Source organism: Amblyomma americanum, chromosome 10, assembly GCF_052857255.1.
Source record: "Amblyomma americanum isolate KBUSLIRL-KWMA chromosome 10, ASM5285725v1, whole genome shotgun sequence".
Classification (NCBI taxonomy): domain Eukaryota; kingdom Metazoa; phylum Arthropoda; class Arachnida; order Ixodida; family Ixodidae; genus Amblyomma; species Amblyomma americanum.
Genome location: NC_135506.1, coordinates 84,991,600 through 85,052,547, shown reverse-complemented (window position 1 = coordinate 85,052,547; position 60,948 = coordinate 84,991,600). Strand labels below are relative to the sequence as shown.

General features: G+C 42.0%; 1 long non-coding RNA gene across 1 annotated transcript; it reads left to right on the top strand.

Annotated features, from left to right (window-relative positions):
• The first annotated feature begins 4,811 nt into the window (after positions 1–4,811).
• Positions 4,812–12,839, top strand: LOC144106773 (uncharacterized). Its single transcript, XR_013309112.1, has 3 exons — positions 4,812–4,873; positions 7,336–7,368; positions 12,558–12,839. It is a non-coding gene; the product is annotated as an uncharacterized LOC144106773 (long non-coding RNA).
• The last annotated feature ends 48,109 nt before the right edge of the window (positions 12,840–60,948 follow it).

The following is a 60,948-nucleotide window of genomic DNA, read 5'->3' as shown; positions in this document are numbered from 1 at the left end:
TTAGTTTTTGAGCAAAGCAAATGGTGCAGTATCCGTCTCACCCCAGGTGAAAATTTTTTTTGATGGAAACCTACTGGTTCTACTGGAACCAGCAGGAAACCTGCAGCAAAGTTTCACTTGCGACATCTCTTGGACACCTGAACTACACCGTAAGGGAAGAGATAAAGGACGGAGTGAAGAAAAAAGGAAGAAAAGTGCTGTAGTAGAGGTCTCCAGAATAATTTCAAACGCCTGGGGATCTTTAACGTGCACTGACACTGCACAGCACACGGGTGCCTTTTGCGTTTCACCTTCATCGAAACGCGACCGCCATAGTCGATCGGGTTCGACCCCTGCCAGGTACTCCGGCTCAGTAGTGGAGCACCCTAACTACTGAGCCAACGTGGCACGTCTGAACGTAATTGGCTCATAGTAATCGGACTCATATCTGATATTTTGCGCCGCTTCTACTTCCACAGATCTGTAGCAGATGAATAGGTAGTGCTGGTACTGCTTCATAACAGACTGCCACACCACAGTCATGAAGAAGACCCAGATGAAAAAATTAATGGGTGGTTTAGCTTTGATTAAACTGAGGAAGAAGTGGTAGCTTGAAGCAGTAGCTTCACTATGGTTTAGGCTGGTCATGTGTTGTTATGCCATGCTTTGGCCGTTTCTTTGGTCTTTGCCACGTAAACACTGCATGTCGACTTCGTTTGTAGGTTCGCTGCCACTTCTCCCGTTATGTACTCGGTTAAGAAGGGCGCGACGTCGTGCCCTATCATGTAAACACCGCGTTTTGGCTCCTTGGCCTGCCAAGAGGTAGTCACGTGACCTGATTTTGGTTGACCTTGAAATGACCTTGACCTTTGCAATGGCTTCACCAATGACCATTCACTGGTTCTTCAACTTATAAACTGAAGTCTTGACCTTGGCTGACCCTTGAAGGTCATGGGAAGTACATGGCAATCTCAGCCCTTAACCTCTAGTTGTGAAGGTACCGCTTCAAAAGACTGCAGCCCGATGAGGCCATGGGACAATTTCACCAGATGTTAGCGCATCTATCCTTGAGTACAGACACATTTAGCAGTGGCTGGGCTGGCTGGCACGAAATACTTGTGCCACTCAGTGTCTAGTGACTCGATACAGTGGTGTGGATATGTGTTGCATTTGTGCTGCTACACTCCCATTAATTAGCATACGCAGAAGCTTGAGGATCACTTTGATAAGTGCTGGAATATTCCGGTGCAGCCTCACTTCCATGCAATGCAGTAACCAGCCATGGGTAGCAGGGGAGAGGTGGTGGCAGTAGTGGTGCATTGTATGGGTGGGCATGGTTATGGGCAACAGTGATAAGGCCATGATTACAACGGACATGCTGATGATGAATGTGGATTGCAGCTATGCATCGCTTTCCTGGTGGGCAGATCCTTGTTCCTTTCCTTGGGTTCGCACACAGCTATAAAGGTAGACTCAATATCCTTGTGGCGATTCAGTACATTGCATGGCAAGGTTTAGTCTGCTATTCATCTGTCAACTCAAAGCATTGCACTTCTGTAAAGCGAGAAAGGAGACGCTCACAGCTATAAAGGTAGACTCAATATCCTTATGGCGGTTCAGTACATTGCACGGCAAGGTTTAGTTTGCTTTTATTCTGTCAACTCATAGCATTGCTCTTCTCTAAAGCCAGGGAGGAGATGATAATAACTGAGTACTAGACAATAATACATAAGTTGGTTTGCTATGGTATATGTGGCATTTAGCATCCTGCATCGAGGTTTTAGAGGGAATGTGGTTGCGCATGATTTCACAGACACTTATCCTGAGGATGTCAGGGGTTCAGCACATGATCAGACACTACTTAGAATTGATGACAAAGCAAATATAAGGATGATAAACAAGTGATATGATGAAAAAAAGTGCACAGAATGGCACACAGCTGTGTCGCAGCAGGTAAGATTCTAGAGTGCCTTGCAGTGTGTAGTAACGCGGTGGATCATTATAGCATTGTAATCATATTTTTGAAGAGCTCTCAAGCTTTTTATCATTCAGTGCTTGCTTACTCACCAGCTTCCCCCATGCTTGTTCCACACGGCTTCAAGGAGCCCGCTAAGGCATGCTACTTCCAACTATATAGATTACAATCAAAGGAGTTGTGTTGGTAGCTGCACTCTCTTGCCTCTGACCTTCATGACTGATGCACTTGATGCTGCCCGGCCTTATGACTCCATTGACAAGTGTGTAACCTCTATCGTGTTGTCAAAGTTTGCTTCCAGTGGCTAACATCTCAAGAAGTCGCTGGTAGCATGGTGGCAGACAATGTCTTGCAAGAAGCCCGGTATCATAAATCTTGCGTGGCTGTCTTGAGGCAGCTAGTGGAACAACACTTTTCTGCGCTCTGGCCACCTCTGCACCTCCTCCCTTGTGTTAATCTAGGCTTGTTGCATGACAGAGCTTCTCTTATCACCTGTGCACGAACTCTGCCTATACACGGTTTTGTCATTTACAAAAAAACATGGGTGATAATGGTGATATTATAGTCTCAAAGCATTTCCAATCTCAATGGAGCAGCATTTTAAAAAGTCTGCTGGGCAGACAACGCGTGTTTTGCTGGGTTTGATAAGGCAGTGCAGCTGGCGAAGCATTCCGCACAGTGTTTTATAAGGCACTGGTGCAGACGCGCCAGCTTTCGATGCTTTTCCTTTTTCCTGAGGTAATTGCTTGCTTGAAAAATGTGCCTTCTTTAGGCAGGAAGTGTTGCCAGAATAAAACATGTTCGACAACAAATTCGTGTTGCAGAAGATTCACTGTGCCTTCTCACCTATGTGCGTACACTGTGATGTTGTGGTGTCTAAACTATTTCGTTTTAACGCGCCCACGTTTTCCTGCTGAGTTGTAGACATTCCTGGAAAATCTTAGGAGACTGAACGTAGGACGATGTCTCTTAGATGAAGTACCCTGTGAGCTCCCGAACTGAGCGGCAATCACACTGGCTTTATGGAGGTTTGGTAGAGACGCAATCATACATATCACTGACTCAGACGGAGCAATTGCCGACAGGCCACTGTAAGGTTAATCCCAGCTGTACATTTACACCACCAGTACCAACAGATGTTCTGGAAACTGCTGATCATGGCAGCGAAAGTCGTTCATTTCTGTTGGCAACCACCACAACCTGAAGTCGGGATAAAGCGGTATTATTTCTGCCACAATGGTAGGCCTGTCTCCTCGTTCATTCTGTCACTGAATGTACAGAAGCACTAGGTATGCATTAATTATATGCCAAACAATATATGCAGTACGAAAGAAGTCTGACCAGGCTAACGGCATTGTCATCGCCTCTTTCTAATTCTATTCCATTCCTTTTATCAGTATACAGTATACTGCCTGAGCAGCACTCGCTCAGGCCAGCCGGAAGTTTGATTCACAGTAGTCTCCAAATTTGCAACACGGTTATTTCATTATTAAGCATCTTTTATATACATGGTACACTAAATGTGTGCTTTCCAAACTGGTACTTTCATTTTTGCAACTGATACCTAATACCAATAAGCAAAATATATCAAAAGATAGTATTATCTTTAATACTGCCATGCCTGCTGTTCACATTTTGAAGTTTTTAAGCTCACATGAAAATGGAGATTGGTTTTGAGGAAAGGGGACGTGCAGTAGCTATGTCTTCTAGGTGAACACTTCAACCATGCCATGCAGGAGTGGATGGAGGGAGTGAAAGAAGGAAGAGACATAGGAGCACTGTAGTGGAGGGTGCAGGAATAATTGCAACCACCTGGGGTTCTTTAACATGCTCTGATAATGCACTGGACGCTGGTATCTTTCACATTTTGCCTTCATCGATACGCAGCAGCCGCATTCGGAACATAATGGCCAACCTAATTTTAAATATTGATGTCATCAGGTTTAATGGCACATACCTACGGCAGAAGTTTGGCCGGAGTGCATTGTTGAATGATGATGATGATGTCCCCAGGCTTCCGGTACCCTCCGCAGCGGCACCCCTTTCTTCTTTCATGACCACCATTCCCTTTCTCTTGCGGTGCAGTTTGGGTATCCACCGTGATGTGAGACAATTACTGCACCATTTCTTTTCCCCAGAAATCAATTTTCCAAAAACCCAATTAATAAGGGATAGTACTGCTAACACAAAGTCAAATAAACTAGTTTTAACGGGCACTGAATCAGTTGCTTTCTGCACGTGAGGGCTGCCAGGCACACAGACTTGTTTTGATCACCTGCTCTCTCGACACCTTCGACTCACCGCTGGAGCCGTTGAACATCTCGCAGCTATAGTGCATACAGAATACAGTAATGCAAATGAACTATGCCATTAAACTCATTCAACCTCTGTGGATTCAACTCTTCCCGCTTTTAGACAAAAAAAAAATAAGACGGCAGAAGGTATTGATGTCACGTGACTACGTGCCTGACGTCATGCGTTCCGTCATATCAGTTTACCCAATCTACGTTCTCGTCCATACCATATAACCGTGCGCAATCCAATGTGTAATCTCAAGCGGAATCCGAAGTATGTCCTTCGTTTTCATGATCATTGAATGCTGCAAGCAGAACAGTTTTTTCGGTGCTGTCTATATTTGTCCTGGTGAATGCTTTAAGCATGGGACAGACCATCTTTCGCATATAACATTTGTTCGTCATTATTGTCAAAATTGTTTGGCTTTACTAGCGCAAACTTGAAAATGTCGGCTAGGGTTGCAAACTGGTTCACTTGCTCCTTGAGCAGCCACTTCGCCATGCGCCTTTTATTTGTGTAAAATCTGCACCGAGTAAGAGGATTTGATGTTATGTCTTTGCTTACAGCTATGATGGCAGTGACGTGGACGAGGTGAAGTTTTCCACCTGCTGAGTCGCAAAACGGGTGAGTTGCCATTTTTATTTTGTTTTCGATGCTGTCATGCAGCAATTAGTGTAGCTTTTGTATGTAACAGCCAGGCATTCTCTTGAAAATGAAAATTGGTTTTTGAAGAAAGGAAATGGCACAGTAGCTGTCTTTACAAATCTCAGTAGAGAGCTAGCCAAACCACGCAGTAAGGGAAGGGATAAAGGATGAAGTGAAAAGAAGAAAGAGGTGCCGTAGTGGAGGGCTCCAGAATAATTTCAACCACCTGGGGATCTTTAACGTGCACTGGCATCGCACAGCACAGTGGTGCCTTTTGGCACCTTTTCTACCTTTGGCAACCCCAAAGCAGGTGGTGCAGATGACCAGAATATCTAGCGGCGCCCCACCGCAATGAAAGCGCTGCATGCAACCAATCAGCAGCATCCCTGCCTATATTTTAACACGACATTATTAGGGAGCTCGTGTCGCAGAAAATGCGGCGTCTTCGTCGTACGTGAGCGGAAAATTCCCAGAGAAGCTACCTAGGAGGTAGACGGGCCAGCTAGGTCAAGTCACCTTGTGGCGTCATCACAACGTGCCCAAGCAATTGCGAGCAAACTGTCCACCATGGCAGGTGGCAGTTAAATTATTTATTGGTCGCGAGCAGTTGCTTGGAACAACACCTACTGAACCAGAGACCAGCATATATATATGACGCTTCCCTATGGAACTGCGTGCACCAACTTTCTTTAGCTTTTTGGCCTTTGAGGATACTCGGTTGCCCTGCTCGTCAGCTGTGGTCATCGTTATTGTCTGCCATTTTGTGCGTGCTATTCAATACATTTATTTTGTCTTTCTCTGCTATCTTAACGTCAGGAATGAAAATTGCCATAATAACGATGTTTTTCACTCTTGTAAAGTGTAAAAAGCATCTTCCTTTCTGGCCACTAATTTCTTTTTGTCAGCACCACCATGCCTAGCATAGATAAATGCAGGTAAATGGATAATAATCATTGCGAGGGTGAATGATAAAACTGCCCTGCTTGAAATCAAATGATAGTGGAGGCCATTTTTCAAACAGGTATATAGATTAGTGCCACACCGCTGGTAGTGTTTCTATCTGGGTTTCAAAAGGCATGAACGGGAGCGTGCACGCTGGAGCAGTGCTATCTGTGCAGGTCTGTGTTTCAGTAAGTCTTGGCTAGGAAGAGCAACCTGTATCACACATGTCGCACCAGTGGCAGCACCTGCCATTGCAGGGCAGTGACAAAATACAAAAACAAGGCCCTGCAGCCCTATTGCAGTTTTAAACTACTGCCCCTACATCATGTACAAAAGCACTATTCCAAAAACAAACCAATAATACAAAAGCACCTAACTTCGGACGAAGTCGCTGGAGCTCCTCAAAAATAAAGAGTCCTCCTCCAACAGCATCATGAACCAGGCGCGCGTGTGTGGTGTGATCAGTCAACGAAGAACAGAAGTGCAAATGCAGGCTGATAATGATGATAGTGGACATGATTGGAGTATGAATTCAAATAATAAGGCCCCACCCATTGACTATGTTTGGCCCTGTTCTTCTGGAACAACATTCAAGGTATTGTGTCTTGTCTAGAAGCACCCACAAGAAGTGTACTTGTCTGTGTGTCAACAGTGATGGAACTGTCACTTAACTGTCTTGGTAACCAGAGCATGTTTCGCTTATGCATGCCTTTATGCGTTGGAAGCCTGCTTAAGCAACTAGCCAAAGCGGGTGATGGCAGTGGACAGTGCTGCATTTGAGACAACATATGATGGTGACGTAGAGCCTTCCAGCCTGCAAAGGCAAGTAGTTATTGGAGCAGTTTCTTGAAACAAGCAAATAACTGTGCTACTTATCTAGTGAACACTCCCACCATGACCATGGCTTGTGCACTTGGTGGAAGTGTGAAAACACTAATTTTTGTGTTCAAAACCAGCATAAATCCTGTCTTGGGTAAGAACCAGCATTTTCTGTTAAAATCAACCAGTGCAAAATTTATGATTATATATATTGCATGGGTACTGTGAACAGAATGAAAATGTGGCACTCTTTGAAAACATGGGCCATGGATTATGTTAGCTTAAAGAGCCACTGGTTTGTCCTCAATATTCTTGAAGGCCGTCCTAAATCTACATAGTACGCACTGAAAGAGGAAAAATTGTGTTTATTTTGAACTTTTATGGCATGTGTTTCTGGTGTCTTGCATGCATCTTATATGAGCTGATAGACGAAATAGTCATGAATTGAATGCAGCCCTCAATAGCTGTTTTTTGAGTGCTAGTGGTAATAGCAGTAACACGGCCACTATCAAAATTCTTTATCATGCACTGGGCTTATTCCCAATAACTTAGTTGTTAAATTGTACTGTAGTAGATTCTGGTTCATTGCTTAAAGAAGAAAGGTCTGCTGCATTTGGAAGACTAAAGGAAAGTTCTGCTTGAAGATTATGCATTTTCTCCTTTTTTTCTTTACTTTTCAGGCTGCAGCATGGCAGTGAACAAGGCAGCGGACAGTGAGGACAAGTCTCTCATTGCACCAATTTGTAGATTAATCATGGCCAAGGAATTGTCACTTGTCATCTCCATAGAGTTTCTCAGTATTGCCTAGAGGGAAAGCAGGCATCACAGTCTATGCGAATTTCTCAAAGAGCACCATGAACATTGAAAATGCCGGGAAGACTAGGTTTTCTGCTTGATTTGGGTAGCATTGGGCCAAAAACATAGATTCTGCTTTTGAATTGGCAGCTGCATCACGATGCTCTCTTCAGTCTGCACATGCAATTATTTCAGTGGTGCCTTTTTATCTACCTAAATAAACTTAACTTAAGTGTTAGGCTGGTATCAGAACATTTTTCAGCATTTATTCAAGGTTTGCCTCAAGATTCAAGGGCCACAGAAAGGGGTGTTTGGGCTTGGCTTTAAAATGCTTGCATTATGTAGTATACAGGCCACTGAGCGTCCATGCCGCATACGAGACCTCAAAAGCGAGCGGGAAATTTGCAATAAATTTCTTTTAAACTCCTGATTGTGCACCGCGCCGCGATGCGCGGGGCTGGGCTTGCGCGCAAAAACCTGGGAGATGACGTCACATCTTGCAAATAACACCAGCAGCCAGGGGTTATCATTGGTTCACAGTGCCAAATTCTTTCAGATGTCACGCGCTACCGCGGCCGCGGCCACTCCTCGTGCACCGCCGCCGGCAGATGTAGGGCAAGGGGCCAAGTGAGTGGGGCTGGCTGAGGAGCGCCGTTTTGGCATGCGAGAGGAGAGGGAAAGGCACGAAGACGCGGCAGTTCAATTTTTGTCTGCATATCACTCATCTTTCACTAAACGCATTAAAATATTTCTTGCTGGAGGATAATTATGAACTGTCTTAACATCCCAGACATTTCGTACCTTTATTGAGACCCCCTTTCTGGGTCCCTTTCAGCCTTACTGTTATGGCTGAATCCACATTACATGGCCAACAATAGCCAAGCCAAACATGAAGCCTTATCTTCCCTGTACTCCCGTGCCTCTCTATGGTAGATGAAGTGCTGCGCTGTCTGGTTTCCCACTGGACAATATTAAGAAGCCTTTTGCAAACTCACCTTACTCTGATGGAGCCTGCTGAAGAGTGTCTCGGCGTTCTTAATCTTATGTACTGCGCATACAGAGAGGATTACTACAAAGCTGGCACTTTTGTTGAGCTTTATATATGGTGCCTTGCAGGACTAGTGAGGCCAGATTACAAACATTGAGAACTAAAGATTGTAAGATGTATAACAGCTGTCCAAATGGCTTCCAGAGATTGTGTTTATCATGTATATTTCCTGCTTATTAAGGTGCTCATCCAGAATTATCTCTGTAATAACTCCATTTCCTTGAGAAGCTGAATAGTGATCATGCTCACAGGTGAGTAGAGAAACCTCGAGAGGGAATTGTTGTTGTTTGTCCAATGTATATTGTGGAAAAACTCCAAGGTAAGATAAATTGTAGTTCAATGACAAATTACTCACCATATGAAGAGATTAAAAGGGTTTTCGAATTCGAAGAGCTTGTATGGGTCGAATGTGTTAAACCTGCAGATAAAGCATGAGAACTCTTTTTGTGCTAGCATTTGAAATGGTGGCGTAATCACCAAACAAAGCCGCTTGAGCGTTGAGGCTTCTCCGCAGTGTAGAACGCCAGCCAGGGGCTGCACTGATGACGTCATGTACAGCGGTGCTACATTTCCTGTGAAGCTTGAAGGAAGAACACTGAACATCACTGAAGTTAAAGCTCATGGCGTGTTGTATGATGACATTGTACAACACATGGCAGTATGTGAGCGGAGGCAGCGAAAATCCTAAATGTTGCTGACGACATCACGAGTTTCTCTGCATTTCTATTATGCAGTGAGGAGAAGCCTGAACATAACTGCAACTTTACTGGTGACTACATCACCATTCTAACGTCTCCAGCAAAACTGATTGGCATGTTTTAACCGAGAAGCTTCATATATTTGAATCCCTGAATCTCGAGTTCAAACAATTTCCTCTTCCCTTTATTCTGTTGCCATTATCTGCTGGGCCCCACTTGTGTGTATTTGGTTACACCTAGCTCCCATTGGCAACACAATATTCCACAAAGGTCCCAATACTATTAACATCACCAGATTCGAGCTGATGTTAACAAAAGTGCTTTAATAAGGCTTTGCTGCGGTGCAGATTGTCTAGCAGACACTTTCATTTGTTGTAGCTGTCATAGCATAGAATAATGGCTTTACACACACCTGCTTAGAATGTTGCCATCGTGAAATACATGCTTTTTAATCGTATCAAAAATGGCAATATTTAAGAATACATCTTGCACCTATGAAATTTTTTTCTCTGATATTTTTCATTGTTTTCAGCAGTGGTGAGAAGTCGGTGTGACGGATAATATATAGTATGCTGCTAACTGCATATTTTTCCTAAAACAGCATTGATCAAAACTTGTGCAGTTGCTCAGAATATTTGTAGCTTCTTTTACTTGCTGCTAAGTCACTGTTTTTTCTATGCTCCCCTCGATGCAGTGCAGCTGGTTGAAGTGTGTGTCAGCTGTTACTACCATGTACGCTGTATATTTGTTGATTGTTGCAACAGACTGTGGTCTTGTATTTTATGAAATCATGCTTTATAATTTGCTTATGTTAATATGGATATATGTCACATGTTAATCACTCCTGTTGAAAGAGGCACATTAATCTGGCATGCTGTACCGTTTATGTGAAAATCAAACTGCACCTCGAGGTTTTCCTGAGGTGCAATGGTAGGCATTTTCTTGAAGCTGTCTTTTTTTTAATAAGGAAAAAGGTGTTTCTAATAAGTTTTGTACGTGTGACCCCAGATTGTGGAGTATGACATTTGGCCAAATTACACTGAAGCATCACCGAGTGGCTGGATACATTGCTTTATTGAGACCACAATTGGCATCTACATTTCGTGCCTGTGAGGGTCCTCTTCCAACACTGTTTGCATGATTTACTCTATTTACATGGCATGTGGTAAAGTGGCAGTCAGAATCAATTCAAGAACCCTCACAACTTGTGCCCATGTCCAGTCACCGCTCATGGGTGAATGCAAAATTACTGTTCTTCTGCGTATGAAAAGAAAGCTTTGGTGGCAGTTCTAACAGCCGGGTGCCTCGTGTGGTGAAGCAGCAGTGCACTTTCAACTGTTCATTCATATTTTCAGCCTTTTGTCACTAATAGTACGTACATACTATAAAACTGATCATAGTTCCTGCATTTATGGTTTTTAATCGCTTGCAGTCATATTTAAAACATGAGTAGAAGGCATTGTCATGCTGCTTGGTGCATTCGTTTTCCTGGCTTGTGTTTATTTCATTTGTGAAACCTTTTTCATTGCCTTCTTTATCCACGCTTCCTTCTACATTGCTGGAGTAGTTTGATTCAATCAGCTGTGAATTGGAGTCGAATGCACATTGAACACATATATGCCGAAACTTCGTAAATATAGAAAAGTTTGAAAGATCTTTTGATATAAAATATTTATTTTACTTCACATTTCATTATCAACCTTTTATAGGTGGAAATATTTTTCCCAACAAAATTTTGAGCCATAATACAATGTAGGGTACTAAGCCAGTTCGCTACCTGTTACATGTGGTAAAACTTCAAAGGCCTGCCAACTTTAAAATCACATTTGTAATCACATATGATGATTTCCTTATGGCAATGTGCAAAATTATTTGTTCTTGCACAGTTAGTTACTGCGTAAGTTTGACTGTGCAAAAAAGCGGAGTTCTACATGTTGGACGGCAGGCATATATGGATTAACATGAACGGATAAAGTGCAGTTGTAACAGAGGCAGAATGTTTGTCGTCTTCTGTAACCTTCCACAGTGCACAGAAGGAAGAGCAGCAAGCGAGGTTGGTTACATTGCACTGTCAATGTCCTTCTGGCATATGTAGAAACAAAACTCTTTTTCTTGATAAGGCAATATTACTCCCTTATTGCATATCTACTCCACCTTGGGGGATTCCCCTTATACATTCGACCAATACTGTTCCCACTTCGAGTTATTGATCACTTCACTCTCGCCCTACCACAATCTTGCCATCCCGGTTAGCTCAGTTGGTACAGCGACTACTGCGGTGAAGTAGTGGTCCTCGGTTTGAGCCCCGGACCAGGATGAATTTTTCTTTATCTTCGTAGCCTTTTGGCTGAGCTTGAGTAGATGCCGTTGAGTAATTACTGCCTTATTACAAATCTACTCCACTGTGGGGGATTCCCCGAAAACATTTGACCAACTTCTTGCTTCCATTTCCATGTTTTTCAATGTTGCATGCATGGTGTCATGTACTTTGTTCTGCTTTTGGGTTTTATGCAAAAATGGTATTATAAAGAAACTTGCATGCGAAGAATGATCATTCGTGCCAGATTAGGTGTCCTTGTTAACATTTCTATTTACTCCCACGGCTTTACCTGATATTTTTCTGGCACACTGCGCGCATTTCAGTTACTCAAGTGTGATTGCTAAAGCTGCTTATTCTTTAAACATCCATTTGCGGTTATCTCACATTGTTCCTAAAGATGTGGTAAAGCATATATGTGAATTTTAACCATGAGTCTTTGTTGTGAAGAAAATAACTTTAATCTTTTATGGCTCAGCCTGCTACTAGGTTGAATGCCATTTTTACGCATGGCTACTGGAAATACTAGTAACTCAGAATAGGTGTGTGAAGCAGTTAGAATGGCTCAAAAAGTTGAGTGGGCAGTTTGTGCCTGTGATTAATTTTGTCACATTTTTTGTTTTGGTTCTTTTTATACAAATCCAATAAGATAATGGAAATGTGACAGGCTGCATGGACTATATACTGCTTCATGTGCCTTTCTTTTGTTAACACTTATCACAAGTTATATAGGGACCATTCGTGCTTGGAGATTTTAGTTCAGTAGCAGTTTAGGCAGTCTTTTAAAAATAGGTTGCTTGTAGCCTGTCATGATTGTGTGAGATCCATACAAACACAAAAAATAGCAAAGATTTTGGCTCCAGCTTAAGTTTTCTTTAATACTTCCTCTCCATGACACCATTTGTGCCACCAGAATAACAAGACCGACCCCAGTAAGAGTATCCTTTGCATCAATTCACTGTTCTTGAAAGGTCGGCTAGCTATGATAATTGCATTGAGGCAACTGTGCACCTGACTTCACTTATAGTTGACTTCATTTTGCAGGCCCAATTGGAGTTAACAGCAGCTGTAGCTCATCTGAACAACAACTGCAAGCAGGAAAGAAGTGACACCTGTGCCTTGATTGTGGCTATGCCACAAATGTACACAAAGCCTACATGGACCACCAGAGAGGGCACACATCAGAAAGCGCCTCTTTCAGTGCAGCCATTGCAACAAGGGCTTCAGACTGCCCGCCAATTTTAAAAAACCTGTTTATTCTTATGGGCAAGAGGCTGCACCAGTGAATTCACTGCAGGAAGATTTTCATAGAGGGTAGCAACCTAACCTTGCAAGACACCTTTGCACCTAAAAGTTTGAGAGGCTACACCAGTGCAGTTATTGCACAAAGACCACATTCGCATCCACACATCCGGGAGGCCGTACCATTGCCATCTTTGTTCCATGGCTTTGGCAGCAAAGTCATACATGGATTGTCATTTGCAATGCCACATTAAGGGAACACTCTCTCTGCATAAAAGTGTTTTAAATATTGCAATGGTATTTCAATGATTATGTTTACTTTGTGTGTTGCATGGCATAAAATTTTTAGAGTTAACAGATGCCGTATATTTGAAGGTTGCTTCTATAGAGTACTTGCTTCCCAAAATGAACTGTGGGTAGTGGCATCCAAGGAACCTGCTGTCCTTGAATGGATGTGTTTTCTGTGTATTAAGGCTTTATTTTATTTTAAATTATTTTTTACAAGCATGCTGTTTGAGTCTTGCATGCTGACTTGAGCATCAGTGTTGAAGAAACCTGTTTCGGAAAATCAGACAGACCACGCAGGGGATATGCTTCGAATACCTATTTCTGGCAAAATATGCTTACCTTTTTATAATGAAATAGTAGAAACATTCCTTTTACAGGAAAGGCAGCCCTTGAACGACATTTTCTTTGTTTGCACCATGTGAATGGGAAATGTGGCCCGTGCATTGAAACAATGCAACATATCTTAGATACTGTGAAATGAATCCTGTCTTTGCTGGCTTCATTTAATTGCTTGCTCTGCTTCATGCCTTGGTACATGAAGTGTGTCTTTTGCTGTAATTGTTCGTGTTTGCTGCTCGTCCTTTTGTGTTTACAATGAATTAAATGCATGTTTCGCTGACACACTTGCACTCAATGATTGCAGCAGGAGTTAAATAAACTTAATTTTCAATTTCAGTGCAGAAATAACACCCATGCGTGATATCTTTTGTAAATGTACATAATGCACTAGGGTCATCAAAGCTTCTAAATAACTATGATACCTGAAACACACTGCACATTACAACTCCAGATGTAAGGTGCCTCACATATAAAATGCTCAGAGCATAATTGAATATGCCAAAATAATATGACATCCTTACACCGCAACCAATTGTTCCAAACTTGATAAGATACAGCTGCTTTCTGCAGCGTTTTCTTATAATAAATTTCGCTACAAATGTCCTTCAACAGAACCGTGTAAACAATCTCAACTAGTGGCACTAGAAGCCAGAGCCGTGTATGAAAGATTGAAAGCCCTTTATTTTTTGCAACTTTCTCAAAATATGCAAATCAAATTGCTTTGAAATCAAAACTAATGAAACATCATGGTATTGCTATAGTAAGTTCATTCCATTACCGACCATACGAAATGATTGTTTAAAGTTTGGTTACTTTTCGCAAAACTGCAGACTGGAACTCTCTTCCAGACTTGTTTTGTTCACATCAATAAATGAATACCTGCATCATTTAGATAAGTTTGTATATGGCACTAACTCAAAGCAGCAGGGTTATTTTGTGGTTTTCGAATCGAGCTGTTGTCTTGGTTCCTGATGTGATGCAGTTTGTTCATGTGTGCATTTAGTGGCTATTTTCTTTTAGCTGTTGTATAGCTACTTTTTTGAACACGTCTGTTCTTGCAGTGCCAATTTTGCTGTTGATCTGACTCTGCTTTTCCACTCTTGTTAAAGCCCCATTTGAGGCTGCTAGTATTAATAAATGAAAAAAAAATGGACCGATTAGCAAGCATTGGTGGTCACATTCTTCTGGCAATGTGTTTTAAAAATGGGGCTTAAAACCGGAGAAAATATGATTCCGTTTCTTGCTTGTGAATTCCGGTCACTGTGCAAGTTGGAAAAACTGCTATGTTTTGGCCTAGTAGACATTACATTTGCACCAACCAATCAGCAGGTGTGTTCCATGTGTTCATGCAGATTCCTCTGGTGTTGCAAGGTGTTTAATGTTTTTGTACCTAATGCTGTTTCACACAGTACTACGTTTCGTAAGAACTGCCTTTTAATTAAACATCAATGTGCAGTGTTCATGTTTTTGGTTGCTGTACTTGTTGTTCTGGGTGTGGTAAAATGAAGCTACACTATTGCGTTTTTTTCGTTTATGTCTTTGCAGAAGTTTTTTCTATCATTTCACATTGTACTGAATTCTGTGTGATATTCTTTTATCAGCTTTATCATCTGCCTTTTCATCCACACAGTAATTTCTTGCAGGATATTGCGTGACAGCACTGTGATGGTTAGAAGTAACAATAATGACAGTTTTTACTCGACATTATTAGTAAAGAAATATGCTCGGCAACTACAGGCATTTACTTGTTAACAACCCACTAGTTAGGGCAGGTAGTAACCGCAGATCTGGATCAGTAGTGAAATAACTAGAATAAGAAGAAATAGAGCGCAGTGCATTTGGCAGGTTCTCTCAGATTATGAATGACAGTTTACAAATATCTTTCAAGAAACAAATAGATGACAGCTGTATCTTAGCAGTACTTCTCTAAGGGGCAGAAACGTGAAGGCTAATGAAAAGGGTTCAACTTAAGTCCGTGCAGCAAGCTGTGGGAAGCTAAATGATAGGTTTAACTTTAAAAGACAGGAAGAAGACTTATTGGGTCAGGGATCAAACATGGGTTAATGACTCCTAGTCAAAATCAAGAGGAACAAATGGGTTTGGCCAGGGCATGAAATGCAAAGGCAAGACAATTAAAGCAACACTATGGGTAACAAACTCGATTTCATGGAAAGGAAAGCATAGCAGGAACAGATGAGATTAAGTTAGGTGGGCAAAAAGTCAGATGGCAGATGAGATTAAGAAGTTTGAGGGGATAGAGCGGCTGCAGCTGGCAAAGTACAGGGTTAATTGGAGAGATGTAGGAGATGCCTTTTTCCTGCAGCGGCCATAGTTAAGCTGGCGGTGATGATGATGAACCTGTGTTCAGCACTCTGATTTATGCCTTACAGCTTTTTTTGCAACTGTTTTGACATGTTTAGGAAAGCTGAATTACTGTGTGCTTCAGCAACAACAGTGGTTTCAAGCCTGATGCTTCTAAAATTCATGTTTGTTGTCTTGTGTTCGAAGGGAAGTGATACAAAAAAGAGTTCCGTGCTGTAGAGCATAAGCTTCCACTTTCTGATGGCTCAGTGCCTGCTAATTTTCCACTCTCAGAACATGCCCCTTTTCTCATAAGCAATGGAAGGCATTAAAAATTTTCAAGCATCATCATAATCATCAACTACAGGGCAAAGGCCTCTCTCATGTCATTTCAATTAACCGTGTCCTTTGCCAGCTGCGCCCAACCTATGCCTGCAAACTTCTTAATCTCATGTGCCCATTTTACATTCTGCCACCCCCTGCTACGCTTGCCTTCTCTTGGATCCACTCCGTTACCCTTAAGGACCAGCAGTTATCTTGCCTTCGAATTACATGCCCTGCCCATGCCCATTTCTTTTTCTTGATTTTGACTAGGATGTCATTAACCCGTGTTTGTTCCCTCATGCACTCTGCCTGCGTCCGATCCCTAAACATTACACCTATCATTTTTCTTTCCATGGCTCACTGCGTTGTCTTAAACTAAGCTGAACCCTTTTCGTTAACTTCACATTTCTGACGTGTAGGTGAGTACTGGTAAGATACAGCTGTTGTACGCTTTTCTCTTGAGAGATATTGGCAAACTGCCAATCATGATCTTTGTGAACCTGCCATGTGCACTGTTTATATACAGTCATTCTTAACATTTTTAGGTACAATTTTTTTCCATGATCCTTTTGATTTTATATGGTGTTTATAGCTTCTGTGCTGACCAAGAATGCATTAGTGTTGAAATCTGGGTCAGTTGGTACATGTTCAGGAGTAAAACCAGTCAAAAAACGGGACACAGCGAAGAGACGAGGCACACACACGACGACTGGACTAGCAACTGTGCTTGTTAGAAGAAAACAGACTCCCAGGAAAAGTGGCAAAGTTTGTGCTGCTCAGTTAACAGCAACCTACATCAAAAGATAAGCCGTAATCTAACGCCGTTGCAAAAGGAAGCTAAGTTGCTTGTTAAGAATATTTTTTAAATTAACCTTTGGTTTATTAGTCCTGATACCAGATGTGCTATGTTGAGAGAGTGTCCTAACACTTAACTCTTCTTGAGAGGGTGTCAGGTGCTCTCAGTTCAGCGAAGCATGCCTGCCACTTTTTGCTAAATACTGTATATGTATTTTTTTATCATGCAGGCTTCGTCACAGCACCTGGTCGCTGCAGCTCGTCCTCTCAACAAATATCACAAGCAGGAAGGCAAGGGTATCTGTGCCCTGAGTGTGGCTACTCCACACCGAAATGCACAACCTTCAAGAACCACCAGAGGACACACACTGGACAGCGCCCCTTCCGGTGCAGCTATTGTGAAAAGGCATTCAGTCAGAAAACCACTCTGACATATCACCTTCGCATGCACACAGGCGAGAAGCCATACCAGTGCAAACATTGCGGCAAAGCCTTCTCAAGGAGTGGCAGACTTACTGAGCACCTTCGCTTGCACACAGGCGAGAAGCCGTACCAGTGCCATTTGTGTCCCATGGTGTTTAATACAAATTCACACCGCAGATATCATGTCCAATCCCACAAGAAGAAGTAGATTTTCTTGCTGGTGGCATCTTGTGTACCTTCAGAATATTTTCAACTGAAGCCATCTGCTGTTTATTAATTATGGTGAGCATCCTGTCAGAATTTTGTGGTGCAGTGTTAAGCAGCCACTGTGCATTTTAGGAGACTACCAGTTTGGCTAACAGGTCTTTGTTAAAAGGATACAGGCAGTTAATTTGACAGGCACCATCTTGGCAAAGCCTTACTGTTCTGATATTTCAGCAAAGTTAGGAGTTGTAATAAACTTGGGTTAATGCCCAAATTGATTAATTCCAATTCAGGCATTAAAGGGTTAATGACTGAACAGTATAGCATCCCACAAATAAATGTGAGCAATGGAGTCAAAGCTCATTGGCCATAGGCAGATGTGTTTGCTGCGTATGACTGTTTCCTTTTGCTTTAAAGTACAGCAGTTTGTGCGGGAAAAGTTGCGGTGACAGCATTTTTTTTTGTGTTAGCATCAAGTATATGCAAATGGTAATTCCATTTTGGGAATGATGCATTGCAGTTTTATTTTTTAGAAGGTATGGGGAAATTCAGCATTGTTTTTAGTCCATTATAATGCAATTATTGTGCAAATGTATCAGTTGTTCCAAAAATCTGTGCTGTGTCTTGTGGTGCCCCTGCAACGCGGAGCTAGACTATACAGGAGGTGAAACTCCCATCTGCGCGAGCGAGCACAGGCGACCAGATAAAGTCACAATTGTATGCGCCGATGGGGACGCATGCAGTGGCGGCGCCTTGCGGCGCCTCGTAGAAGCAGCAGCAAAAAAGAAATTAAAAATGCAGCGCCCGGGCAGGCGGCTCCGCCGGCGCGCGCTCAAAGAAGACGGCAAGCAGACTAAATTGGTGTTTGCTTCAGCGGGCATGCCGTGACGTTGTATTTCAGTAGTTTCTTTCCAGGCCGCCAGGCACCACCAGCAGGATAGTGGCGCCACGGGCTTGTGACCTTTTCGTATCGCTACAGATGGCAGAGTTACCACTCCTTATAGTCTTCCTCCGTGCCCTGCAAGCAATGTTACGCATTTTATGAATTTTCCATTATTTCTGTGAGGGCTTTATTTTAATTTCTGCTATCTAAAGGGTGCCAGGTGAATTTTCTGATGAAAAATATGTTGAAACATGTATTGTTCCACCATACTCCTAGGTAATATCTATAAGGTGTGCCATAGTTCTACGGTGAATGATGGTAAAAGATCTTGGTTTCCCAGCATGAACTTGAACTGCCAATGATACCATGCTGGCAGTTGACTGGCAGTGATCAAATATGCTTACTGTGTTGTAAGAAAAATGAAATGAAAATTGGTTTTTGAGTAAGGGAAGGAGTGAAAGAAGAAAGGAAGAGATGCCATAGTGGAAAGCTTCTGAATAATTTTTACTACCTGCAGATCTTTAACGTGCACTGACATTACGCAGCACATGGGTGCCTTTTGCATTTCGCCCCCATCAAAACGGGGCCGCCGCGGTGGGTTCAAACCCGGGTACTCTGGCTCAGTAGTTAATTGCCTTAATCACTGAGCCAATGTAACGGTTATGTGTTGTACTGGCCAGTAAAGCCATTCTCGCTCGAGAATTCATTGGAAAGCACTCTGCTTGCATCCATCCCCAGCTATTCGGCCCCAGTCGATATTGCACGACAGGTTTTCTCTGTATACTTCATCATTGCTGGTTGACATATATACTGCCCCCAGCATGGCCTCACAGTAGTATTAATGTGACAGCATTAGAAGGTCGATTCTTGAGAAAAGCCAAAAAGTGTTCTGTTCTATTTGTAGAAAAAAGCATTAAAAAAATGCATGAGATAGGATGAAAATCCTGGCTAAAGCTGATGTATTTTTTCTCTTTACTTCTCAGGTTGGAAGTCCATGTTTTCATCTTTTTTGATGCAGTGCAAGTTTCTGCTGCACCAGTTTGTCGCTTTCTCATTGCCAGGCCACTATTACTCACCTGCGTCACCCCATATTGAACAGATTAAGAGGAAATCTGGGTTTCATTTTGTGTGCCACTCCTAATTGTTCACTCTTCATGATGCCTTGCAGGACAGAAAAACCATGCTTCAGGTTCTATTCTTGTGTTTGCTGTTGCAGGTTAAAATTAGTTTTCGGTTTTTCCGAGCCACTTTCACATCACGTGCATTAAAAGGGTTCTTCACATTTTATTATGCAAGTTATTCCCTTCCCAGCTTCTTAAGACATTCAATCTCATGCTTTATTTTGGAAGTTTCTAGTGAATTTCTACAGTGCCAGCACTTCTTTATTACAAGCTGATTTGGTTTTTGCTTCTTTATGACGCATGCAGCAATTTTGTGCAGCCTGTTATATCATTATGTTTAAATAAAGAAAGAATTAAAAGGACGGACAACTGAGTCTTAAGGGTGCAGTTTTTTTTGGTGCACACTTGGTGGAAGTGTGAAAACACTGAAATTTTGTGCTCAAAAACCAGCATAAATCCTGTTTTGGGTAAGAATCGGCAGTTTCTGTTAAAGTCAGCGAGTGCAAAATTTATGATTATATATATATTGCATGGACGCTGTGAACAGAATGAAAATGTGGCACTATTTGAAAACATGGGCCATGGATTATGTTAGCCTAAAGAGCCACTGGTTTGGCCTCAGTATTCTTGAAGGCCGTTCTAAATCTACATACTACGCACTGAAAGAGCAAAAATTGTGTTTATTTTGAACATTTACTGCTTGTGTTTGTGGTGTGTTGCATGCATCTTTTATGAGGTGATAAACGAAATGGTCATAAATGGAATGCAGCCCTCAGGAGCGGTTTTTCGAGTGGTAGTGGTAATAGCAGTAACACGGCCGCTATCGAAATTCTTCATCATACACTGGGCTTATTCCCAATCGCTTAGTTGTTAAACTGTACTGTAGTAGATTCTGGTTCATTGCTTCAGGAAGAAAGGTCTGGTGCATTTGGAAGACTAAAAGAAAGTTCTGCTTGAAGATTATGCATTTTCTTCTTTTTTTCTTTAATTTTTTGGCTGCCGCATGGCAGTGGACATGGCAATGGACAGTGAGGACAAGTCTCTCATTGCACCAATTTGTACATTAATCTTGGTCAAGGGAATGTCACTTGTCCTCTCCACAGAATTTTTCAGTATTGCCTAGAGGGAAAACAGGCACCACCGTCTATGCGAGTTTCTTAAAGAGCACTTCATCAACCGTGAAAATGCCGGGAAAACTAGGTTCGTGCTTGGTTTGGGTAGCGTTGAGCCAAAAACGTGGATTCTGCTTTTGAATCAGCAGCTGCATCGCGATGCTCTCTTCAGTCTGCACATGCAATTATTTCAGTGGTGCCTTTTATCTACATAAATAAATTTATCCCAAGTGTTAGGCTGGTATAAGAACTTTTTTCAGCATTTCTTCAAGGTTTCCCTCAAGATTCAGTCACTGTTATGGCTGAAATCACGTTTCATGGCCAACAATAGCAGAGCCAAAGACAAAACCTCATCTCAGTACTCCTGTGCCTCTCCATGGTAGATGAAGTGCTGCGCTGTCTGGTTTCCCACTGGACAATATTAAGAAGTAGGGGTGTGCGAATATTGAAATTTTCGAATACGAATCAAATACGAATATGAAGAAAAAATGGCTTCAAATATCGAATACCTGGTCAGCACAAATAATTCAGAAAAGATAAACAGCAAGCATTGTTGCTCATATATCTTTAAAAATAGTGTATCACCTTTGCAACTGAAATAAAGAAAAGTAGACTGCTTGAGCACGTATTAAAAAAAAAGCGTGATGTGCGCAGAAATGTACACTACTTAAATGAACAGGATAACAGTATCCAACCTGCAGTATAGCCAGGCAAAATGAAATCCATGACATGACATGAGTGGAAACAAAAATAACATGATCGCTAGTAAAACCTCATTAATTCGAAGGTCGGTCTATAAAGTGCCCCGCTGCCCCCCCCCCCAGCCCCCCAAAGAAAAATCTACTGAAAATGCGGTAGTTTTATGAGGCGGCTGTATCGTGCTAACATCTGCAATCCTGTGACGAACACCGAGTTTCGGCGTGCTGGAAGACATCGCGAACGTAAGCGAGATGGGAACGCACACTGACGTCGGAATGGCGAGACTGCTTCTAAAAAGGAAGAAAATGACCAACGACAAGTCAGCCAGCATCTGAAAGGGGCAGAGAAGTGCCGAAAGCAAGGCTGCACATCTATGTTCAGTACTGGACCATGCAAGGCAAAAGTCTGAATTTTTGGTTAAGAGAACAAAGGGTGCAATCGCGAACAATTGGTGGAATGCTGAGTGCACGCGTGCATATAGACGACGGAAAGCAGCTTGGAAGAAACTTCTCATCAATCAATGCCCAAAAAATTGGCTGGATTATAAGTATGTTGCAGCAAAATTTAAGCGCACTGTCGCCCGTGCAGAGGAGGAGTATAATACAAATCATTATGATTTCCTTTCCCAATCAGGAAGTAAACGAGCTGTTTAATTTCATGAGGCGCAACAAGGTGATTCCTCCGGCTGCCAACATTGAATCCTTCATTCAGTCCCCTGCTGACATTGCAAAGGCCTTAGAGGATATTGCATGTGGCCTAGAGCTTCGCTTTACATCTGCTTTACCTTCTACTATATTCACATGCACCTCAAGTGATTTCACTGAGGTCTCTTATGCCTGAGCTGTCGCAAATTGTTCTGCACTTATCCCCAGCGGGGTCCTGGCCCCGATAAGGTCACTTCATCTATGATCAAAATTTTGTTCAATGAATCTCCTGCAGACCTGTTGGCTCTAATTAACCATTCTATTAATGGTCCTTGGATACCGCATGAGTGGCGTCTTGCTGAAATAGTTCCATTGCTTAAAAAGCAAGGGGAGGGCTTAACTTTAAACAATATACGCCCTATTTCGTTAACATCGAACCTTGTGAAATTGGTGGAAACGGTCCTCAGCCGTGTCATGTCATTCATTTCAGAAAATGCTGTATTGAATCCATGTCAAATTGGTTTCAGGCCGGGTTGTTCAATTTGGTGTGCTCTTCCTGATTACAGGAACTCAACTTCCCAAGCTATTTTGTAGCCTGGATTTATGTTTTTTTTTTGGAAAATAGAGAGTTTTACTTCTGCAAAAATGGTGTTTCCTGAAGGATATTTCCACAGACAAGAGGTGTTCTGCAAGGATCAGTTCTCTCACCTGTTCTTGCTAACATTTTTCTAAGCTCAATTCTATGCATTCAAAATGTGAAAACTTATATGTGTACGCCGACGATATTGCATTTTTTGCATCAGCAGGTGACATTCACACTCTTTATCGAACCCTGCAAAATTACCTTAATGTTCTTGACAACTGGCTAGGAAGAATTCATCTGTCCCTTAATGTGAAGAAAAGCGCATTGTTAGTATTTCCAGTTTCTGTTCCTGTAAATATCTGCCTGGTCTATAGAAATAACATAACACCTCAAGTTGGGACGGTGAAGTATCTCGGTGTAATATACGATTCTACTCTCTCCTGGCGGCCACACATTGAGCAAGTTTCTGCAAAAGGAGTTCGGGCCATTGGCATTCTGCGCAGGCTTTGTAGTGCTAGGTCAGGCATGAGAAGGCATACGCTTCTGATGATATGTACGTCCGCCCAATTTTGGAGTTCGGGTGTGTTTTATTCTCAGGAGCTCCATGCCTATAAACTTCACCCTGTTGTGCTTTTGGAGCGTGAGGCGTTGCGCCTTTGTCTGGGGCTTCCAAAATATGTCGCAAATGCTGTTCTGCACCTTGAGGCACGAATGCCTTTGTTATCAGCTAGGTTTCTCCTTTTAACAGTTCAAACATTTTAAAAATTGTGCGACTCACCTCTTCACGCTTCCAGTATAATATTTCTTAGTCAACCTTCCGCCTTTTTTAGTGCTTCCTGGTCTCGATTTCATACCCTGCAGATATGTTAGGTGCAGTCCCTCCTTGATCGCATAAATATTCATTTCACAGATGTCTGCCAAATATATAACAACTCCTCATCTGTCCAGATTGAATTCGATGACATTTTCCCATCGAATGCAAAGCTGCTGCCCGTCCCACTTCTTCAGGGTCTATTGCAGGACCACCTAAGGTCCTTTCCCTCTCACGTTCTTATTGCTACCGATGCCTCGCAGGATCGCTAAAAGGCAGGTGTGGGAATTTTTTCACCTTCACTGGATTGGTCTTTTTCTCTCCGTCTTCCTGACTTCACTCCAATTTTTCTGGCTGAATTATTAGCAGTAATCTTAGCCTTACGAAAATTAGAATCTACCGTTTCCCAGGTCGTGGTTATGACAGACTCTCTGTCCATTTGCTCTTCCTTATCCTCACCCACTGACTCTTGGCCATTACGTCTCTTTAAGTTCCTGATTCCGCTCCATCTAAATTCGGTAAGGTTGCTTTGGGTACCAGCTAGGTCACACGGGCTTTCACTTAAATGAGGTTGCAGATTCCTTAGCTAGAGCCTCTCTCAGCGGCCCAATTGTTGCTGTCCTGCCATCGTGTGCATATACAGCTGCGGTGAGGTTTCGCAGCTACACAATATTTCAGGAATTTGCTGCCTCGGCTCTTACATCATCTCCCGAATATCAGCATCTTCTGCATCCTTGGAGTTGCAAAGACTGGCGCTCACGCAGACTAGAGGTCTCTTTGACGCGCTTGCGTTGCCGGGTTCCCCTACTAAATTCTACCTTCACAGATCTGGCCTGGCAGCTTCCCCACTGTGCCTTTTTTGTGCCGAACCTGAGATAATAGATCACTTCCTGCTGTTCTGCCGCCGCTTTTCTCATTTGAGGAAGCGTCTTTTGCAAATTCCATTTCATCAACTGGGCTTGCCTGTGTCTTTTGCTGTTGTTCTTTCCATTGGCACTTCTTTGCTTGGACGAAGCGACAGGAGTGTGCGCTCTGCTGTGCAAAATTTTCTTCAAGAAACTCAGCGACTTCCCGCTCTCAGTCAGTACGACATTGCAACATTACAGGCATTGTGTACTATTATGCACATTAAGCAATTGTCCCGTCTTCGATCTCCAAGTTAACTGGACCCCTTTCCTTCCCTCTTCCAATCTATCAGAATACATACTATTGCCACTCCTTTTCCCGTCAAAACTTTCCTGTATCTAGTAATTAACTGCCTGTGTCTTGGCCACTCCCCCGTAGTGGGTATGTGCCAGCAAAGTCTGAGGCCTTCCTTCCTTCCTTCCTTCCTTCCTGAAAGGGGCACGGTGCTGAGATTGGACTACTGGCGAATGCGCGGGCTGACAGGTGCCATTGCCATGGGCGAGTGGCAAAGCGCAGAAAGCAAAACCAGGCGCCGGCCAGGCTATTTTTTTGACCTAGTGACAGGGGCCCTCCGAACGTTATCACGCCTGCCGTTACGCCCACTTAAGAGGTGCATGGATTACAGTGCACCATGCAATAGGCGGGATTTTTACAGGATCACTCGCCCTGTTGTGACACCTCGACTCGCCCCTTCAAGAGCCTAACATGCAATTCCGCAAGTAGGCTTTTTCGCATAGCGTAGTTGACCAAAACAAGATGGAGATGGTGACGCTCAGAGAGTTAAGGTGACAGAATGAATGCCAGCCATGAGTGCGGAAATTAATTAGATAACATGTTACGGAAGGATAAAAAATAAACGCACTATCGCGTTGCAATTGTTAGAAGCGGGTCGTCCCCCATCTTGTTCGCAGCACGTATGGTATGTAGGAAAGCCCACTTGCGGAATTGCGCACAGGGTCAAGCCTAGCGCCATCGGAATGCGATCGGTCCACGCGATAAACGATGGAGAAGAGAACAGGGCCTTTATATTCTTTTCCTGGGACTTTAAGCTCTATATTCAGATAATTTGCCCAGATATTGCGCTTCTGACACAATCGAATTTACGAAAGTCGGCGCTGTATATGATCGCCGACGCGTATTCGGGAATTTTCAAATATTCGGAAATTCACGAATATCATTTCTAGAAGAATATGAAACATATTCGATTCCTATTCGAAATTTCAAATATTCGCATACCCCTATTAAGGAGCCTTTTGCCAACTAACCTCACTCTGATGGAGCCTGCTGAAGAGTGTCTCGGCGTTCTTAATCTTAGGCACGTACTGCACATTCAGAGAGGACAAAACTGGCACTTTTGTTGAGCTGTATATATGGTACCTTGCCGGACTAGTGAGGCCAGATTACAAACAATACTGAGGGCTAAAGATTGTAGGATGTGTAACAGCTGTCCAAATGGCTTCCAGAGATTGTGTTTACCATGTGTATTTCCTGCTTATTAAGGTGTTCATCCAGAATTATCTCTGTATTAACTCCATTTCCTTGAGAAGCTGAATAGTGATCATGTTCACAAGTGAGTATAGAAACCTTGTGACGGATCGAAAGTTTGTTGCTTGTCCAATGTATATTGCGGAAACCTCCAAGGTGAGATAAATTGTAATTCAATGACAAATTACCAAATAAAGAGATTAAAAGGGTTTTCGATTTCGAAGAGCTTATATGGGTCGAATGTGTTAAACTTGCAGATAAAGCATCAGAAGTCGTTTTGTGCTAGCATTTGAAATGGCGGCATAATCGCCAAATAAAGCCGCCTGAGCGTTGAGGCTCCTCCGTAGTGTAGAACGCCAGCCAGGGTCTGCACAGATGACGTCCTGTACGGCGGCGCTACATTTCCAGTGAAGCATGAAGGAAGAACACTGAACATCACTGAAGTTAAAGCTCATGGCGTGTTGTATGATGGCATCGTACAACGCATGGCAGTATGTGGGCAGAGGCAGCGAAAATCTGAAATGTTGGCGACAACGACATCACGAGTTTCTCTGCATTTCTCTTGTGCAGTGAGGAGAAGCCTGAGCATAACCGCAACTTTACTGGTGATTACATCACCATTTTAACGTCTACAGCAAAACTGATTGGCATGTTTTAAACGAGAAACTTCATACATTTTAATCCTTGAATCTCGAGTTCAAACAATTTCCTCTTCCCTTTATTCTGCTGCCATATTCTGCTGGGCCCCACTTGTGTGTATTTGGTTACACCTAACTCCCATTGGCAACAATATTCCACAAAGCTCCCAATAATATTAACATCACCAGATTCGAGCAGATGTGAACAAAAGTGCTTTAGTAAGGCTTTGCTGTGGTGCAGATTGTCTAGCAGACACTTTCATGTGTTGTAGCTGTCATAGCATTGAACAATGGCTTTACACACACCTGCTTAGAATTTTGCCATCGTGAAATACGTGCTTTTTAATCGTATCAAAAATGGTAATATTTAAGAATACATCTGCACCTATGAAATATTTTTCTCTGATATTTTTCATTGTTTTCAGCATTGGTGAGAAGGCGGTGTTACAGATAATATATAGTATGCTGCTAACTGCATACGTTTCCTGAACAGCATTGATCAGAATTTGTGAAGTTGCTCAGAGTATTTGTATGTTCTTTTACTTGCTGCTAAGTCACAGTTTTTTCTCAGCATCCTCGGTGCAGTGCAGCTGGTTGAAGTGTGTGTCAGCTGTTACTACCATGCACGCTGCATATTCGTTGATTGTTGCAACAAACTGTGGTCTTGTATTTTATGAATTCATGCTTTATAATTTGCCTATGTTAATATGGATATTTGTCACGTGTTAATCACTCCTGTTCAAAGAGGCACTTTAATCTGGCACGCTGTACCGTTTGTGTGAAAATCAAACTGCACCTCGAGGTTTTCCTGAGGTGCAATGGTAGGCATTTTCTTGAAGCTGTAATTTTTTCTTTATTAAGGAAAAAGGTGTTCCTAATAAGTTTCCTATGAGTGACCCCAGATTGTGGAGTGTGTGACATTTGGCCAAATTACACTAAAGCATCGCCGAGTGGCTGGGCACACTGCTGTATCGAGACGGCATTTGGCATCTACATTTCATGCCTGTGAGGGTCCTCTTCCAACACTGTTTTCATGATTGACTCTATTTACATGGCATGTGGTAAAGTGACAGTCAGAATCAATTCAAGAACCCTCACAACTTGTGCCGGGGTCCAGTAACCGCTCATGGTTGAATGCAAAATTACTGTTCTTCTGCGTATGAAAAGAAAGCTTTGGTGGCAGTTCTAACAGCCGGGTGCCTCGTGTGGTGAAGCAGCAGTGCACTTTCAACTGTTCATTCATATTTTCAGCCTTTTGTCGCTAATAGTATGTACATAGTATAAAACTGATCATAGTTCCTGCATTTATGGTTTTTAAGCACTTGCAGTCATATTTAAAACTTGAGTAGAATGCATTGTCATGCTGCTTGGTGCATTCGTTTTCCTGGCTTCTGTTTATTTCATTAGTGAAACCTTTTTCATTGCCTTCTTTATCCACACTTCCTTCTACATTGCTGGAGTAGTTTAATTCAATCAGCTGTGAATTGGAGTCGAATGCACATTGAACCCATATATGCCGAAAGTTCGTAAATATAGAAAAGTTTGAAAGATCTTTTGATATAAAATATTTATTTCACTTCACATTTCATTATCAACCTTTTATAGGTGGAAATATTTTTCCCAACACAAAATTTTGAGCCATAATACAATGTAGGGTACTAAGCCAGTTCGCTACCTGTTACATGTGGTAAAACTTCAAAGGTCTGCCAACATTAAAATCACATTTGTAATCACATATGATGATTTCCTTATGGCAATGTGCAAAATTATTTGTTCTTACACAGTTAGTTACTGCGTAAGCTTGACTGTGCAAAAAAGCGGGGTTCTACATGTTGGACGGCAGGGATATATGGATTAACATCAACGGATAAAGAGCAGTTGTAACAGAGGCAGAATGTTTGTCGTCTTCTGTAACCTTCCACAGTGCACAGAAGGAAGAGCAGCAAGCGAGGTTGGTTACATTGCACTGTCAATGTCCATCTGGCATATGTAGAAACAAAACTCTTTTTCTTGATAAGGCAATATTACTCCCTTATTGCATATCTACTCCACCTTGGGGGATTCCCCTTATACATTTGACCAATACTGTTCCCACATCGAGTTATTGATCACTTCACTCTCGCCCTACCACAATCTTGCCATCCCGGTTAGCTCAGTTGGTACAGCGACTACTGCGGTGAAGCGGTGGTCCTCGGTTTGAGCCCCGGACCAGGATGAATTTTTCTTTATCTTTGTAGCCTTTCAGCTGCGCTTGGGTAGATGCTGTTGAGTAATTATTGCCTTATTACAAATCTACTTCACCGTGAACATTCCTCTTAAACATTTGACCAACTTCTTGCTTCCGTTTCCATGTTTTTCAATGTTGCATGCATGGTGTCATGTACTTTGTTCTGCTTTTGGGTTTTATGCAAAAATGATATTATAAAGAAACTTGCATGCGAAGAATGATCATTCGTTCCAGATTAGGTGTCCTTGTTAACGTTTCTATTTACTCCCACGGCTTTACCTGATATTTTTCTGGCACACTGCGCGCATTTTAGTTACTCAAGTGTGATTGCTAAAGCTGCTTATTCTTTAAACATCCATTTGATGTTACCTCACATTGTTCCAAAAGATGTGGTGAAGCATATATGTGAATTTTAACCATGAGTCTTTGTTGTGGAGAAAATAACTTTATTCTTTTATGGCTCAGCCTGCTACTAGGTTGAATGCCTTTTTTACGCATGGCTACTGGAAATACTAGTAACACAGAATAGGTGTGTGAAGCAGTTAGAATGGCTCAAAAAGTTGAGTGGGCAGTTCGTGCCTGTGATTAATTTTGTCACATTTTTTGTTTTGGTTCTTTTTATACAAATCCAATAAGATAATGAAAATGTGACAGGCTGCATGGACTGTATACTGCTTCATGTGCCTTTCTTTTGTTAACACTTATCACAAGTTATATAGGGACCATTCGTGCTTGGAGATTTTAGTTCAGTAGCAGTTTAAGCCATCTTTTAAAAATAGGTTGTTTGTAGCCTGTCATGATTGTGTGAGATCCATACAAACAAAAAATAGCAAAGATTTTGGCTCCAGCTTAAGTTTTCTTTAATATTTCCTCTCCATGACACCTTTTGTGCAACCAGAATAACAAGACCGACCCCAGTAAGAGTATCCTTTGCATCGATTCACTGTTCTTAAAAGGTCGGCTAGCTATGATAATTGCATTGAGGCAACTGTGCACCTGACTTCACTTATAGTTGACTTCATTTTGCAGGCCCAATTGGAGTTAACAGCAGCTGTAGCTCATCTGAACAACAACTGCAAGCAGGAAAGAAGCGACACCTGTGCCTTGATTGTGGCTATGCCACAAATGTACACAAAGCCTACATGGACCACCAGAGAGGGCACACATCAGAAAGCGCTCCTTTCAGTGCAGCCATTGCAACAAGGGCTTCAGACTGCCCGCCAATTTTAAAAAACACCTGTTTATTCTTATGGGCAAGAGGCTGCACCAGTGAATTCACTGCAGGAAGATTTTCATAGAGGGTAGCAACCTAACCTTGCAAGACACCTTTGCACCTACAAGTGTGAGAGGCTACACCAGTGCAGTTATTGCACAAAGACCACATTCGCATCCACACATCCGGGAGGCCGTACCATTGCCATCTTTGTTCCATGGCTTTGGCAGCAAAGTCATACATGGATTGTCATTTGCAATGCCACATTAAGGGAACACTCTCTCTGCATAAAAGTGTTTTAAATATTGCAATGGTATTTCAATGATTATGTTTACTTTGTGTGTTGCATGGCATAAAATTTTTAGAGTTAACAGATGCCGTATATTTGAAGGTTGCTTCTATAGAGTACTTGCTTCCCAAAATGAACTGTGGGTAGTGGCATCCAAGGAACCTGCTGTCCTTGAATGAATGTGTTTTCTGTGTATTAAGGCTTTATTTTATTTTAAATTATTTTTTACAAGCATGCTGTTTGAGTCTTGCATGCTGACTTGAGCATCAGTGTTGAAGAAACCTGTTTCGGAAAATCAGACAGACTACGCAGGGGATATGCTTTGAATACCTATTTCTGGCAAAATATGCTTACCTTTTTATAATGAAATAGTAGAAACATTCCTTTTACAGGAAAGGCAGCCCTTGAACGACATTTTCTTTGTTTGCACCATGTGAATGGGAAATGTGGCCCGTGCATTGAAACAATGCCACATATCTTAGATACTGCGAAATGAATCCTGTCTTTGCTGGCTTCATTTAATTGCTTGCTCTGCTTCATGCCTTGCTACATGAAGTGTGTCTTTTGCTGTGATTGTTCGTGTTTGCTGCTCGTCCTTTTGTGTTTACAATGAATTAAATGCATGTTTCGCTGACACACTTGCACTCAATGATTGCAGCAGGAGTTAAATAAACTTAATTTTCAATTTCAGTGCAGAAATAACACCCATGCGTGATATCTTTTGTAAATGTACATAATGCACTAGGGTCATCAAAGCTTCTAAATAACTATGATACCTGAAACACACTGCACATTACAACTCCAGATGTAAGGTGCCTCACATATAAAATGCTCAGAGCATAATTGAATATGCCAAAATAATATGACATTCTTACACCGCAACCAATTGTTCCAAACTTGATAAGATACAGCTGCTTTCTGCAGCGTTTTCTTATAATAAATTTCGCTACAAATGTCCTTCAACAGAACCGTGTAAACAATCTCAACTAGTGGCACTAGAAGCCAGAGCCGTGTATGAAAGATTGAAAGCCCTTTATTTTTCGCAACTTTCTCAAAATATGCAAATCAAATTGCTTTGAAATCAAAACCAATGAAACATCATGGTATCACTATAGTAAGTTCATTCCATTACCGACCATACGAAATGATTGTTTAAAGTTTGGTTACTTTTCGCAAAACTGCAGACTGGAACTCTCTTCCAGACTTGTTTTGTTCACATCATTAAATGAATACCTGCATCATTTAGATAAGTTTGTATATGGCACTAACTCAAAGCAGCAGGGTTATTTTGTGGTTTTCGAATCGAGTTGTTGTCTTGGTTCCTGATGTGATGCAGTTTGTTTGTTCATGTGTGCATTTAGTGGCTATTTTCTTTTAGCTGTTGTATAGCTACTTTTTTGAACACGTCTGTTCTTGCAGTGCCAATTTTGCTGTTGATCTGACTCTGCTTTTCCACTCTTGTTAAAGCCCCATTTGGGGCTGCTAGTATTAATAAATGAAAAAAAATGGACCGATTAGCAAGCATTGGTGGTCACATTCTTCTGGCAATGTGTTTTAAAAATGGGGCTTGAAACCGGAGAAAATATGATTCCGTTTCTTGCTTGTGAATTCCGGTCACTGTGCAAGTTGGAAAAACTGCTATGTTTTGGCCTAGTAGACATTACATTTGCACCAACCAATCAGCAGGTGTGTTCCATGTGTTCATGCAGATTCCTCTGGTGTTGCAAGGTGTTTAATGTTTTTGTACCTAATGCTGTTTCACACAGTACTAGGTTTCGTAAGAACTGCCTTTTAATTAAACATCAATGTGCAGTGTTCATGTTTTTGGTTGCTGTACTTGTTCTGGGTGTGGTAAAATGAAGCTACACTATTGCATTTTTCTCGCTTATGTCTTTGCAGAAGTTTTTTCTATCAGTTCACATTGTACTGAATTCTGTGTGATATTCTTTTATCAGCTTTATCATCTGCCTTTTCATCCACACAGTAATTTCTTGCAGGATATTGCGTGACAGCACTGTGATGGTTAGAAGTAACAATAATGACAGTTTTTACTCGACATTATTAGTAAAGAAATATGCTCGGCAACTACAGGCATTTACTTGTTAACAACCCACTAGTTAGGGCAGGTAGTAACCGCAGATCTGGATCAGTAGTGAAATAACTAGAATAAGAAGAAATAGAGCGCAGTACATTTGGCAGGTTCTCTCAGATTATGAATGACAGTTTACAAATATCTTTCAAGAAACAAATAGATGACAGCTGTATCTTAGCAGTACTTCTCTAAGGGGCAGAAACATGAAGGCTAATGAAAAGGGTTCAACTTAAGTCCATGCAGCAAGCTGTGGGAAGCTAAATGATAGGTTTAACTTTAAAAGACAGGAAGAAGACTTATTGGGTCAGGGATCAAACATGGGTTAATGACTCCTAGTCGAAATCAAGAGGAACAAATGGGTTTGGCCAGGGCATGAAATGCAAAGGCAAGACAATTAATGCACATTATGGGTAACAAACTGGATTTCATGGAAAGGAAAGCATAGCAGGAACAGATGAGATTAAGTTAGGTGGGCAAAAAGTTAGATGGCAGATGAGATTAAGAAGTTTGAGGGGATAGAGCGGCTGCAGCTGGCAAAGTACAGGGTTAATTGGAGAGATGTAGGAGAGGCCTTTTTCCTGCAGCGGCCATAGTTAAGCTGGCGGTGATGATGATGAACCTGTGTTCAGCACTCTGATTTATGCCTGACAGCTTTTTTGCAACTGTTTTGACATGTTTAGGAAAGTTTAATTACTGTGTGCTTCAGCAACATCAGTGGTTTCAAGCCTGATGCTTCTAAAATTCATGTTTGTTGTCTTGTGTTCGAAGGGAAGTGATACAAAAAAGAGTTCCGTGCTGTAGAGCATAAGCTTCCACTTGCTGATGGCTCAGTGCCTGCTAATTTTCCACTATCAGAACATGCCCCTTTTCTCATAAGCAATGGAAGGCATTAAAAATTTTCATGCATCATCATAATCATCAACTACAGGGCAAAGGCCTCTCCCATGTCATTCCAATTAACCGTGTCCTTTGCCAGCTGCGCCCAACCTATGCCTGCAAACTTCTTAATCTCATGTGCCCATTTTACATTCTGCCACCCCCTGCTACGCTTGCCTTCTCTTGGATCCACTCCGTTACCCTTAAGGACCAGCAGTTATCTTGCCTTCGAATTACATGCCCTGCCCATGCCCATTTCTTTTTCTTGATTTTGACTAGGATGTCATTAACCCGTGTTTGTTCCCTCATCCACTCTGCCTGCGTCCGATCCCTAAACGTTACACCTATCATTTTTCTTTCCATGGCTCGCTGCGTTGTCTTAAACTAAGCTGAACCCTTTTCGTTAACTTCACATTTCTGACGTGTAGGTGAGTACTGGTAAGATACAGCTGTTGTACGCTTTTCTCTTGAGAGATATTGGCAAACTGCCAATCATGATCTTTGTGAACCTGCCATGTGCACTGTTTATATACAGTCATTCTTAACATTTTTAGGTACAATTTTTTTCCATGATCCTTTTGATTTTATATGGTGTTTATAGCTTCTGTGCTGACCAAGAATGCATTAGTGTTGAAATCTGGGTCAGTTGGTACATGTTCAGGAGTAAAACCAGTCAAAAAACGGGACACAGCGAAGAGACGAGGCACACACACGACGACTGGACTAGCAACTGTGCTTGTTAGAAGAAAACAGACTCCCAGGAAAAGTGGCAAAGTTTGTGCTGCTCAGTTAACAGCAACCTACATCAAAAGATAAGCCGTAATCTAACGCCGTTGCAAAAGGAAGCTAAGTTGCTTGTTAAGAATATTTTTTAAATTAATCGTTGGTTTATTAGTCTTGATACCAGATGTGCTATGTTGAGAGAGTGTCCTAACACTTGACCCTTCTTGAGAGGGTGTCAGGTGCTCTCAGTTCAGCGAAGCATGCCTGTCACATTTTGCTAAATACTGTATATGTATTTTTTTATCATGCAGGGTTCGTCACAGCACCTGGTCGCTACAGCTCGTCCCCTCAACAAATATCACAAGCAGGAAGGCAAGGGTATCTGTGCCCTGAGTGTGGCTACTCCACACCGAATCGCACAACCTTCAAGAACCACCAGAGGACACACACTGGACAGCGCACCTTCCGGTGCAGCTATTGCGACAAGGCATTCAGTCAGACAACCACTCTGACATATCACCTTCGCATGCACACAGGCGAGAAGCCATACCAGTGCAAGCATTGCGGCAAAGGCTTCTCAAGGAGTGGCAGACTTACTGAGCACCTTTGCTTGCACACAGGCGAGAAGCCGTACCAGTGCCATTTGTGTCCCATGGTGTTTGTTACAAATTCACACCGAAGATATCATGTGCAATCCCACAAGAAGAAGTAGATTTTCTTGCTTGTGGCATCTTGTGTACCTTCAGAATATTTTCACCTGAAGCCATCTGCTGTTTATTAATTATGCTGAGCATCCTGTCAGAATTTTGTGGTGCAGTGTTAAGCAGCCGCTGTGGATTTTAGGAGTCTACCAGTTTGGCTAACAGGTCTTTGTTAAAAGGATACAGGCAGTTAATTTGACAGGCACCATCTTGGCAAAGCCTCTTACTTTTCTGATATTTCAGCAAAGTTAGAAGATGTGATAAACTTGGGTTAATGCCCAAATTGATTAATTCCAGTTCAGGCATTAAAGGGTTAATGATTGAACAGTATAGCATCCCACAAATAAATGTGAGCAATGGAGTCAAAGCTCATTGGCCATAGGCAGATGTGTTTGCTGCGTATGACTGTTTCCTTTTGCTTTAAAGTACAGCAGTTTGTGCGGGAAAAGTTGCGGTGACAGCATTTTTTTTGTGTTAGCATCAAGTATATGAGAATGGTAATTCCATTTTGGGAATGATGCATTGCAGTTCTATTTTTTAGAAGGTATGGGGAAATTCAGCGTTGTTTTTAGTCCATTATGATGCAATTATTGTGCAAATGTATCAGTTGTTCCAAAAATCTGTGCTGTGTCTTGTGGTGCCCCTGCAACACGGAGCTAGACTATACAGGAGGTGAAACTCCTATCTGCGCGAGCGAGCACAGGCGACCAGATAAAGAAACAATTGTATGCGCCGATGGGGACGCATGCAGTGGCGGCGCCTTGCGGCGCCTCGTAGAAGCAGCAGCAAAAAAGAAATTAAAAATGCAGCGCCCGGGCAGGCGGCTGCGGCGGCGCGCGCTCAAAGAAGACGGCAAGCAGACGAAATTGGTGTTTGCTTCAGCGGGCATGCCGTGACGTTGTATTTCAGTAGTTTCTTTCCAGGCCGCCAGGCACCACCAGCAGGATAGTGGCGCCACGGGCTTGTGACCTTTTCGTGTCGCTGCAGATGGCGGAGTTCCCACTCCCTATAGTCTTCCTCCATGCCCTGCAAGCAATGTTACGCATTGTATGAATTTGCCATTATTTCTGTGAGGGCTTTATTTTAATTTCTGCTATCTAAAGGGTGCCAGGTGAATTTTCTGATAAAAAATATGTTGAAACATATATTGTGCCACCATACTCCCAGGTAATATCTATGAGGTGTGCCATTGTTCTACGGTGAATGATGGTAAAAGAGCTTGGTTTCCCAGCATGAACTTGAACTGCCAATGATACCATGCTGGCAGCTGACTGGCAGTGATCAAATATGCTTACTGTGTTGTAAGAAAAATGAAATGAAAAATGGTTTTTGAGTAAGGGAAGGTTTGAAAGAAGAAAGGAAGAGATGCCTTAGTGGACAGCTTCTGAATAATTTTTACTACCTGTAGATCTTTAACGTGCACTGACATTACGCAGCACATGGGTGCCTTTTGCATTTCGCCCCCATCAAAACGGGGCCGCCGCGGTGGGTTCAAACCCTGGTACTCCGGCTCAGTAGTCAATTGCCTTAATCACTGAGCCAATGTAACGGGTATGTGTTGTACTGGCCAGTAAAGCCATTCTCACTCGAGAATTCATTGGAAAGCACTCTGCTTGCATCCAACCCCAGCTTTGCGGCCCCAGTCGATATTGCACGACAGGTTTTCTCGGTATACTTCATCATTGCAGGTTGACATATATACTGCCCGCAGCATGGCATGGGCCTCACAGTAGTATTAATGTGACAGCATTAGAAGGTCGATTCATGAGAAAAGCCAAAAAGTGTTCTGTTCTATTTGTAGAAAAAAGCATTAAAAAAATGCATGAGATAGGATGAAAATCCTGGCTAAAGCTGATGTATTTTTTCTCTTTACTTTTCAGGTTGGAAGTCCATGTTTTCATCTTTTTTGATGCAGTGCAAGTTTCTGCTGCACCAGTTTGTCGCTTTCTCAATGCCAGGCCACTATTACTCACCTGCGTCACCCCATATTGAACAGATTAAGAGGAAATCTGGGTTTCATTTTGTGTGCCACTCCTAATTGTTCACTCTTCATGATGCCTTGCACGACAGAAAAAAACCATGCTTCAGGTTCTATTCTTGTGTTTGCTGTTGCAGGTTAAAATTAGTTTTCGGTTTTTCCGAGCCACTTTCACATCACGTGCATTAAAAGGGTTCTTCACATTTTATTATGCAAGTTATTCCCTTCCCAGCTTCTTAAGACATTCAATCTCATGCTTTATTTTGGAAGTTTCCAGTGAATTTCTACAGTGCCAGCACTTTTTATTACCAGCTGATTTGGTTTTTGCTTCTTTATGATGCATGCAGCAGTTTTGTGCAGCCTAGTTATATCATTATGTTTAAATAAAAGAAGAATTTAAAAAGACGGACAACTGAGTCTTAAGGGTGCAGTTTTTTTTGGTGCACACTTGGTGGAAGTGTGAAAACACTGAAATTTTGTGCTCAAAAACCAGCATAAATCCTGTTTTGGGTAAGAATCAGCAGTTTCTGTTAAAGTCAGCGAGTGCAAAATTTATGATTATGTATATATTGCATGGACGCTGTGAACAGAATGAAAATGTGGCACTATTTGAAAGCATGGGCCATGGAATATGTTAGCCTAAAGAGCCACTGGTTTGGCCTCAGTATTCTTGAAGGCCGTTCTAAATCTCATACTATGCACTGAAAGAGCAAAAATATTGTTTATTTTGAACATTTACTGCTTGTGTTTGTGGTGTGTTGCATGCATCTTTTATGAGCTGATAAACGAAATGGTCATAAATGGAATGCAGCCCTCAGGAGTGGTTTTTCGAGTGGTAGTGGTAATAGCAGAACACGGCCGCTATCGAAATTCTTCATCATACACTGGGCTTATTCCCAATCACTTAGTTGTTAAACTGTACTGTAGTAGATTCTGGTTCATTGCTTCAGAAAGAAAGGTCTGGTGCATTTGGAAGACTAAAAGAAAGTTCTGCTTGAAGATTATGCATTTTCTTCTTTTTTTCTTTAATTTTCAGGCTGCCGCATGGCAGCGGACATGGCAATGGACAGTGAGGACAAGTCTCTCATTGCACCAATTTGTACATTAATCTTGGTCAAGGGAATGTCACTTGTCCTCTCCACAGAGTTTCTCAGTATTGCCTAGAGGGAAAACAGGCACCACCGTCTATGCGAGTTTCTTAAAGAGCACTTCATCAACCGTGAAAATGCCGGGAAAACGAGGTTCGTGCTTGATTTGGGTAGCGTTGGGCCAAAAACATGGATTCTGCTTTTGAATCAGCAGCTGCATCGCGATGCTCTCTTCAGTCTGCACATGCAATTATTTCAGTGGTGCCTTTTATCTGCATAAATAAATTTATCCCAAGTGTTAGGCTGGTATAAGAACTTTTTTCAGCATTTCTTCAAGGTTTCCCTCGATTCAGTCACTGTTATGGCTGAAATCACGTTTCATGGCCAACAATAGCAGAGCCAAAGACAAAACCTCATCTCAGTACTCCTGTGCCTCTCCATGGTAGATGAAGTGCTGCGCTGTCTGGTTTCCCACTGGACAATATTAAGAAGTAGGGGTGTGCGAATATTGAAATTTTCGAATACGAATCAAATACGAATATGAAGAAAAAATGGCTTCAAATATCGAATACCTGGTCAGCACAAATAATTCAGAAAAGATAAACAGCAAGCATTGTTGCTCATATATTTTTAAAAATAGTGTATCACCTTTGCAACTGAAATAAAGAAAAGTAGACTGCTTGAGCACGTATTAAAAAAAAGCGTGATGTGCGCAGAAATGTACACTACTTAAATGAACAGGATAACAGTATCCAACCTGCAATGTAGTCAGGCAAAATGAAATCCATGACATGACATGCGTGGAAACAAAAATAACATGATCGCTAGTAAAACCTCAATAATTCGAAGGTCGGTCTATAAAGTGCCCCGCTGCCCCCCCCCCCCCCCCCCCTATCCCCCCAAGGAAAAATCTACTGAAAATGCGGTAGTTTTATGAGGCGGCTGTATCGTGCAAACATCTGCAATCCTGTGACGAACACCGAGTTTCGGCGTGCTGGAAGACATCGCGAACGTAAGCGAGGTGGGAACGCACACTGACGTCGGAATGGCGAGACTGCTTCTAAAAAGGAAGAAAATGACCAACGACAAGTCAGCCAGCATCTGAAAGGGGCAGAGAAGTGCCGAAAGCAAGGCTGGACATCTATGTTCAGTACTGGACCATGCAAGGCAAAAGTCTGAATTTTTGGTTAAGACAACAAAGGGTGCAATCGCGAACAATTGATGGAATGCTGAGTGCACGCGTGCATATAGACGACGGAAAGCAGCTTGGAAGAAACTTCTCATCAATCAATGCCCAAAAAATTGGCTGGATTATAAATATGTTGCAGCAAAATTTAAGCGCACTGTCGCCCGTGCAAAGGAGGAGTATAATAGAAATCATTATGATTTCCTTTCCCAATCAGGAAGTAAACGAGCTGTTTAATTTCATGAGGCGCAACAAGGTGATTCCTCCGGCTGCCAACATTGAATCCTTCATTCAGTCCCCTGCTGACATCGCAAAGGTCTTAGAGGATATTGCATGTTGCCTAGAGCTTCGCTTTACATCTGCTTTACCTTCTCCTACTATATTCACATGCACCTCAAGTGATTTCACTGAGGTCTCTATGCCTGAGCTGTCGCAAATTGTTCTGCACTTATCCCCAGCGGCTCCTGGCCCCGATAAGGTCACTTCATCTATGATCAAAATTTTGTTCAATGAATCTCCTGCAGACCTGTTGGCTCTAATTAACCATTCTATTAAAGGTCCTTGGATACCGCATGAGTGGCGTCTTGCTGAAATAGTTCCATTGCTTAAAAAGCAAGGGGAGGGCTTAACTTTAAACAATATACGCCCTATTTCGTTAACATCGAACCTTGTGAAATTGGTGGAAAGGGTCCTCAGCCGTGTCATGTCATTCATTTCAGAAAATGCTGTATTGAATCCATGTCAAATTGGTTTCAGGCCGGGTTGTTCAATTTGGTGTGCTCATACTGACCTTGAGAGTTGTATTAAATTGGCTCGCAATAATAAAAAGTGCTGCGCTTGTCACCTGTTGGCTCTAATTAACCATTCTATTAAAGGTCCTTGGATACCGCATGAGTGGCGTCTTGCTGAAATAGTTCCATTGCTTAAAAAGCAAGGGGAGGGCTTAACTTTAAACAATATACGCCCTATTTTGTTAACATCGAACCTTGTGAAATTGGTGGAAAGGGTCCTCAGCCGTGTCATGTCATTCATTTCAGAAAATGCTGTATTGAATCCATGTCAAATTGGTTTCAGGCCGGGTTGTTCAATTTGGTGTGCTCATACTGACCTTGAGAGTTGTATTAAATTAGCTCGCAATAATAAAAAGTGCTGCGCTTGTCACCTCGGATGTCAGTAAAGCATACGACAGCATGGAGCACTCGACTCTATTATTAAGATTACAAGAACTCAACTTCCCAAGCTATTTTGTAGCCTGGATTTCTGATTTTTTTTTTGGAAAATAGAGAGTTTTACTGCTGCCAAAATGGTGTTTCCTGAAGGAGATTTCCACAGAGAAGAGGTGTTCTGCAAGGATCAGTTCTCTCACCTGTTCTTGCTAACATTTTTCTAAGCTCAATTCCATGCATTCAAAATGTGAAAACTTATGTGTACGCTGACGATATTGCATTTTTTGCATCAGCAGGTGACATTCACACTCTTTATCGAACCCTGCAAAATTACCTCAATGTTCTTGACAACTGGCTAGGAAGAATCCATCTGTCCCTTAATGTGAAGAAATGCGCATTGTTAGTATTTCCAGTTTCTGTTCCTGTAAATATCTGCCTGGCCTATAGAAATAACATAACACCTCAAGTTGAGACGGTGAAGTATCTCGGTGTAATATACGATTCTACTCTCTCCTGGTGGCCACACATTGAGCAAGTTTCTGCAAAAAGAGTTCGGGTCATTGGCATCCTGCGCAGGCTTTGTAGTGCTAGGTCAGGCATGAGAAGGCATACGCTTCTGATGATTTATAAAATGTACGTCCGCCCAATTTTGGAGTTCGTGTGTGTTTTATTTTCAGGAGCTGCATGCCTATAAACTTCGCCCTCTTGTGCTTTTGGAGCCTGAGGCGTTGCGCCTTTCTCTGGGGCTTCCAAAATATGTCGCAAATGCTGTTCTGCAGCTTGAGGCACGAATGCCTTCGTTATCAGCTAGGTTTCTCCTTTTAACAGTTCAAACATTTTTAAAATTGTGCGACTCACCTCTTCACGCTTCCAGTATAATATTTCTTAGTCAACCTTCCACCTTTTTTAGTGCTTCCTGGTCTCGGTTTCATACCCCGCAGATATGTTACGTGCAGTCCCTCCTTGATCGCATAAATATTCATTTCACAGATGTCCGCCAAATATATAACAACTCCTCATCTGTCCAGATTGAATTCGATGACATTTTCCCATCGAATGCAAAGCTGTTGCCCGTCCCACTTCTTCAGGGTCTATTGCAGGACCACCTAAGGTCCTTTCCCTCTCATGTTCTTATTGCTACCGCTGCCTCGCAGGATCGCTAAAAGGCAGGTGTGGGAATTTTTTCACCTTCACTGGATTGGTCTTTTTCTCTCCATCTTCCTGACTTCACTCCAATTTTTCTGGCTGAATTATTAGCAGTAATCTTAGCCTTACGAAAATTAGAATCTACCGTTTCCCAGGTCGTGGTTATGACAGACTCTCTGTCCATTTGCTCTTCCTTATCCTCACCCGCTGACTCTCGGCCATTACGTCTCTTTAAGTTCCTGATTCCGCTCCATCTAAATTCGGTAAGGTTGCTTTGGGTACCAGCTAGGTCACATGAGCTTTCACTTAAATGAGGTTGCAGATTCCTTAGCAAGAGCCTCTCTCAGCGGCCCAATTGTTGCTGTCCTGCCATCGTGTGCATATACAGCTGCGGTGAGGTTTCGCAGCTACACAATATTTCAGGAATTTGCTGCCTCGGCTCTTACATCATCTCCCGAATATCAGCATCTTCTGCATCCTTGGAGTTGCAAAGACTGGCGCTCACGAAGACTAGAGGTCTCTTTGACGCGCTTGCGTTGCCGGGTTCCCCTACTAAATTCTACCTTCACAGATCTGGCCTGGCAGCTTCCCCACTGTGCCTTTTTTGTGCCGAACCTGAGACAATAGATCACTTTCTGCTGTTCTGCCGCCGCTTTTCTCATTTGAGGAAGCGTCTTTTAATTGCAAATTTCATTTCATCAACTGGGCTTGCCTGTGTCTTCCGCGGTTGTTCTTTCCATTGGCGCTTCTTTGTTTGGACGAAGCGACAGGAATGTGCGCTCTGCTGTGCAAAATTTTCTTCAAGAAACTCAGCGACTCCCATTCTAATTTCTTTTTCCCGCTTTCAGTCAGTACGACATTGCAACATTACAGGCAATGTGTACTATTATGCACATTAAGCAATTGTCCCGTCTTCGATCTCCAAGTTAACTGGACCCCTTTCCTTCCCTCTTCCAATCTATCAGAATACATACTATTGCCACTCCTTTTCCCGTCAAAACTTTCCTGTATCTAGTAATTAACCGCCTGTGTCCTGGCCACTCCCCCGTAGTGGGTATGTGACAGCAACGTCTGAGGCCTTCCTTCCTTCCTTCCTTCCTTCCTGAAAGGGGCACGGTGCTGAGATTGGACTACTGGCGAATGCGCGGGCTGACAGTTGCCATTGCCATGGGCGAGTGGCAAAGCGCAGAAAGCAAAACCACGCGCCGGCCAGGCTATTTTTTTGACCTAGTGACAGGGGCCCTCCGAACGTTATCACGCCTGCCGTTACGCCCACTTAAGAGGTGCATGGATTACAGTGCACCATGCAATAGGCGGGATTTTTACAGGATCACTCGCCCTGTTGTGACACCTCGACTCGCCCCTTCAAGAGCCTAACATGAAATTCCGCAAGTAGGCTTTCTCGCATAGCGTAGTTGACCAAAACAAGATGGCGATGGTGACGCTCAGAGAGTTAAGGTGACAGAACGAATGCCATGAGTGCGGAAATTAATTAGATAACATGTTACGGAAGGATAAAAAATAAACGCACTATCGCGTTGCAATTGTTAGAAGCGGGACGCCCCCCATTTTGTTCGCAGCACGTATGGTATGTAGGAAAGCCCACTTGCGGCATTGCGCACAAGGTCAAGCCTAGCGCCATCGGAATGCGATCGGTCCACGCGATAAACGATGGAGAAGAGAACAGGGCCTTTATATTCTTTTCCTGGGACTTTAAGCTCTATATTCAGATAATTCGCCCAGATATTGCGCTTTTGACACAATCGAATTTACGAAAGTCGGCGCTGTATATGATCGCCGACGTGTATAATATAATAATAATAATAATAATTGGTTTATTTTGGGGGAAAGGAAATGGCGCAGTATCTGTCTCATATATCTTTGGACACGTGAACCGCGCCGTAAGGGAAGGGATAAAGGAGGGAGTGAAAGAATTTGAAATATTCGGAAATTATAATAATAATAATTGGTTTTTGGGGAAAGGAAATGGCGCAGTATCTGTCTCATATATCTTTGGACACCTGAACCGCGCCGTAAGGGAAGGTATAAAGGAGGGAGTGAAAGAAGAAAGGAAGAATTAGGTACCGTAGTGGAGGGCTCCGGAATAATTTCGACCACCTAGGGATCTTTAACGTGCACTGACATCGCACAGCACACGGGCGCCTTAGCGTTTTTTCTCCATAAAAACGCAGCCGCCGCGGTCGGGTTCGAACCCGGGAACTCCGGATCAGTAGTCGAGCGCTCCGGATCAGTAGTCGAGCGCCCTAACCACTGTGCCACCGCGGCGGGGCTTCGGAAATTCACGAATATCATTTCTAGAAGAATAAACATATTCGATTACTATTCGAAATTTCAAATATTCGCATACCCCTATTAAGGAGCCTTTTGCCAACTAACCTCACTCTGATGGAGCCTGCTGAAGAGTGTCTCGGCGTTCTTAATCTTAGGCACTGCACATTCAGAGAGGACAAAACTGGCACTTTCGTTGAGCTTTATATATGGTACCTTGCCGGACTAGTGAGGCCAGATTACAAACAATATTGAGGGCTAAAGATTGTAGGATGTGTAACAGCTGTACAAATGGCTTCCAGAGATTGTGTTTACCATGTATATTTCCTGCTTATTACGGTGTTCATCCAGAATTATCTCTGTATTAACTCCATTTCCTTGAGAAGCTGAATAGTGATCATGTTCACAAGTGAGTATAGAAACCTTGTGACGGATCGAAAGTTTGTTGCTAGTCCAATGTATATTGCGGAAACCTCCAAGGTGAGATAAATTGTAATTCAATGACAAATTACCAAATAAAGAGATTAAAAGGGTTTTCGATTTCGAAGAGCTTATATGGGTCGAATGTGTTAAACTTGCAGATAAAGCATCTGAAGTCTTTTTGTGCTAGCATTTGAAATGGCGGCATAATCACCAAATAAAGCCGCCTGAGCGTTGAGGCTTCTCCGTAGTGTAGAACGCCAGCCAGGGTCTGCACAGATGACGTCCTGTACGGCGGCGCTACATTTCCAGTGAAGCATGAGGGAAGAACACTGAACATCACTGAAGTTAAAGCTCATGGCGTTTTGTATGATGACATCGTACAACGCATGGCAGTATGTGGGCAGAGGCAGCGAAAATCTGAAATGTTGGCGACAACGACATCACGAGTTTCTCTGCATTTCTCTTGTGCAGTGAGGAGAAGCCTGAGCATAACCGCAACGTTACTGGTGATTACATCACCATTTTAACGTCTACAGCAAAACTGATTGGCATGTTTTAAACGAGAAACTTCATACATTTTAGTCCTTGAATCTCGAGTTCAAACAATTTCCTCTTTTCTTTATTCTGTTGCCAAATTCTGCTGGGCCCCACTTGTGTGTATTTGGTTACACCTAACTCCCATTGGCAACAATATTCCACAAAGCTCCCAATAATATTAACATCACCAGATTCGAGCAGATGTGAACAAAAGTGCTTTAGTAAGGCTTTGCTGTGGTGCAGATTGTCTAGCAGACACTTTCATGTGTTGTAGCTGTCATAGCATTGAACAATAGCTTTACACACACCTGCTTAGAATTTTGCCATCGTGAAATACATGCTTTTTAATCGTATCAAAAATGGTAATATTTAAGAATACATCTGCACCTATGAAATAATTTTCTCTGATATTTTTCATTGTTTTCAGCATTGGTGAGAAGGCGGTGTTACAGATAATATATAGTATGCTGCTAACTGCATACTTTTCCTGAACAGCATTGATCAAAACTTTTGCAGTTGCTCAGAGTATTTGTAGGTTCTTTTACTTGCTGCTAAGTCACAGTTTTTTGTCAGCATCCTCGGTGCAGTGCAGCTGGTTGAAGTGTGTGTCAGCTGTTACTACCATGCACGCTGCATATTCGTTGATTGTTGCAACAAACTGTGGTCTTGTATTTTATGAAATCATGCTTTATAATTTGCCTATGTTAATATAGATATTTGTCACGTGTTAATCACTCCTGTTCAAAGAGGCACTTTAATCTGGCACGCTGTACCGTTTGTGTGAAAATCAAACTGCACCTCGAGGTTTTCCTGAGGTGCAATGGTAGGCATTTTCTTGAAGCTGTAATTTTTTCTTTATTAAGAAAAAAGGTGTTCCTAATAAGTTTCCTATGAGTGACCCCAGATTGTGGAGTGTGTGACATTTGGCCAAATTACACTGAAGCATCACCGAGTGGCTGGATACATTGCTTTATTGAGACCACAATTGGCATCTACATTTCGTGCCTGTGAGGGTCCTCTTCCAACACTGTTTGCATGATTGACTCTATTTACATGGCATGTGGTAAAGTGACAGTCAGAATCAATTCAAGAACCCTCACAACTTGTGCCCGTGTCCAGTCACTGCTCAGAATTCAAACCTATGAAATCAAAGGGCGATGGGTGAATGCAAATCTAGAGCTCTTCTGTGTATTAAAAAAAGGCAGCGATGGCAGTCCTAACGGCCGGGGGCCTCGAGTGGTAAAGCATCGGTGCACATTCAGCTGTGCATTCATGTTTTGCAGCCTTTTGACACTCGTAGTATGTACAAACGATAAAACTGATCATAGTTGCAGCATTTCTGGTTTTTAAACACTTGCAGTCATATTTAAAACTTGAGTAGAATGCATTTTCATGCTGCACGGTGCATTCATTTTCGTGGCTTGTGTTTATTTCATTTGTAAAACTTTTTTTGTTGTCTTCTTTATCCACACTTCGTTCTACAATGCTGGAGTAGTTAGTTCAATCAGCTGTGAATGAGCAACTTGCACATTAATCCAATATATGCTGAAACTTCAGAAATATGAAAAGTTTGAAATATCTTTTTGATATAAAATATTTATTTCACTTCACATTTCATAATCAACCTTCTATTTATGGAAATATTTTTCTCAACACAAACTTTTGAGCCGTAAAACAATGTAGGGTACTAAGCAAGTTTGCTACCTTTTACATGTAAAACTTCAAGCATCTGGCAACTTTAAAATAACATTTCTAATCACATATGACGATTTCATTATGACAAAGTGCAAAATTATTTGTTCTTGCAGAGTTAGTCACTGCATAAGTTTGACAGTGCAGAAAAGTGGTGTCCTACAAATTGGATGCTAAGCATATATGGGCTAACATGAACGGATAAAGTGCAGTTGTAACAGAGGCAGAATGTTTGTCGTCTTCTGTAACCTTCCCCAGTGCACAGAAGGAAGAGCAGCAAGCAAGGTTGATTACATTGTGCTGTCAATGTCCATCTGGCATATGCAGAAACAAAACTCCTTTTTTTAATAAGAAAGTAGTTACTCCCTTATTACAAATCTACTTTACCTTGGGGGATTCCACTAAAACATTTGCCCATCACTGTTCCCACTTCGAGTTATTGAGCACTTCACTCTCGCCCTTCCATAAGCTTGCCATCCTGGTTCGCTCAGTTAGTAAAGCGACTACTCCGGGGAGGTGGTGGTCCTCGGTTCAAACCCCGGACCGCGACAAATTTTTCTTTAAGTGCAAAGTTTCTGAGAAAGCAGCATAGTTTTTCTTCGTAGCCTTTCGGCTCAGCTTGAGTAGATGCCGTTGAGTAATTACTGCCTTATTACAAATCTACTCCACCGTGGGGGATTCCCCTAAAACATTTGACCAACTTCTTGCTTCCATTTAAATGTTTTTCAATGTTGCATGCACGGTGTCATGTACTTTGTTCTGCTTTTGGGTTTTATGCAAAAATGGAATTATAAAGAAACTTGCATGCGAAGAATGATCATTCGTGCCAGATTAGGTGTCCTTGTTAACGTTTCTATTTACTCCCACGGCTTTACCTGATATTTTTCTGGCACACTGTGCGCATTTTAGTTACTCAAGTGTGACTGCTAAAGCTCCTTATTCTTTAAACATCCATTTATGGTTACCTCACATTGTTCCAAAAGATGTGATTAAGCATATATGTGAATTTTAACCATGAGGCCTTGTGAGCAAAATACCTTTATTCTTTAACAGCTCAGTCCGCTCCCAGGTTAAACGCCATCTTTTTTGCATGGCTACTGGAAATTCTAGTAGCACAGAATACGTGTGTGAAGCAGTAAGAATGGCTCAGAAAGTTGATTGTACAATTTTTGCCTGCGATTTATGTTCTCGCGTTTTTTGTTTGGGTTCTTTTTTTACACATCTGGTAAGGTAACCAAAATGTGACAGGCTGTACGGAATATATGCTGCTTCATGTGCCCTTTTTTTGCTAACACTTATCAGAACTTATATAAGGACCATGTATATTTGGTGATTTTAGTTCAATAGGAGTTTAAGCTGTCTTTCAAAAATAGGTTGTTTGTAGCCTGTCATGATTGTGTGAAATACATGCAAACAAAAAATAGCAAGGATTTTAGCTCCAGCTTGAGTTTTTAATACTTACTCTCCATGACACCATTTGTGCCGCCAGAATAACAAGACCGACCCCCGTAAGAGTATCCTTAGCATCAATTCACTGTTCTTGAAAGGTTAGCTAGTTCTGATAATTGCTTTAAGACAGCTGTGCACCTTATTTTACTTATACTTTGCTTCATTTTGAAGGCCCAACAGGAGTTAACAGCAGCTGTAGCTCATCTGAACAATTGCAAGCAGAAAAGAGGCGACACCTGTGGCTTGAGTGTGGCTATGCCACATTATACGAAGCCTACATGGGCCACCAGAAAGGACACACATTAGAAAGTGCCCCTTTCGGTGCAGCCATTGCAGCAAGGGCTTCAGATTGCCCGCCAATTTAAAAAAAACACCTTTTTATTCATACGGGCAAGAGGCTGCACCAGTGAATTCATTGCAGGAAGATTTTCTTGGAGGGGAGCAATCTAACCTTGCAAAACTCTTGCACCTACAAGGGTGACAGGCTACACTAGTGCAGTCATTGCACCAAGACCACATTTGCATCCACACATCCGAGAGGCCGTACCACTGCCATCTGTGTTCCATGGCTTTTGCAGCGAAGTCATACTTGGATCATCATTTGCAACCCCATATTAAGAGAACACTGTCTCTGCATAAAAGTGTTTTTCATGGTGCAGTGGTATTGCAGTGATCATGTTTATTTTGTGTGTTGCATGGCATAATATTAGAGTTTAAAGATGCCATATATTTGAAGGTTGATTCTATAGAGTACTTGCTTCCCAAAATGAACTCTAAGCAGTGGCATCCAAGGAACCTGCTGTCCTTGAATGTATGTTTTCTGTGTATTAAGGCTTTATTTTATCTTAAAATATTTTTAGACGCATGTTGTTTGAGTCTTGCATGCTGACATGAGCATCAGTGTTGAAGAAACTTGTTTTGGAAAATCAGACAGACCATGCAGGGGATATGCATTGAATACCTATTTCTGGCATGAGATACCTTTTTATAATGAAATAGGAGAAAGATTCCTTTTATAGGAAATGCAGCGCTTGAACAAGTTTTCTTTGTTTGCACCATGTGAATGGGAAATGTGGCCTATGCATTGAAACAATGCCACGTATGTTTTAGATATTGCAAAATGAATCTAGTCTTTGCTGGCTTCTTTTAATTGTTTGCCCTGCTTCATGCCTTGCTACATGAAGTTGTCTCTTTTGTTGTGATTGTTTGTGTTTGCTGCTCGTATTTTTGTGTTTACTATGAATTAAATGCATGTTTCGCTGACACACTTCCACTCAATGATTGCAGCAGGAGTTTAATAAACTTAATTTTCAATTTCAGTGCAGATATTACACCCATTTGTGATATCTTTTGTAGATGTACATAATGCCCTAGGGTCTTCAAAGCTTCTAAATACCTATGGTACCAGAAACACACTGTGCATAATACAACTCCAGATGTAAGGTGCCTCACATACAAAACACTCATTAGAGCGTAATTGAATATGCCAAAATAGTATGAGATCCTTACGCTGCAACCAATTGTCCCAAACTTGATAGGATGCTGCTTGCTGCAGGGTTTATCTATAATAAATTTTGCCACAAATGTTCTTCAACAGAACCGTGTAAACAAGCTCAACTAGCGGCGCTAGAAGCCAGAGCCTTGTATGAAAGATTGAAAGCCCTTTACTTTATTATTAGTAACTTTCTCAAAATATGCAAATCAAATTGCTTTGAAATCAAAACCAATGAAACATCATGGTAGCGCCATAGTAAGTTCATTCTATTACTGACCATACGAGTAGATTGTTTTAAGTTTGGTTACTTTTTGTAAAGCTACAGACTAGAACTCTCTTCCAGACTGTTGTTTTGTCCACATCATTAAATGAATACCTGCATCATTTAGATAAGTTTGTATATGACACTAACTCAAAGCGGCAGGGCTATTTTGTGGTTATCGAGCGAGCTGTTGTCCTGGTTCCTGATGTAATGCGTTTTGTTTGTTCATGTATGCATTTAGAGGCTATTTTCTGTTAGCTGTTGTATAGCTATGTTTTAGAACATGTCTCTTCTTGCAGTTCCAATTTTACTGTTGATCTTTGACTCTGCTTTTCCACTCTTGTTCAAGCCCCATTTGGGGCTGCCAGTATTATTAAATGAAAAAAAAAGGACAGAGTAGCAAGCAACAGTGGTCAGATTCTTCTGGCAATTTCCTTAAAAAATGGTACTTGAAACAGGAGAAAATATGATTCCATTTCTTGCTTGTGGATGCCTGTCTCTATGCTAGCTTACAGTGTTGTTTTATTCTTAAAACTCCGAAAAAGTGCTATGTCCTTAGACATTACATTTTCACCAACCAATCAGCAAGTGTGTTCATGCAGATTCCTCAGGTGTAACTAGCACTACAGACATGGACAGAAGAAAGAAAGATGGATGCCACAAACGCTAGACATCAACTGGTTTTATTCCAGACAGACAAATTAAATATATAGGCAAACATGTACAACGGATCACGCCCTAAAGCGCATGTGCAACGGCAACTTCTCGTTCAGGAAATGTAATTCTTTGGATGACAAAGATAACGTTGGGTTGCTTATGCATGACTGTCATTTCAAGCGAATGAGGATTGCCTCCAGTATTTTGCGTTCCTTCTGGTCTAGACTTGCAAAAATGACCCTAGTCTGATTATAAATTGGAGCACATTTATCCTTGCAACGTTTGCAATGTGCAGCCAAGTGTCCCGGACCTGATAATGCCTCGACAGCCAGCTTGTGCTCCCTTAGCGAAACAGTGATAGAACGGCCAGTTTGGACGATGTAGCAATTCTAGCATGACAAGGGAATTCTGTACACCACGTTGGTCCTGCAAGCCACATACAGCATTTGATAATTTATCGGGCACTTCTTTTTTGAGGCAACATCAACAGCTTTACACATTTTTTCGACACCACTAGCATTCATGGTGTCCGTCTTTCTTCTGTCCTTGTCTTTAGTGCTATAGTTACCATGTACATTGAATCGAGAGATTTCGCATGGTAATACCATAAAGGAAGTGAAAGCAGAAGGTGGTGAGAGATGAGAATTTTAAATGACAAAATAATGATTTAGTTTTTTTTTCTGAGACAGAGACCAACTCTGCTTTGTCAGATTACGTTTGAACCTGTTCGTTAAGAACTAGCCTTGAATCTGCTTGTCTTGGATGTTGCTTCATCCGTAGTAGTTGCAAAATATTTTTATGCAGGCACCAGTAGTGGGATAAGTAAAGTAGGCAATAAGATGTGCCATATTTTGTTGATGCTCTGATAGGCTGTCAGCTCGGTTCATGACTCACATTAACCGCTCTCATTACCCATAGATAGAGGCAAGTGGAGAGCCTTCATTTCTCCAACTGACAGCTCACACTCACTTGCATGTGTCCCTCCAAGAACGCACAAGGCCTGGCATGGATCAGAGACTTGCCCCAGCCACCACTCTTGCTTGGATGTGTCTTCTCACTAGACAGAGTTTGTTTATTTCTGTGTTGATTTTGTACTCTGTTTTCATGTAGTACAATTTTTTCTTAATGCACGTAGCAATACTTTTTTACAGTTGAGTTTGGAAGTCACATGTGCCCAGTGCATTTGTTTGTTTCAATAAGCCTCTAAGTATAGCAGTGTCTTTTACTAACCAGCTTTTTATGAAAGCCCTGCGTCTTTTTTAAGCCTGGAAATTTTTCTGCCTGGCACATTCACTCATCACAGATGAAGGGCTTTCTTCTTCCTGAATGCTGGCCTATTCTTGCAGCAGCAAATGTAAAATGCCGTCAAATGCCTTTTGCTCTTGAAAACGAGAATAAAAGACAATAAATGACCCATTCCACGCATACAATCTGCTACTTGCATACGTGCCACATCTGGCATGTTAGAAGGAAAATCGCTAACAACATTGGAGGTTAGGTGAACCTTATTAAGTAACTTTTTTCAAACAGCTCTGTACTGTGTTCCAGTGCCTAAAGTGCAGAGCTACAATACATGCAATATTGCTACTAACTTCCAGACAATAGTAGTTATGTAATTTTATACTGTATGATTGAAGCCAGCTGGTAACTACCTCGTAACGACTGCGGTAGCCCTTTTTGCTGTCAATGTCTGAAGTGAAATAGCTGAAGAAGAATGGGTACTGACCACAACTGACATGAATGAAGATCTGAATAAACTTTACCTCAAGCCATAACTTAGTCATTACAATCAATATGGGTTGAAAAAGTGAGGAAAATAACCATTTCTTTCTGGCACATCTCTGGAGGACATGCACCTGTTGTCCAGAGAAAGAAATATGAACAACAAGGATGCCTAAAAGGGGATTTTAGGAAATATAATATGGTTTAATTATCAGGTGCAATGTGTATTCGTATAGGTCTATTCAATAAAAAAATTAGCTGTTGTTTAACCACTGCTGAACCTGGTTAGGGAGGGAATCCTGTGGTGTATCGAGGCAAGTAGACACAGCATCTGCAAAGTTGAGTGCATTCCGCACACTGGATAGGCAGCATGCACACTCTGCCACACTGGCAGGTGGCAGTTAATTGTTGATCGCGAGAGGTTGGTCGCCAACTGAATGCTGCGGCCAAAGGTCAAGTGGTACGACACCATGGTAGACCACATATGGTAATCTCTATAGCCACACCTGACCTCTGGCTCACTTGAAGGTCAACTTGCAACACACGGCAAGATCAGCTTTACCAAGCATAGTGAAGCTTTCCCTTCAAAATGCCCGCCTAGAAAATTGGTTTTTCAAAAGAGTGCATTGAATTTTGGAGCAATATGCCAAGAAAGTAGTGTGTTTGAATTTTGCAATGCTGTGCACCAGCCTCATCAATAAAATGATAGGCTGTTTCTACCTAATTCACATATTTACCCTTTCACACTGAATTCCTTGCCACACAAAGCCGGAGTGCTGACGGAAGAATGGTGAAAGTGTTGTGACCGGTACATTTTTAAAACTTGCAATATGCCTCAGCAGGATGACAACCTTTTCTGAATCTCAAAGTGTGACGGATTGTCTGCTGGATGTGGTGGCAGTCAGTATGCGAGGGTTCTTTTGCAATTAATTACACCCATTGGCTACTTACTCCATGCAGGCTGCTGTACATGCTCATAGTTTAGAGGATAAAAGCTAACTGTGAAGTGTATGCCAGTTCACTCAGTTCTGCACATATCTGTTGGTGTTATCTGAGGCTATAGCCAGATATCCACACAAGTAAATTGCTACATATAGATTGAAGGCATGGACAAGATAACTTGCATATTGCATTATCACCACAGCAATTTTATTAGGTGGAACAAAATAAGCTGGGCTGCTTTGGACTAACATCAGATGCTAACACCAGGTTACTAATGCTAGGTGCTAACACGGACATCAAGACATGACATAGAGGGGAAAAAAAACATTTCATATCGAAGAGCTTGCATTCCCCATAGCCTGAAATAGCATGCGATATTTTTGAGACGCATGTGGACATTGGGCAGAAGGAGTGCTGTACGATCATGCTTGTGACTGAGTCTGATAATTCCAGCATTCTGAGTGGAGCGACATTAAAGCAGCAGTCGAGAAGTTTGTTCTGTGAACATTTTTTAGCACCAAGATTTGCTGCGGTGGCCATGGATCTCGGCACAGCTGACCCTAACATCTCAATTGAATTCACTACAAACTCTGCAACACCTCAGATGAAGTTTAACATCTGAAACAGCATCTTGGAAAACGATAAACATTGCAACCCGATTTCTTACAATCTCTCATTCGGATGCTAGTAATCATGCAGAAGATACCAATATAGGCAACTCTCTCATTGCGTCAGGAATTTGTTCATCAGAGAAGTAACCATGCAGCAGGCCACAACATTATGGAACGTGACATCCGAATGCTGGAGGTCGTGGACAAGTTCCACGAAACATGCACAGCAGGTGATAGATGCGGTGGTAGAAACACACTGTAACGCGTGCGCCACTTAAATACGGACCTCAGCCGGTTGTGATTGCGGACAGCTATAGCTGGTAGTGAAATTGGTGATGTCACAATGTACTGCACCTAAAGGTCACGGTGTCACAATTCATAAGGTTACAGAGCTCAAACACTAATTGAAACCAAAACGTGCACTCCAAAAGGATAACTATTCTTGTGAGTGAAAGATTGTATCACTTAATCCTTTTCAGAGAGTCGTGGAATTTTGAAACACCACAGGAAATATAAAAAAATTTTTCCCATTGCGTCCCGACCGAGGCACCAGTCGTATGTTGGCACAGTAGCAGCAGTCTACGCAGCAGGATGCGTAGGCATAGAGAGGCCTCTTAGTGTGTGCATGAGACCATATGCACAACCAGAGAGGTCCAGAGTGAGGCTAGTGAAATGGAAATGAGGGTCATTGAGGCTAATCGTGTAATTAGGTTAATGAGTCGACAACTAAGATACGGGGTAATAGAAGTTAACAGGGAAGTGTACGAGGTCAGGCACCACCCTTTTGCACAGGATGGCATTCACTACGGTGGCGCCACGGGCAAGGGGGTGGGTAGTAGGATAGGTCACCGGCTAGGCAACAGCTTTTTTGGGGGACCCAGAGCTCTGAGGGAACCAGAGTAGAGAAGGAAGAACCAACATCAAAAAGTCAATGGAACCATAGAAGAAATAGACACAAGTGCCAGGGCCAAGTTAATTCAGATATAGGTTTAATTAACATGCATGGTGGCAGGAATAGACTGAAATGAGAGGAAGTAGAAGAACAGTGAAGGCAGGAGGAATTAATGGTACATGGTTTAGTGGAAACACATCTTAGAGACATGGACCAACCACCTGATAACCCAGACTATGCATGGGAATAGTGCAATAAAACAGAGGGCAGCAGAAAGGGGGTGAAATTGGGGCATTCATTCATAAAAGTATGAATTTTCATGGGGTTAAACTGGGATGCAAGGAACATTTATGGCTAAAAGGAAAAGTGGCAGGGAAGCAAACAATCCTTGGCTTTGTATACCTGTGGACAGGAGCTAATGCCAAAGAGGAAAACAGGAAAATGTTAGAATGTATTGCAAGCGACATTGATGAGCTAGGAGGACAGGGCGAGATAATTATATTAGGCGACATGAACGCACATATAGAAGACATGGATGGGTACACAGATTCAACAGGAAGCATGCTGCAGGACATGTGGCAGTCATGATTTAGTTGTATGCAACAGTACGGAGAAGTGTGAAGGGCTCATAACATGGGAGGCAGGGAGTCTGCACTCGACGATAGATTAGGCACTATTGTCACAGAGGATGTATAATAGATTACGGGTAATAAGCATAGATAAACATGAATCCCGAAATCTAGGTAGTGACCACAAACGTATCAAGTTGAGTTTCAGAAGAGAAACCAATGTAGGACTGAAGCGAGATGAGCAATTAGAGGGGAATATTTGCTTAGAAAAGCAATTGGAAGCAGCAGCCAAACAAATTGATAAAGTAAATTTTGAGGATAATGAAACAGAATGGACTTATACCAAATTAACTTGATTACTGGAGCTAGAGCTAGCTAATTAAGGTGCGAATAAAGCTAGAAGGGAAAAGACGCAACACAAGAGTTGGTCGGATGAGAAGGTCAAGAGGGCGATAGAGAAACTTCACGAAGCGTCCAGGCAAAACAGATATTCCAAGAGGAGGGGGGAACCAGAAGTTAAAGTAGACAGAAAATGGGATACCTTCATAAACATGTAGAAGGAAAGCATCCTATTTGATTAATGAGAAAATTAGAAGAAAGGTTGCCCAGTGGATGTCAAAAGTAAATAAAAAGGATAGAAAAAGCAGCTAAAAAATTCTGGAAGCATATAAATGCAATGAGTAATAAGACTAGGCTAGAGCAAAAATTTATTGTTACAGATCAGGGTATTCGACTAGATGGGGATGAACCGATAAAACACATAGGAGCAAGGATGACAGAAAAATATAGTGAAAGGAATGTTCACATAATTTATTGGAGGATAGACCAGTTACTGCAATAGCTTCACTTGAGCAAAGACAGGAGGAAAGGGCAGAGAAGAAGGTTCTTAGTGGCTTATCAACAGGACCAGATGGAGTTCCAATTATGTTGATAAAGAAGCTTAGACCAAAATCCAAGCAAACATTAATACAGGTAGTGAATAAAATGATAGTGGATGAGAAAGTCCCCGATGAATGGCGATTAAGTAGAATGAACATGATATATAATGGAAAGGCAGACAAAGCTGACTTAACTGCCGTCCCATAACAGTGACATCTTTGGTTTACAGGGTGGTTATGCAGATTATAAAGGACCAATTGCAGGCTTGGGTGGAGATTGAGGGGGTGCTAGGAGAGCTACAAAGTGGGTTCTGGAAACAGAGGAGGTTGGAGGACAATCTCTTTTCATTGACGCAGTGTACAGAGACTGCTGAAAATGAAACACAGACCCTTATGGTAGAATTTCTGGATATTAGGGGAGCCTACGACAATGTTATTCAAGATTATTTGTGGGACATACTGGGCACATTGGATGTGGAAGATAGAGTTATTGATCTTTTAAAAGATATATATATATATATAAAGGTAGCAGAGCACTTATAAAATGGGAAAAAAATGTATCGGGGCCTGTAGAGATACAGCAGGGGCTTAGGCAAGGATGTCCTCTGTCTCCTTTGTAGTTCATGTTGTACATGCAAGGGTTGGAGACCAAGCTAGAGAGGAGCCGACTAGTCTTCAACCCTTCTTTCTTCAAGCAAGGAGAATGGATTAAACAGTCATTACCTGAACTAATATATGCAGCTGTTATAGTGCTAATGGCTGACACCAAGGAAGATTTACAGAAGTTGATGACATATGTGGTACAGAGGGAGATAGATCATTTTTCAAGTTTAGTAAGAAAAAATCTGCAGTCACGATAACGAGCATAGAATACAGGAGTTCAAGCTAGAGGTAGTGGATGTGTACAGGTATATTGGGGTGTGGATAAATAACGGTGCTGAGTATCTGACAGAGCATGAAAAATATTTAATGAATGAAGCTAGTAGCAATGTAGCTGTAATGAAAAATAGGGCACTGTGGAATTACAATAGGTAGGAAGTGGTAAGAGGGAAAAGGGTGATGGTTCCTAGCCTGACTTTCGGTAATGCGGTCATGTGCATCAGACCAGATATTTAAGCAAGGTTAGAAATTAAACGTGGAGTAGGGAGGCTAGCTTTGGGAGCACATGGCAATACAACAAATCAGGGGGCAGATGTTGATATGGGATGGGCGTCGTTCGAGAGCAGAGAAGCTAGCAGTAAGATAACATTTGAGGAGCAATTGAGAAAAAGGGGGAAAAGCGGTGGGCTAGGAAACTTTTCAGATACCTGTACATAAGGAATGTTGACACGAAATGGATAAAGCGAACTAGAAAATTCACAAGCAAATATCTGGACAGCAGTAAGGGGGCAAATCAGCAATTATCAGTTAAGAAAAAGGTTAAAGAGACAGAGAGAGCTCTGTGAAAAGCAGGGATGCTGACGAAATTGGCACTGGGAACATGTAGGCTCTTTAAGCAGGAAATTGTCAAAGAAAATATCTATGATAATTGTAGGGGAAGATGTTTGTTGTTTGAGGCCAGGACTGGAGTTTTGTGGACTAAGACATATATAGTCAGATACCACGAGATAGACATGTTGTGCATTGCGTGTGGAGAGGAGGAGGAAACGGCTGAATACTTGATACTTTTCAGTAAAGGGCTTCACCCTACAGTGGAAAGCAATGAGGCTGATTTATCCAAGGCATTGGGGTTTAAGGCCATTGAAGGGAAAGTAGATTTTAAGTCTTAAGTGGGTAGAAATAACCAAGCGAAGGTTATCTGATTGGTGGCTAAAATCAAGAAGACAAGAGTAAAATTTCATAAGTCATGGCTAGGTGGCTAGAGCCACTGCCCGATTTAAAGGGTTCAGCCTTATCCATATATCCATCCATCCTTGTTCGAAGGTGTGAGCGTGCGGGCGTGAAACCTATCGCTCGTGTTCGGGGAAAGTAGCACATTGTATGTCCATGTGTTCTCGCTCATCGGTGCGAAATGCAGCAAAACTAACTTATGTCACTGTTGCTGTTTTGCTAAGTTAGCAGTGTCCGCAAAAGTTTTCTAGCTGAAGGGCTGAAGGCCTTCTTTTGAACTCCACATAAAAAACTCCATTTGGCGTGCATATTGGTTGGAGCGGTAATACCAATTCTGCGTCTGGGCGTTATCAGAGAATGTTCGAACGTCACAAAGTGACTTGTTAAGAGAAGACTGATGGCAAAGTTGGCTAGTCAGTATACTGCGGTCATCGTTAACAACCATCCTCAATACGAAAAAAAATACGACGCATCTGCTATGGATGCTGCATCATAGTTGGCCATCGATCATAGCCGTTAAGTTTTCAGTCTTCTTGGGGGGTGGGGGGGAGCCCGGTTAGCACCCTCTTTTTTTTTATTTGCCTCCCTATCCTCCAGGCATGCTCCTTGGCAAGAAAGAATTATTAATGCAAACGCATTAGATGGCTATGTCCCAAGTTTCATGTCAGCAAAACTTTCTCCGCACGAATTCGTCATTCTGTGAAGATAAATGTGCAAAAGTTTAATTGTGTCAGGTAGTGTGTGATGAGATCTCTCTGTAGGTAAACTTCGGTTGATGTGGAGTAATGAAACATGAAAATTACACTTTGACGTCACAATAGCCCTTGTTTATGTCCTGTTTTTCGTGTTTGCAAAGCTTTCTCCACATGATTATGTCGTTCTGTGAAGCTAAATCTGAAAAAACTTTGATTGTGTTGCACAGTGCGTGATGAGATCTTGGTGAGGAAAACATTCGGTTGATGAATTGTAATAAATTAATTGCACTTATGACCTGGACAGAAATTAAAATAAATACAGTAAAACAATAAAACTAGAAAATTAAAATAAATTAGAAAACAAATAAATAAATAGGAAAGATAGGTTGCGTACTGGCATAGTGGAAAAACCTGCATTCTGGAAAGTTCCATGTGTTTGCATTTCTCTATGTAAGCAGACTTAAGTGCCCTGGTAATTTTTTTTATTTTACTCACAGAATACATTACAGAGGGGAATGGCAATTCACAGCAATATAGTAGATATAAAAATGTAAGGGGGCCAACTACTGATCCTTGAGGAACCCCAGAACCAAGTGGTGCTGTAGAGAGAGAGAATTTTAATGAGAGGAAACAGAGAGGTCAGCCAGCAGAAACATCACCCTGGCCTGCTACTCCACACTGGGGAAAGGGGAAAGCGAGGAATGGGAAAGAGCACGGTTCAGTAGAGGAATCAGCATCATTAATGCTGACAAATTCAACACGAGAAGAATGTAATCCACGGATCCAGTTGAAAACTGCCGGGTCAATGTTCAGCACACTTAGTTTATGTAATAGCAGTGAGTTCTTAATTTTATCTACTGCTTTAGCAAAGTCAAGGAATATGCTGTCATATGAAAATAAATCAGGGGGCACTTTGTCAGCCAAAAATTGCGGTGCAACACCTGCAAGTGCTTGCCCGCCACCTTGCCCCTTGGACAATTTAAGGAAAGGAATAAGGCCTGTCTCACATATCTCTGTGGACACCCCAACTATGCTGTAAGGGAAGGAAAATGAAATTAATATTGATTTAAGGAAAGGAAATGACCACTGTCTTGCATATCTTGGTGGACACCAAGACCCTGTTTGATTGGAGTGGGGCAGATATAGTCGATTGCAACTGCTAGCACCATCAGGGAAGCGGTAGAGCCCCGAGTTCAATAATTATGGCCTGGAATGTGAGAAAAAATACGAAGAGACTGCGTTTGTAATATATCAAATGCAGACACCATTCGTGCTTTTGATGATGAAGAAGGTACATCAATTCTAGTGTTCGTGCTATGCATAGTGTCGGATTTTTATTAATATGTAATGCGGGAAAGCCAGCTCAACAATTTGTGAAAGGCGTATTTTTGACGTTTGACGTCTCGAACCACATCGCCGAATAAAAATTAAAAGCACGACTGCCTTCAATTGTTGACTGCCTTCAATTTCGTACTGTAGCTTTGCAGCCTAAAATTCAAAATAAAAAGTTGATTAGTTAATTTTAGTTATTCAAGCATATAACTATTCAGCTTTATCGTGAGCAGCCATGGGCAAAAGTAATTAAGTCAACCCTCTTGTGTTCTGAAGCTTGCCACTCTGCATGGAGCAACACGTTTTACAGCATAGTTCACACTGTCGAGACCAGCCTGGCGGTGCGGGCCGGGCAACATTATGTTTCTTTCTTTTCTCTGCCCACACTAACATATGTTGAGACCGGCCTTCTTGGCCGGCCTCGACATAAGAAGGACTTTGTCACATGGCGCCCCCATGGGGAGCGGCAAGCTTCAGAATTGAAAAAAGGACCCTCTTGCTTTTTGTCACAACTCTAGATAACATCGACCTTGCTGTGCAATCCACCTGCACAGACCACACCGAAGCACCTCTTGCAGTTTTGAAAATAAAAATCTGTTAATGGTTAAAAAAAGGACCCTTTAGAAATAGGGTGATTACTTAAATTGGTTGCTAAGCTAACTTACTGTAAACCAACTGAAGGCATGAAATCGCTCCATGAAATTTGTAGCACAGATAACTAGTTACATTCCACTGTGACAATGCATTTTTTTAACTGTGCAGGTCCTGCATGCTCACGCTCTGCAAAAAGAAAGCTAAGGAGGAACTGTGGTGTCAAGAGCACCAAGGCAACATTTCAATAATATATAGAAGCCTATGAATATGGATGCAGAATGGGGGCTCTTGCTTTTGCTGCCTGTGAATGCGAAAAGGTCACGACAATAACAGCTGCTCTCAGGCTTTCATGCAAGTTCTGAAGGATACAATTCTGAACACAGCAAAGACATGCTGGAATGGTGGCTCTAATTGAGTTCATGGTGAGGAGTACTTCCTGAATCGGATGCAACCTACACATTGTCGTATTGCTAACCACAAGCTGCTAATCGAGAGCCTGGTGAAGAAGGTGCCTGAGAGTGCTTGTCAACTGGCCAAGGATAATTCAGTCACTGTGCTTAGGTAGTTGCCATAAGCAGTGGAAGGGTGAGCAGGCACAGGAAACTGGTATGAAGCTGGGCCAGCCTGTTTTGGGCAGGAGACTAGTGTCAGCTGTGCAAAAGACCAAATCGCAGTAAATGAATTAAGCAGCTGCCATGAGTACTTTCTAATGCGGTGCTGCGAGGAGTGCATTTATGGGTAACTCTTGGAAAGATACCTTATGCCAGGTTGCTTTAGTTGTTCTGTTTTGGGCTATTTCATTGCATGTTGTTCTACAGCTACCTGCTCAATCGTTGTATCATCTGGATGTGCGACGCAGGAAAACTGCCATTACCATAAGAACAGTCAAGAAGTATGGACCGATGCTGAAGAGGTCGCTAGAGCTTGTAAAAAATTGAAAAGAATAAATGTTAACGCTAATACTGCACGCAGCCAAAATTTCCTTTTCCGATTTGATGTATTTCGATATGACAGGAATTGATGTTTCAGGGCTTTTAGCAGAGACTTCTTTATAAAATTGGCTTTTTGCCAATTGTTGCCTAG